At 28.3% G+C, this 72,089-nt stretch overlaps 3 protein-coding genes across 4 annotated transcripts; 1 reads left to right on the top strand and 2 right to left on the bottom strand.

The window, feature by feature from the left end:
* Positions 1-436: 436 nt before the first annotated feature.
* On the top strand, positions 437-37,116 carry LOC119670168 (proteolipid protein 2). The gene is made up of 3 exons (XM_038080324.1): positions 437-1,036; positions 34,721-34,888; positions 36,742-37,116. Exons 1-3 carry the CDS (start codon positions 899-901, stop codon positions 36,940-36,942), a joined length of 507 nt encoding a protein of 168 aa, XP_037936252.1. The 5' UTR covers positions 437-898; the 3' UTR covers positions 36,943-37,116.
* Positions 37,117-42,267: 5,151 nt separating this feature from the next.
* LOC119670167 (cytoplasmic dynein 1 light intermediate chain 1) lies at positions 42,268-65,399 on the bottom strand. Of its 2 annotated transcripts, XM_038080323.1 has the most exons (8): positions 65,281-65,399; positions 64,696-65,212; positions 50,905-51,095; positions 50,434-50,834; positions 50,139-50,368; positions 48,316-48,427; positions 48,078-48,257; positions 42,268-42,794 (listed from the first exon to the last, which is right to left on the bottom strand). In XM_038080323.1, the coding sequence occupies exons 2-8, from the start codon at positions 64,797-64,799 to the stop codon at positions 42,543-42,545; spliced, it is 1,470 nt and encodes a 489-aa protein (XP_037936251.1). In that variant the 5' UTR covers positions 64,800-65,212; positions 65,281-65,399; the 3' UTR covers positions 42,268-42,542. The 2 variants fall into 2 exon arrangements, with proteins under 2 accessions (XP_037936251.1, XP_037936250.1); XM_038080322.1 differs by having other exon boundaries at positions 64,696-65,399.
* A 2,758-nt stretch (positions 65,400-68,157) lies between these two features.
* LOC119670166 (V-type proton ATPase subunit d 1) lies at positions 68,158-70,411 on the bottom strand. The gene is made up of 4 exons (XM_038080321.1): positions 70,138-70,411; positions 69,919-70,060; positions 69,209-69,717; positions 68,158-69,142 (listed from the first exon to the last, which is right to left on the bottom strand). Exons 2-4 carry the CDS (start codon positions 70,043-70,045, stop codon positions 68,726-68,728), a joined length of 1,053 nt encoding a protein of 350 aa, XP_037936249.1. The 5' UTR covers positions 70,046-70,060; positions 70,138-70,411; the 3' UTR covers positions 68,158-68,725.
* Between the last annotated feature and the right edge of the window lie 1,678 nt (positions 70,412-72,089).

The following is a 72,089-nucleotide window of genomic DNA, read 5'->3' as shown; positions in this document are numbered from 1 at the left end:
AAAACTTAATAATAAGTTTTGTTTATTGAACTCAATTAAATAACAATAAAAAAAAACTAAACAATTAAAAAACGCTACTGCAAAAGCAAAGCAAACAACAAAAACAACAAAAACAAAAGACAACATAAAAACCAATCAAATAAAACGTTTAAGAGAACAACAAGTTTCAATATAAAACAAACGTTTTCTCATTCAGCAGTGGACAAACAACAACGACAACAACAAATAATAATAATAGCAACAACACGTCCATAACACTTCACAATTAACAACAGCGGAGAAAAAGCAACAAACGCAAAAAAAAAGCAGCACCAGTAATCACAAATACGCAACAACACATAAAAACAACAAAAAAATAATTGAATAAACGCATTAAAAAAATTTGAATAAGAAAAAAGCTTGAAACTGCAACAAACTGTTGCCTCCAAACGCAATCAGGTTAGTTGTAAAATCGCGTTCGTACGTTGAAGATCGCTTGGATCTCTTGGGTCGGAAAATTCACAAATTAAATACTCGTTGTGTGAGAAGAGCAGAGTAGCAATAAAATTACAAAAAAAAACCAAATATATAAATTTATTTTGGTAATTTTTTCTCCTTTCGCTGTTTTTTTTTTGTGTGCGTCGAGCAGTCGGTCAACAGAAACCGTTAGTTAAAGTCGTTTTACGCATTGTGTTGTTGCTTTATTTTAAAAATTTGACAAATTTTGTTTTTGTTCACTTTGTCATTTTACAAACGATTTTTTAATACTCGTCGGTTTTTTTTGTCCTACCAGTGCGTTCTACCAGTAAAAAAGCAACGAATTTTTTTTCTTAAGCTTATCTACTGCAAGTTATTTGTAATAAATTTCATTTATAAACTTTAAAAAGATTTTTAATTAATAAAAAAAAAATTAATAAAAATGGTTGAAACCGTCATTAACGTTGAACGTACCACAACACAAACAACAACTACCAGCACAGGTGGCGGGTTGAGTGCGTTGACAATAAATATTGGATATTTTACAACTGTGCCCGGCATTATAAAACTCGTGCAATTTGTAAGTCAGATATGGATTTTTAATTTTTAAATAATTTATTTATTTATTGTATATATTTTAATACAGTTTGTGTTTATAATAAGTTAGTAGTTATTAACTTGAATTTAATTTTATTTTTATTCTTTAACACTGATTTCAAAAAGTGTGTGGTTATATTTTCCCTTTTTCTTTTGAAAAGGGAAATTTTTATCAACTGTTTTTTAAGGGGTTTAGATGTGATTGAAGTTTAAGGGCTAAAAATAAATATTTATATATATATTTATACATATGTTACATATGTACACATATTATGCTTAATAGCATATGTTCATAACACAATATCATTAAATAGTCATTGAATATAATGAATATCCAACAAATAGAATATTTAATTTAACGAACGAAGAAATTCCATTATTAGCTATTCGATATAACAAATGCATAATTCGTTATATAAAATAATTCGTTATATGAAGTAATACCTTTTATGAAATAATTCGTTATATGAAGTAATTCATTATATGAAATAATACCTTATATGAAATAATTTGTTACATGAAATAATATTACAGGAAAATATTGAATGTGAAAAAAAAATCTGTCACTTAACAACCAAAATACTGTAGAACATTTATATATATATATTATTATAACATATATATTTTATTATTAGGTATATTATATGTTATATATATAATATAGGTTTTTAAGCATTCTCATTATATGAATTATAAACAAATGCATAAAGTTAATAAAAAAAACTTTTTGAGTATATAAAATAAAATAAAAAAAATTAAGTTCTTGGCTATTATTGGATCGACTGTCAGTGAAATCAGAATAGATATTTTATGCTAACATACCAACTGAGCCTAACCGAAAAAACACAAACATACAAAAAGCACACTATGTCTTCCTTTACGAGGGGAGGCAGCATTTTAGTGATGGCCTATCGTAAACAATCCATCTTGTAATAATTTTTAATCCATTTATTTTTCTTTATACAGATTTTTAAATTTTATAAATTTGTATATCTAAAACCAGATGGGCATTAGAACACTCAGAACTTTTTAATAGTTTAAGAAGTATAAAAATTCAATAAAATTATATATTACTAATTACTTAATATTTATTAATTTATTATTTTAATCACCAAATTTTATTTATATGTTTTTGAACGGACAAATATATCAATTGTTGAAGTAATAAACAATTTTAAATTTATTTTATTGTCACCAATACTTTGACTATTGCCTAAAGTCATTTTGAGGATATTTCAATATAAATTAATATTTATTGTAAAAATACTCACAGTGAAAATTTTTTATTATATAGTATATTTCAAAAAATTGCAACCATATTTTACATCAAATTGTCAAACTGTTCCAGAACTTAAAATTTTTATAATATGTTATATATTATAGTACTTTGTATAACTGCTTAGAAAAGTATGGGTTATTCTAAAGTATTTAAAACTATATAAGAGACCTCTTAAGTTATAAATTATGAAAACCTACTTATTTATGAAAACAAACCAATAGAAAAATATAATAGAATAACTATTAACTTAATGGACTAAGCAGTTAATTTGTATGTATATAAAATTGTCAACATTATTTACTAAAGTAATTAAGTCATGTACTCAAAATGTTACACGCATATTGGGTGTTGGGGTTACTGAATTGAGTCCTTATTAATTTAGACCTTTTCATACTGATAGTCATTTCATTAATCATCGTATGATTAATTGTCAGTGTAGAATATGCTCACATTTTTATTATTTTAACACCAATATGAAAATTCTGACAATTAGTTAAATAACTTAAAGAAAACCTCTTCAACAAATTTAAATTGAATTTTACTTTCTTTACTTGTAATATCGTATATTTAATTTATATTCCATAATAGTTTCAGATTTAACTTAACCCCAGATGTCTTTATAATATAGCAACATGCAGATATTTGCGAAGTGAATAACTTTACAATACCCTACATCTAAATACATATAGATAATGTTTAAATTATGTCAATATTAACATAAACATAAAGTGCTAATGCACTTTAAATTCGAAATAAGAATGGAAAAAGTTTCAATAGAAAAACGTCTATGAAAACATTTTTAATATTAAAATTATTCCATTTTTTGAAACTAAACAAATTAGACACTCTAGCCATATTACAGTAAATAATTGGTTAAATTTCAATTACTAAAAATGTTTTGAATTGTCTCAATAACCCTATTATAGTACGTTTCCACTGGCTTCGTTAGACCAGTTAACTTACTTGAGATTCAAGTAATTCAAGCAATCTCAAGTAAGTTAACTGATCTAATAAAGCCAGTAGAAACATACTATTACTGGACTAATAATAAAAACAATAAACATAAAGAAATCTCCGACTATTGCATATTGATGGTAAGCCATTTCACATAGACCCAAGTTCACCTAGGTTTTAAGAAATCGTAGAATAGTAGTAGTGCATTAAAAATACACGAACTTGAAATAATGAGCTTAACTAAAATCCTGTCAAATGAGTATGATTTATAGTAAATATATGTTATATAAATAAATTAATTTATATATAAATGTGTCTATAAATATTTTGTAGAATATAAAATTAAAATAATTACACATTTGTAATAATTACACATAAAAACTATTTTATCATAAAACTGATAAATTCGTTTGGTTTCACAAAATTTTAGTTTCTGGGTCTCAACTTATAATGCTTATAGCTTAAAGTTTCTTTTTTTTTTTGGTAAAGTAAATATTTTTAAAGCCGCGAACTTGCGTACTTATTTATATATTAGTAATATAGAAACAGGAAAAAAGTAATAGATATGACGAAATAAATTTTAGGTAATTGAAGAATAAATAATTAAGGCATAATTATAGCAAAATATTTAACAAAATTATATAATTATACAAACAAACAAATCTTTTTAAAGCAATAAGTGTAGTATTAACATATGACGAAATATTATTTCAAATATAATATTTAAAAATATTTAATAGAAAAATAATATTTAATATTATTAAAAATTAATTAATAATATTAAAAAAAAATTCACTAAATAATATACTTACATTGTGACCGAAAAATTTTCGGAAATTCTCATTTAAAATTCGCGCGCTGTATATTTTTCGATATTTTAAGTTTATGTAGTTTGGCAGCACTGTCCTTAATTACTATGCCAAAAATGAGCGCGATCTGTCAGACAGTTCGTTTACGGCAGCTGTTGAAACCAGTTCACCTCAGTAGTGCGTTGCGGAAAAAACAATGGAAAAAAATATTGAACAAAGAGTTTGCATCAAATTTTGTTTTTCGAACGAAATTTCGTGTGCAGAATCGTTGCGAATGCTACAAAAGGCTTATGGGGAATCAGTTTTATCGAAAACTCAAGTTTATGAGTGGTACAAAGCCTTTCAGGACTGTCGTACGACCGTCGAAGACATGCCGCGTTCTGGACGACCTTCGACCTCTACCACCGACGAAAACATTGAAAAGGCAAAGGAAATCGTGTTCAAAAATCCTCATGTGAGTGTTAGAGAGATAGCACGAGAGCTAGGCATCGGTCGTGAGATGGCTCGTTTGATTTTGGTGGACAATTTGTGTATGCGACGTGTCAACGCCCGGCTTGTTCCGATTCACCTCAATTTGTTCAACATTATCAACGATTTTAAGGCCAAACATTCAATAAATACCATCGAACAGCCACCGTATTCACCTGATCTTGCACCGTGTGACTTTTTCCTGTTTCCCAACCTCAAATTACCACTCAGAGGAACGCGTTTTGAATCCATAGAAGACGTAAAACAGAATTCGCAGAGGGAACTCAAAGCCATACCGGAAAGCGCCTATAAAAATGTTTTGATGATTGGAAGAAACGTTGGCATTTGTGTATCGCTTCTAATGGAGCATATTTTGAAGGAGATAAAATAAATATTGATGAAGGTTAAGAATTTTGCGTTTTATTTAAAATTTCCCGAAAACTTTTCGGTCACAATGTATATGGATAAATACCCATATAAATATTTTAAAAAGAAACAGAGTGTAAATCAATCAAATAATTTCATTATATATCTTCTTTTCTCCTCCATATGTTAATAAAGCTTTACAATCAAATATTGTAATGTTATAGGTAAAATAGTAAATACTGGTTGCAACCGATTGTACAAGGAACAAGATTTATTTAGACCTTAAAAATACCCAATGATATATTCACTAAATTTATGAAGTCCAAATATCCTTATCGCTCAATAGTATACCAGGAACAAATTTCAATGTTCTAATAATTTTTATATTAAAAATATCGGAAAAACATTTGAAAAAAAGATCTCTCAAAAAGAATTATTACCGCCTGGCAAGTGTCCAACAGTAACAAATCTTTTCTAACCCACATTTACTAGAGACTTATCGATACTTTTTGTTTTTCTACAAAATATCTTGTAGATACTTTTAAAGAAACTTAACAAATTGTTAATTATCAAATATTTACTCATAATCTTGTTGAAGTCTCAACAGATTTGGCTCTAGTTCTTGGATTTAATATTTCGTTGACATATAAAAAGAAGATAGATATATCACCCACTAGAGTGCGTTTGAGAGAATTGGTTGAGAAAGTACTGCTGTACCGCTGCTTCTAAAATTATTTATTTTAAATTATAGTTTTAAATGTTATAAATAAAAATTTAACTACTTAATTCTGATAGAAAAAAACTTTTATTGTCATATATATAGAGGTATCATTTATACCTTCTTGATAACTAATCGCAGGTGTTTAAATTGAATTGAATTTTACAAACGATCCAACCGCGTGAGTATTCCTTTGTATTTACTTTGACGGCAAAAATAATTTAAACAAAATTTATTATTAGCCAATGGATTCAAAAAAAAAAAAAAAATACAAATATTCAAAATTTTCTAGGCACACAATATATATTTTTTTTTGTGTTGTCGGTGATATATCTATCAGTCGTGTTAATCATATAAAAACAGCTTTAGATAAGAGAACGCATGTGGGTGTCTAAGAACAACATTAAGCAAAAACTATTCTTCGTCATACTTTTGTTTGAATGAATTTGAAAGTTTATGTATTTTGGTTGCTAAACAACATTTTTCTTGAATAATTAACTATAAAACTAAGCAAATGACGAAGGACATTTTTAATGCCATTAATTATAGCGCAATGTTCACATCAACACAATTTGACATACAATAATGGAAAAGTATGTCAGTTTAGTCATTTGATTCAACAACTGCTTTTTGTACACATTAAACTTTCATGTCAAAACTTTTACTCAAGGGCTTTATTTCTTCTTTAATCATTTTTGAAATAATTATGTAAAAAACCTATAAATCAATAAATAAATACATCAAAACAAATATACTTGTATACAATTGTATTGTATATAAATAATGATATATATATTATATATTAATATATAATATATTATTATATAGTAATAAATATATTAATATTAATGATGTTAATACACAAAGCTCTTTATAATATTAAATAATATTACTATTAATTAAAGTAATATTTTTTATTGGTTTTTTATTGTGGAGACCCATTCACTATAATGCAGAAAGCTATATTCAATTTATATTAAATGTCCCTATAGACAGTACTATTCACGATCTCGAGTAAAGAGCTTTGTAACTTAGAAACATAGTCACATTTAAGTCACACTCCACAAATCCTTATCATGCCTGTCCCACTCTATAGTACAGAAGCTTGGATAATAACCAGTAGTGCTTAAAAAGGTTTAGCAGCATTCCAGAGAACAATTCTCCAGAAGATAATAATCATCAAATCAAATATAACGATTAACTGTGTGAGTTATTTGTGATATTGACATAGTTAAGTGCAACGGTTTTGCTGGATTGGACATGCTGTAAGAATACATAAAAATATTCCAGCTGGATAGGTGTTTGATTCCATCTCCGCTGGTTTAAAATAATGGCGTTTTCGATTAGTAAATCTGGGGTAAAATGTTTGACTCTAGATATTTTGCAAGAGTAGCAAGATTATCCTTAAATTAACAGCTGTTTTATATGATTTGACAGATAAACTATAATTTAATTCGATATATATATTAGTGAAAAATATAAATATATACTAACACAACTAAAAATATGTTAGATTACTCTATAAATGTTCGATTGGACAACAAAAATTTGACAGATCGAAAGTAAATCTAGATTGAATCCAGATTTAGTAATCCTGATGATGTACATAGCTTCGGTGGAAATACCAAGACTCTTTTAATATGAATATAATATACATTGTGACCGAAAAGTTTTCGGGAAATTTTAAATAAAACGCAAAATTCTTAACCTTCATCAATATTTATTTTATCTCCTTCAAAATATGCTCCATTAGAAGCGATACACAAATGCCAACGTTTCTTCCAATCATCAAAACATTTTTTATAGGCGCTTTCCGGTATGGCTTTGAGTTCCCTCTGCGAATTCTGTTTTACGTCTTCTATGGATTCAAAACGCGTTCCTCTGAGTGGTAATTTGAGGTTGGGAAACAGGAAAAAGTCACACGGTGCAAGATCAGGTGAATACGGTGGCTGTTCGATGGTATTTATTGAATGTTTGGCCTTAAAATCGTTGATAATGTTGAACAAATTGAGGTGAATCGGAACAAGCCGGGCGTTGACACGTCGCATACACAAATTGTCCACCAAAATCAAACGAGCCATCTCACGACCGATGCCTAGCTCTCGTGCTATCTCTCTAACACTCACATGAGGATTTTTGAACACGATTTCCTTTGCCTTTTCAATGTTTTCGTCGGTGGTAGAGGTCGAAGGTCGTCCAGAACGCGGCATGTCTTCGACGGTCGTACGACAGTCCTGAAAGGCTTTGTACCACTCATAAACTTGAGTTTTCGATAAAACTGATTCCCCATAAGCCTTTTGTAGCATTCGCAACGATTCTGCACACGAAATTTCGTTCGAAAAACAAAATTTGATGCAAACTCTTTGTTCAATATTTTTTTCCATTGTTTTTTTCGCAACGCACTACTGAGGTGAACTGGTTTCAACAGCTGCCGTAAACGAACTGTCTGACAGATCGCGCTCATTTTTGCCAAGTAATTAAGGACAGTGCTGCCAAACTACATAAACTTAAAATATCGAAAAATATACAGCGCGCGAATTTTAAATGAGAATTTCCGAAAACCTTTCGGTCACAATGTATATTCGTATAATTTATATGATATTACCAGCAAGCCACTGATCGGGCTGGCTGAAGGAGGCTACCGAACGTAGCTAAGGAGAGTACAGGTCACCTTAGTAAGTAATGAAGATTTTCTTATAATGCAATGTATCCTAATATATAAATACACAATACTCTTCTCGAGATACAGAATTGTACTATTACCAATCCAAATTTCTTAACAAAAAAGAAAAAGGTTAACAATGACAAATACTCTGTAACAATACAGCCAGTAAATTAATTAATTAATTAAATTCTTAAATTGTGAAATTAATTATTTCTGCATTTATGTATGCATAACTGTGACTCATGTTCAAAAACAAATAAAAGCACCTGAAACTTATCAGAATGACTTCAAACTGTAATTGTTCTTTATGTGTATATAAACAATCTTATCGACAATTTAAGATAAAAATCGTCTAAGATTAGTTCAGAAATTATAACAAATAAAAACTCTTAGTGTTATGTTTAAAAAAAAAATTAAGTAAAAAATAAAAAATGTTAATAAATTGTATTTTATGCACTTTCACGGTTTACTTTTGTATCTTAAAAATAGTACATGACTAAAGTGACATCTATTAAAAAAACTTGAAAAAACATCCATAAAAAGCTTTCAATTTCTCAATATAAACACAATATTAGAGGTGTTCAAAATGATCTCGGTATACGGTAATAAGATAACAGATAGCCCTCGTGGTATGTCGTCATATTTACAGACCAAATAGAATTAGAGTCTATATAAGTCAATATGATTCAATAATGAGATGAAATAATAAAGATAGCTCTCTTTATACGTGGTCATTCCGTTCCCACAAATCCCACGAATAAATGATCGTAAAATGAAGTTTTTTATTAAAACATCTTAACAAAAATCAATTAAAGTTTAAAGTTTTCAATCTCTCATTTTTTTCAAAAATTATACATCTGCGGGTAATAAATATTCCTACATTAAGAATTTCTTAAAATTTTTTAAAGGATGACATTATACTCCTTTTAATATTGCTTTCGCTCTCAAGATTTTCACTTCGTTTTTTTTCTCTCTGATAGTTTACGATTTAATTCTTTATATATTTCTTATTTTTATTCATCAGTTAAATATTATAACAATTTATATAATATATCGTCAGAGTTTGTTTGATCTGCGATCTGTTTTTTGTCCGGTATATGTACGTCGTCGCCTTACCACTTTAAGGACTTTTGAGGATCTTGGTTAAATCTCTGAATTTTTCCATATGCGGAAACATAATGAGCCTATAGGCCTAAGTGGATCCCTTGATATCGCCGGTATAACCTAACTTAACCTATTATAGAGTTAATGATAATCGTCTTTCAAAAATTTTGCCACATTTTCAGTTACAATGTATATCATTCTTATATAGAATTCTTATATTAATTCTTTAAAAACAAATACAACTGCATGATTTCAGTATTGTTTTATATGAAATCTCCATACTCTTACCAACTCCATGTACGTATTACTTAAATAATAACCTTTGAAGATTGCAATAACCAATGAATCTATTGTTTGCAGTAGAGATATGTCATTGAATAGAATCTAAACAATCTTGATATATAATAATATTTCTATAATATTTCTATTACATTAAATTTTTATAAATCAGTTTCTCTATTACATGTCAAAATGATGTTTTGCTCATCATCCAAACAAAAGTTCGACAATTAAAACTCGTTTAAGTTGTAATTTATACAAAATTAAGTTTAAATTAAGTTACTAATTTTTAATAGTACATTTGTAAATAATTATCATAAACTAAAGCAAATCACAACGATATATTACAATAAAATTCAGAATTTTCATTTACGATCGTACCTACAGAAACACAAATGTAAAGTCAAATTAAGTTTAAATTAAGATTCGCTCTCTGTACGGGTTTTTAGCGAACGAGAAATTAAGCAATTAAATATCTAAATAAGTTAATAAGTAAAGTGCTAGAGGTTAGAATTAAAGATCAAATAAGAGTTCAACTCCACAATTTTCCAGTTTAACAGCATTTTTGCCATATCATGTAATTCTCATTTAAAGTTTATTTATTTATTTTATCTTAATTTCGCTTTCATTAATAACTACTAAATGGACAGATAATTGTAGCCGTGGCTATTGTGGTTAATGTATTAATTTAGCTGTAATTTATAATCAAATAAAAATCAGTAAACACCATTTTAAAACCACTTGAAGAAAATTAAAAACCGACACAAATTAAACACAATAAATTACAATAAATGAGAGATATAAAAAAAAACATTGTAAAATGTTATAAAAAGAAAGTGAAAATGTTTTAAAAAAATATTGCAAAATTGTTTGATTAATCGATTTAGTTTGAGTTTTAATGGTGTAAAACACAATAAATTTAAAAATAACAAAAAAAGTTTATATGGAAAACATTTTATTGCAAGATAAAGAATCATAAACCCACACGACAATAAATATTTTATTAAAATTTTAAATGTTTTTTCAAGTGTGCAAAATAGGTTAAAAATATTTTGTTTTAACAATTTTTTTTAATGAACCCACGTTTAATAATTTTTCAAACCAGCATTTTTTTATAGCAAATTTATTGTTTATATATTAAATGCTAAATACATATTTATGGATAAAATGGTTATCAGAATTGTTTAAGAATTTTTAAAAATAATTTTATTATGTTGAAGCTGTTTTGAGCTAGTGCACTTAAGCACTTATACTCTTTTTTAACTCGAGGTTTCTTCAAAACCCCTCTCTACACCTTGACTAGATTATTGTTTATCACTTCATTCGACTAAGCAATAATTGACCTCAGATCTGCATACCTTCCCGAGGAGCCTGTATTGTTTATAGATACATAATGGATGTTCTTTTATATACATATTTATTTACAATTTGTCAGTAAATAAGATCTACTAATATGCCAAATTGACTACGTCAGTATTAATATTAGTATTAGTACATATATGTCAATAGATAGATACAATTTACAAAAAATAGCTATGATTATATGTAATTAAATATTTTTAATTTCAATAATTTTTATTATTTTTAAGATCTTATCACTGTAATACACATTTTTTTCTATCTCCAACTCATTTGACTTTTATTACACATATTTTCCATATACGTATGTATATTATACATTTATTCATGTATACAAACAAATATATATTATATCAATGCTTAATAAACGTACAACTCAATGCTAATAATGAAATTTTCTATCCATAAAAATTGTATATGAACTGAGAAGAAAAGTGTAATTGAGCAGAAAATATTTACACTGTCACATTCCAATCCAATGAAAAGTTAATAACTTAAATGGAAAATCAATAACAGAAATCAAAGCTTCATAAAACAAAACATTTATAAGAAAACTAAATTAGTTAGATTGCATTAACTATCAATGACAAGGTAGGACTCTTTAGATCACTAGCTATACTAAAGTAGAAACAAAAAATCAACATTTTTTTACTAATATATAGTGATTAATTTATAAACTGACACTGTAATATTACATATGAGTGTTGCCTTACTAAATCGAAGTCACATCAATTATATAGTAAATTTCACTCTACTTCTACAAGCAGTCAGTGCACAACATAGCTCAAATATTTACACGAAAATAAGTAAAAGGGCAGCATAGCTCTTAATACCAAAATATTTAAAAAAAATATTAAAATAATTTAATTAAAAAAAGTGCTAGTTAACAGCACTAAAAAAACAAAATAATTTCACAAAAATATTTCTGTGGGAAACGTCTGTATAACGGCCATAATATCACAAAAACATTTCTGTAGAAAACTTTTATATAAAGACTATGTTATACAAACATTATATGGCAAATGGTTTCATCTATTTTACTTACTAGCTTAAGCACACTTTTAAATATAATAAAAGAAGCTTACTTTCCATAAATAGAGCTTATGGCTTCCTCATTAGATAAATCTCTTTTTCGCTGTTTTGCAACTACATTTCTTGCAAGAACTCTTAATATAGAAGAGTAGAGACTAAATCCATCCCATCAAAGAAGTAGCTTCCTAAAAACCTATTTATACTGGATGTCAAAGCCAGGTATTCACAGAAAAATGGTATTCTGATTTCTTTTTCCGGCGGGTTTGCACAGCTTTTGCAGGGAGAATTGTGAGTAATGCGCAGTTTCCTATGAGTTCCTATACACCAATGACCAAAAAGAACTGCAGTAAGCCTTGCAATGCTTACGCAGTTTTTTTTTGATGAGTTCCGAGGATCTAATTTTATTATAGGTGGGCCATGTTAACCTAAAAGTTAACATGACTTAAGTCCTTTCCATATATTATTGGCAAGTTGAAGAAAGAGAAGTAGGTACTTCACCTAATGGTCTATATGGGTAATATAAACCGATACTGCCAGGGACACATCCAGGGAGACACCAGAGTAGGCTAAACTGTCAGCTGTCTCGTTCCCTTTAATGTTGCCAGATGAGGGTGACTTCAGCCAACCGATTTAGCTCGTCGATTACCACTCTACATTATTTTACTATATTTGATTTGGTTATTGAATTCGGAAGAATTTTCTTTGGGTATGATATGGCGTTTTATTATATGGCGTTTGCTATATAAGATCCATATTGATCTAAGGAATTGCCTAGGAATTGTTAAAGTTTATGATTACGGAATTATTATATTGTTCAAGCTTCACTATTAAAACATGCATTCATAGGTGCATGTTTTAAACAACGCTGTAAACTAGACCCGAATCTAATTGATTTCTAATTAGAACCTTCAACTTTTTGTTATAATTAAATCGAAATAAATTAACCGAACTATTGTGGTTTTGCATCTTCTGTGGATAGACTATAATTGTTCTCATATAGCATACTATCGAGATAGCTGATTTCGAAGTGTTGACTGTTAAGTGATGCAATGTGAGACCAATTTTCTGTTTATTTAGCTATTGACTACATTATATACTAATAATTTCCAGTTATATAAAACTTTATAAATATTTTTCTTTATTGAAAGTTCTATAAATGCAATAAATTATAAGGCTATGAGTATGAGCAATGGCTTCGAAAGCGCTCAGCTGGAATTTTAAAGTTATAATACTTGAATCTAGAAAAAACTTAATCACAGAGAGATATTTGCAATACAACTAAATGGTAAGCAATATTTTTATTTAGTTTTGGTTATAGAAATGATGTCTTATATTATCATACTACTATAACATATATATACATTTAAGGTAGATTACCTTCAATTGGTCTAAGTCAATTGTTTTTTTTTTTAATTTAAGGAAGCCATTAAATATTGTGATATTTCTGGTTTTTGTTACAAACAAGAATTTTGAGTTTTCAAATACTATATGAGAAACACTTTTTATTTATATTTGAAAACTTTTTGCTAATATTTAAACAAATACTTGTCAATTCTAAGACTAAATTCCATAACAAAAGAAAAATATATGGGTTATAATTCACATTTTCAAGGCCAGTGATTAATGGCCCTAACTAAAGAAAATTAATAAAACACCCAATAGTTAACAACTCAACAAACAACATTCCTCTCTAAAATGATAAAGTTACTAGGGATTGGAGAACTGGAAATCTCTTTATTTCTTAATTTGCATACATAAATATAAATATAAATATATATATAAATAAAATTCATTTTTAGTAAATTTTTAACGCCTTTTATATGACATCATGAAATGATATCACTTGCACATTTTATTTGTTAATACTTTTTGTTTAAAAAGATTGTCTTTTCTATATTGCTTCCTCATATAAATAAACACGTATAATCTTAATTATAAACAAAATTATTATAAAAAAATAGAAAAAAAAATTAATTATTTTGTTTAAACAAAAAATGTGCATTCATTTTTATGGCATCGAAATGTATCTCACATACATTCATATAAATTTATATACAAAATTATTGTATTTATATATGAATGACGACTAATTCATTAATAAGCAAACAACAAACAAACAAGTAATTTACTTTGTGCAGTCTTAGAATAATTTATACGAACATATAACTATAGTATATACTAATCAGTAAAGGTATATGTTAGGGTTACTACTTAGAATACAGGCAATGCATCAAATTCTAAACAAATTTGGTTGTTGTCTGAAAATACTTAAGGTAAACGAGGGGTCAAGTGAATTATTTAATTTTTTTCTCATGTATGAAATCATATATTATACCAAATCATATTTTTTAGAGATACAAAATATGTGCTGCATTAAAAATTGAAATCACTATTACAAAAAAAAAAGATACATCATGCCTGTTTCTTCATAACTCATCAAATGGGTGATTGCTATTGAAATAAATTTAGATTCTCCATGCTTTTATGATGTAATTTTTTTGCAACAAATTGTTTAATCAGCATATGAACAGAATTTAGAAACTAGGAGATTTGCACGTTTCTATCTGCAAGATACAAAAATAAATGCATACAAGCATTTGCATTACAGCAGACTACGTAAATCAGTGCAAATAAAAACACATTTTGCTACTTAAGTGGGTGTTTCAGTGTAATGTAATTGTATGGGTAATGCATTTAAGTATTAGTAATAATAATACGGATTCACATATATACATATATTGTATATATTATATATAGTTTTCTATGTTTGTAAAGTCTAGTGTTGCGCACATTAATGATGCATGACCCAAAATCCCATTTGGTTACGCTCACACAATTTTTTATAGTTTTGTATTTTTTCTTCAATTGGTAGTTCTATAGCAGATTTTTTAAACTTAATAAGCATTTTGTAATAAACATTTATTTGCTTTCTCAGAACAATAATATTTTTTTGTTAAGAATGTACAGTGACTATAGTACAGCGATTTGAAGTCTTCAATTTACTGCAAAATATGTAGGTATGTGTCATCAGACTCTTTCTTTTATCTTGAACTATTTGTTTACAGAGATATTATATGGCATAGCGAAATTTAAAAGATAAACTATTTATTTTCAATAGTTTGAAATTCCGTAACAAGCAGTTTTTTATTAACAATATCGATAATGTAAACAAGATACTCAAAACATAATTTACTAGAGCAATTAAGTCATACTTTGAAAATGTTACAAACTCTTGGAAATGTCTTACTATATTCTTACTATATATGTCTTACTATAATTATATCAATTTCGATGTATTCCTTATGAATATATATTTCTTTAGTAATATATATGTATTAATAATAAGATAATGACAAGATCGTCACAGGACCCAACACTGGTGAACAGCACATGACCTCCAATGCGGTTATCCCAAATCTGATATGTAAATGCTGTCTTAAGGATGTGAACAACTCCAGAATATTTTCTATATTATTATCCAGAATAGGATTATAGGATTAACATAGGGATTATAGAGTTAACATATAGGATTAACATTATTATGATGTTATGATGTGGGTTATTATGTTATTATAAACAATGTTAATACTCCATCTTTATCTCAACTTCTTTGATTCATTAAAATAATTGCACTTGCATACTGAAGATACTCTAAGAATTAGACCAAAAGATCTGTAATATAAATAATTTTTTATAAAAATTAAAATATAATTAAATATTTAACACAAATTAATGAGTACAATTTTTTTATTAAAAAAAAAATTTTTATAATTTTATGTTAAAAATAAACGTCCTAAGCCCAGTAATAATCAAAAACCCATTGTAAATTGGTCGTAATAACAATTTATTAAATTATTAATTTTCTGTTTTTCCTTTTCTTTTTTGTCTAATCCCCCTGTTAAGCCGTTCTCTTTCCGGGTTTGAGCTCAATGGTCTGCCGGCTGAGTGCCCTGGTATTGTCCTACCATTCAATGAACGAAAACTATGATTTAAACAATACTATAAACCGGATCGGATCGAATCGGAATTTTTAACCAGTACCTCTGACTTTTTAGTGCAATTTAACCGAATCATCATAAAAACTATTCTGGTTTTATTTATTCTAAGAACAATAAGTCATTATTGTTCTCATTTGGTGCGCTATAGAGATAGATGATTTCAAGGCATTGGTTTTTAAATGATGCTGTATTACTTAATCCATGGACATATCTTGTGGCTGTTAGTATAATTCTTTTTATTTTGTCCATATATAGTTTCTATATTTTTAAACTAACAACAACAGTATAATTTCCTATACTGTTGTTGGAGATCTAACATTCTAATTACTTTAATAACTGTGCTGCCTATGTAATAGTTTACAATAACTTGAAGAAGATTGTTCTGAATTTATAATTATTGATTCTAAAAGTATATAAAATTTATATACCTATTCCAAACTTTTTATATATACTAAATAGACTATTTCGGCGCATTTCGACTGACGATGTCTAGATATGATTTCAATTACTTTTTAATATGTTTATAATTTATGATAGAGACACTGACATAAAAACATTACTGCCAAAATTTATATTCTCAGTGAAATAAAAATGTATTCACAATAAGTTTTAATAAGTAAAATACTTATATACTTAATTAAATTGTATTTACTTTTCCTAAATATAAAATATTTTTGTGAAAATAATTTTCTAGTATTTTATTTAGAATTTGTGAAATAATTTCATATATTGTTTTTTCGGTCGTTATCAAATAAAATTGAATAAACAGTAATTAATGAGTTATTTGTTTTTCATATTTCTTGACTTTGCTAACAGCTGCGATTATCTCAACATCAAAAAATTATTATTTTATAGATTAAAAATAAATATACAAACGAAAAAAAAAAATGCAAATACAAATATTTTTGGTAACGAAATCAAAAAATATTTTATATCTTATCTTTGAACGAATTTATATAGCAATTATAAAACAAAAAATTGTAAAGAAAGTTAGATAGACTAAAGGTTGACAACTTCTGCTCCAAAAAACAAAACAAATCGGCATTTTTTTACATGGTTTCAACCTCATTTTTTGGTGTGTATTGCGTATGAAGTCGGTATTTACCGCTTTACCTATTCCAAACATTCGAAAACTTTCATTAATGCAAAAACAAAAAGTGAGCCACATACAAAGAACAAACCACGATAACCTCAACCAGACAACCGACTAACTCGCATTTGGAGAAATTGGAAAGCCCTACGAACATATGCGCAACTCCAGCAACAAAAACTCATATTACCATAATTTATGCCATAATTAATATGGGCGCAATGCATTACGTTTGGCGTCATTGCCCTTGTCTGGACTGTCTGTTTCTATGGAACTACCCGTATCTACGGAAGAATTGAAAGTACATAATTGTTGGAGGTACGAAGTGTGAAATGTTAACGTTAAGCAAACACCGTATTTAGTTTAAACAAATACTGTAATCTATGGATAAATGGGTAAATAAGTTTTAGATAATTTTTAATTATTTTTATATTCAACATATATTTTGTAAAAAAAATTTGAATTAAAAATAGATAATTATATAGGTTGATACGAAATAATTACATATAACAAAATTTATGAGTTTTAAATGTATATACATACATACATACATATATATATATATATGATCATAGTCATACATAAACTATGTATGAGTATGATCTATTTCATCGACTGTCGGGAGGGTGGTAATGCATGATTCCATACCTCCAAAAAAATAAAAATTATTGAATAAGTTGAACTCTACAATGATATCTTTGTGTATGCCAGTGCGTTAACCCATTTGTTGGCATCCGCATCATTATATTTACGATAGTTTCCTTGATAAAACCTGCCGTCCCAAAAAATAGACTTCTGTACTTTCTTAATACAGAACACCTACCTAAACAATGTTCTAAATCTTCGATTTCTATCATATTACACAACGATATTCATTCACATATTGTAAAATTTTTAAAGACATCTATTATATTTAATCGGCAATGAGAACTTGGTGATCGCTGCTATAATGTTTACGCCAACTTCTTTATTGTTGCTGTCAGCGTTCCACAATGATCTTAACCATTTTCTCGAACATCTATTGATTTTCTAACTTTTTCTAATTTTTCTACATGATTTGCCTGCTTCTCTTCCTATCCAATTTTTAAGAAATTTTCTTTATACAGTGAGATTTTACCTTGTCCATATTAGAATATATTTTGCAATCCACACTTGAATATTGTTATACTAATTATTCCTTATTTCCTTCATGGAGTTTAATATTCAGCATATTCATCAAAACCTTGTGATTTATATTACAATATGTTCTAGTTCGGTATTCACATTTTTCATAAATCTTCTTATGTTCATTTAAATTATATAAGTGCGACTTTTTTGTGGACCTACTAAATTAGAGAATCTTCTTGAATTATTTATTTTTTTTATTCAGTGGAAGGAAAACATTGAAAGCTACCGAAAGGCTCTACCTTCATTAGAATCATCTTTTGAGAATAACTGATAAATAAAACACACAGGTCCATTGTATTGTGATCTGTTTAGATGAATATGATAAAAAATTTTCGTTATAGATAGCAGAAAACTTTCTGCATCAAACTGAATCTCTTCAGTCATTCTCTTCGAAATGTTTCACTACGACATTTTATGTATTCTGTCTTGGCTGTATTCTTTCTTCTCTAGAATTTTCACAATTTCTGTGTATATAGGTATTTTCACATTTTCATCTTAAATGGCAGAGGATATATCGTACATAAAAATTCACTTAACTTAAATTCACTTAAATAATACTTTTTCATTCAACAATTTAAATCTTTATTAATTTATAACTCCGTGCCGTTGAAGTAACAAGACTTAATCACCTCGACTCAGGTTACCTTCAATTCACATCTTACATTTTTTCGCCACATAACCCGTATTCGTCTCATAATTTATGAATATTTGCTGTTCCATGAATCTGTATTTAAATTTTATAATTGAAATTTTACATTCACTAAATTTAACTAACATATAAAAAGCTTACATTCATCCTAAATCCTAAATCTTAAATCATCTTAAATCTTACATTCCCGAACTCTGACTGAGTTTTTTTTTTTTTTTTTTTTAAACTTCATTTTATTAAATACAATCTATTCTATTCATGAATAATAAGTACTACTTATGGCAATAACAATATAATATAAGATTGGCATGTACGGGACTACCCAGTGGTAATCACCGCCTTATGAAGAATTACAATTTTTAGAATCTGCTCGGCAAATCCGAAGTTGCATAGCGTATTAAATCTGACTGAGTAAATTTATTAATATTCTGAAAAATTGAGTAAAAAACGTAATGAATACATTATAATAAACAATATTATTCAAGACAAAGTAATTATTATTATAATTAATTATTATCGTACTTAGTTATTGTTAAAATTTTTTACTTTATTTAAAAATTCTCTTGCATACTCGTATATTGTCGATGTAAATTTATACTACGTATAAATCTATTTATATTATTTAAGATATATAACGTGTTGTAGTAATTAAATTTGTATCTTTCTAATAATAACTTCACATTTTATAATTATATGTTATTAATTAATATAATTAAAATAATTTAATTTAATTATTATAAAATACATGACTGTATATATTGAATTTATTTAATCCAATATATATGAAAATGCTTTCCATGTCTTATAAAAATTTTTTATTTAATTTATTCAGACAATATAAATTTTTTTTATTTCTTTCTATGTTATATATTATATTATATATACAATTATCAAAGAAAATTATACATAAAAAACGATTATGATGTCAGTTTCTGGTTTTGGGGTCTGAATTAAAGAAAAATAACAGAAAGTGTGATATAAAAATAGTTCTCTCCAAACACTTGTTTCTGTTTACTATTTTATACTCTTACTTTTTCGCAGACATTCGAAAAAATTTTTTGTTTTCTTCTATAGAAATATTGGCTTTAATCCAAAATTTTCTCGGTTACTTAATATATTTAAAATAAAATATTATTTTTGTGTTTATATTTGTGAACTTTTTTATGGCAACTATTAAAAATTGGTCAATTTTGTATTATAAATATTAAAAAAAGTAATAAATTTCCGTTATTTCATAAAGAAAATATTTATATAAATAATTTTTAAAATATGTTCGCATCCGGAGTCAATGAATTTGGAGACATTTTTATTAAAATTGAAAATTTTTTAATTAAATTGAAAAATATTTTTCTAACATATTCAAAATTTTCTTTATTTTTTTTTTTTTTTTGATCTTTTTAACCCACAATATATAACCTTGCTTATTACATCATACAGAATAAATTTCAAAGATGGTTCTTGAATGAGCATAACAAGTGTTTAATTTCCTTTAAGTGCTAAGTGATAATTATTCAAGTGATAAATAGTCGCCATCTCCTTTATAGGACTAGTAGATTCTATTCAATCTCATCTTCCGTATATCATTCTGATGCTCACTCAAAGTCTATCGATCTATTGGTCTATCGAAGTGTATTTTCTTTTATTTTCCATTCGGTGTTGATTCATCAGCCAGTATATATCTGTTTTAGAGATAATATTTTCTCAAAAAAAATTGCATATATAATGTGGATTTTGTTCGCAAATACTTGCATTTTGTTTGTGATTCCATATGTCATACGCTATATTACTTAGTCATAGAGCATCAGCAGTTTATTGCTAGGGTTCAAAATTTCAATTTTAGTCCGTTTGGTTATTAGTCGAGAACAGTAAATCCAATTAAGCTTTAGAAAGGTTCGACGTAGCAACAGAGTGTGTACTTCTACTTTTAGTAGCAACATATCTATATTTATATATATTTATATCTATATTTATATTTTATATCAATTTAAAGTCTATAAATTTATTATTAAAAACTACAAAACATTTTTATGTGATATAAAAATAAATATGTATTGTACACATATAATGTATTTTAATAGATACAATAAAGATTGAATGGGAATAAATTGTCATATGCCTGTAGAATGTATTTAGTTACAAAACTTAAATAAGTTAAAGTTCTTATTATGTAAATTTAAAAAAAAATTAAAAAACAATTAGTTACTTGCTCATAGACTTTAATAAAAATTTTTTATATCACGCTTCGTTTATTTTTTAAATAATATTTTACTCGTATATATTATAAAAATTAAAAACAAAAAGTACAAATAAATAATAAATGTGTTAGTGAAGTCAGAAAGAAAATTTATTACCACTAAAGTAAAACATATAAAACCATTTAAAAGTGCAGTAAACCTAAAATGTTCAATGGGCAACGAGTTTTCCAACTTGTCTTCACGCAGGCGTAACGATCTCGTAATACATTTCGAGCCTGATTGATTTTGCCATTTCACGGATAGGCATTGAAGAGTGACACTGACAGTGAATACTCTACTCGTTCATGAATACATGAAATACCCGTTCGATATTTGCTGACAAGCCAGTTAATGGGTTATACGAGTAGATTCATGCATAAGCGAATAGATACAGGCACCCGTACACTCCCACCACAATGAAGTAATGGGGATCTTGAATGCAAGTCAAGCCGGTCTTCTTTGGTTAAGCTCAGTTTGGCATAATTTACAGTTCATTTTTATTTATCTATTTTGCGGTTTGTTGTTATTAAGTTTATTATTACTTATTTATTTATATATTTTTCTATTTCTACGTTGACTTATAAAGTTAATAGTAATTTGAAACCTTGTTATGGTTTTGCAATACAAATACACATATGAAAACTTTTTGAGAATAAATATCTTTACTTACATCCTATAATTTCAATTTTTTTTAAATATTTAATATTCAAAATTATTTTCAATAAAGCTATATTGTGTAAAATGATTTAGAAAGTTTTGAAACAGTAATATACGTATCATAAAAATCACCTATAAAACAAATAATTACGACGTCTACATATTAAAAGACAAAGGCCCTACTGGTCCGTAGGCGGTCTACATGGGATCTGTCGTAGACTGGTTCTTAAATCTAAACCCTTAATAGGATGTTTCCATCACCTAAATTGACAGCATTTATATTAGAGCTTTAAATATTATTCGAATTGTTGAAACTTTGAGCACTATAATATTCGAAACAGAGAATCGCTCGATAATGTTTTCACATGTATCATATATCAACGCACGATATATGCTTCAAATAGGAATAGTCGCATGTTCAGATTTTTGTCTAGAGTAAGGATATAGTACAATAGAAAAACAATTTTTTGGAAACATTTTTGAGATTTATTGAATTAATCATACGACGACATTTTGGGATGGTATATGTTTTAAATAGACGCAGTAACGTTGCAAGGATTTTCCAAAATAATTTTCCAGACAGTATTTTTGTATTTCACTAAATTATAAATTAGCAGCAGTTTAGTCTATATATATATGTCAAGGATTGGATCGAAATTCCAATACCTCTTCTAAATAAATCACTGATAAAATAATAAATATATTATATATTCGAGTTGCTCTAACATTTTAAAGTAATCAATCCTTCAGTTCAAATCTGCTTATCTGTTTATACTTGATCGTTTATATTTTTGTTGCCTATCTCTGAATATAAAGGTTTTCAACATTCGCGATACGATTAACGTACAACCATGCAGACACTACTAAATAGTGTCAATAGAAATTAAATTTGGATTTTCAATCAATTTCATTAGATGCCTTATTTGGCATCTTTTTTAGATAAGATCTAAGATAGCTTATCTCTTTGTGAATATTATTTCAAGGTTTAAAGTATTTCCGCAAATCATTGATTACTTCAACTAGTTTCAACTTATAGTAGTTGTTTTTGATATGCAGTTTAACCTCTCAGTAGGCAGCGTGATAAGCGTCTTATTAATAACTCTTACAGTATTCCCCCCTCTGACAATCAACTTATTCTCTTTGATACCATCTAATAATCGCTACTTTCCAATTATTGGATGATGTTGTCCGATTATACACTCTTTAGGGTCACCAGTATAAGAGATCCGCTATCCACGCTATCCACTATCTACTATCATAACATTTATTTTTTTTTAAGCGCCATAACTTTTTTACATACATATTGCCAATATGTAATGCTAGATCAAGTCGGGTCATTCCCTATAATTCCTTATATCCTTATATCCTTATCCTTGTCCTTATTCTTATCATTCTTTATATTAAGACAGCTGTCTTAAACCTGGATATAAACACTGAGCAAAAAGCCGGCCCTTCTGAATTTATGCTAACTGAAGAATTTCTGCATAAAAAAACTTATGTTTCTAGTTAAATCTAGACTTCTGTTAGTTAATACTTGATAACTCTGATAACTTCTGCAAGTCGAAAGGTTAAGTAAATTTCATTCATTATTGTTGTTGAATAACAACAACAAAATATAAAGCAAAATGATTTTATCTATTTTTTTAGTAGGTAATGTTGTTGCTCATCAGTTGCTTTTCTTAATGAAATTGTCTATAACTTTTTTACTTATTATAATATATAGTTGCTTTATTGTTCAAATTTGGAAAAAAAAATTAACTGATTATGATGAGTTCCATTCAAATTTCTTTCCATTGAGTGAAATGCTATTAGAAACCTTTTTCTTTTACCTATTTACTCAACTCTCGACGTTATCTAAATCACTTTCAATTATTTTTAGAGCACTCCATAAATTTTATTATTCGCTAATTTTTGCATTATCATACATTTTGCTTTACTAAACAAACAGTAGATAAACGTTTAGAGATAAATAATGTAAAGTACAAGAAATTGCTAAGCAAATATATTGTCAAGGCAATAAATAAAAAAGTTGCACAATATCATTTAATAAAAATTGTCGTATCTCATTTACACTTGTTTATTTTGTTCTACCGATTGTGGGCCAACTCAAATAAAAATTAACAACTAGAACAACAGGTTTTACAAAGATTCATTATTGTATTTCCATGCAAATTAACTAAGAAATTTAAACGAACAACACAACAACAATAACAACAACAACAACAACACTGAACTCACAATGTGAGTATCTTGTATCTTGTGGTTAATAGAGAAATACATTACACATATAAACGAGCACATGTACCTATATTTATTATATATGCATATATCTATATATTTAGATATTTATATATGTATATATGTTGTATATATTGTATTGTATATAACACACATATATAATTTAATTCTGAAACAGTTTGTCACATCTTATAATTATAGTTGAGCAAATTTTTTCCTCGTGTTCGTTTTTTTTACAAATTTTTTAAATATTTGTAATTTTTACTAAATACAAAAAGTAATAAAAATGTTTGTATAATAACGTCAACAATTTACAAAATTGTTAATTTTTTTTAATTTAATTCATGTAAATTTAGAAAATAAATTCCAAATTTCAAATCGTGTGAGTGTGGCCAATTTATATGCAAATTCTGTTGTCATTTAGAATCATTTTTTTATTATTAGGAAATATTTTTATTAATATAAAGTTGTTTCTTTTTTGTTGGATTTAGTTTTTAAATTTATTATAGTCTTTATACAAATGATATTTTAAAACTGATATATATATATAATATGTATATTTAAAAGTAATATAAATTAATAAATACACATGTTTGTTCTCATATTTACGAATAGAAAAAATATTCAATATTCTTATGAAATTGTACTCAGTAGCATTAAATAACGTCTAACTAGCGTACATGCATATATGTTAGTTTCATATTATATCAGGGCTGTCCAAAGCACGACCCGAGGGCCACATGCGGCCCGCGGCTAATGTTTGTGCGTCCCGCGACTACAAGTACGCAAATTTTATTTTGGTGTATACCAAATGAATTGAAATTAATAAATTAATAATATTTTCATTTTTGTCTAAAACAACGTATGTAGTTATTTCTGCGGCCCTCCAATCTATACAGTGATTTGTAATGGCACGCTATCGCATCTGGTCTAGACAGCCTTGTATTATATTATCATCATAGACACTATGACAGTATCCAGACTTGGTCTATCAACAAATCTCTTTAGTGTTTCTGATTACAAATCAATGACACCTTTAGGTTTCGAGCATCCATATCTACACTATTTTCCCGTCACAGGTTTTTGTGAAAAATATTTCCTTTGTACAGTATTTTTAGTTGCACCTATACCATACGATATTATTCATTTCTAAAACCAAAAATCAGGTTAAAAGTTATAAGAATTATATAAAAAAATATAGGTTCCCATCGATCCAACTTTCGATCGTCATTCTTTATTAAACGATCAATTATCTTTTACTCCTGTCAATTTAACTATAATTTGATGCTAAGAAATATTTGCAAATTATTCTATTTGCTTCTCACTTTGAAGAAGGTTTGATTGAATTTTATAATATTTTTTATTTATTTATTTGTTTAAATAAAATTAATTTTTTTATTCAAATTTTAAATTAAAAAATTACAATTAAATAATTCTTTAGTATGAAATTTTCGTCTAATTGCCTATCGTCTACCATAAACTCCACCAAAAAGGATTTTCGAGTAGAACATCTAAGCGTCTCAACTTAATATCTAAGCGTCTCACCGAACTTTTTTTTTTCTAATAAATTTCTTTTACAGTAGACAGTTCGTGGTTGGTATGTATATATGTGTATACTATATATATTTAATATACACATATCGAAAATACACATACATATATAGTATATATAATATTTAATTGGAACGTAATAACAACATCAATAGGAAACAAAATTTCAAATCTTTATATTCAAATGCTCCTTCACTGAAAACTTAGTCAAATAAAACACTGTTTGTGTAATTTCTTTGTGCTTGTGGATAAGCATAGCTTTTTGCACGTTACATACTGCAGTAACGATAGGGGTTGAATGTTGTTGAAATAATAGGAAATTGATTATTTCAGCGTTAAACCCTCAACTGAATCTATAATTATTATGCATTCAATTCTACTTAATTAATATTAGTAATATTTTTTTTAAACTATATTGTATCGAAACAGGAATATATACAAGAAAACGCATTTCATTATGAAGACATTTCCGATGACTTAGTTAATGATGTCAAGAGTTGTGTCTATAAAGAATCACTTTTCTACTTTCCTACATATATTTCCTAAATTTTTTATTTTTAATTTAATTTTTTTTTCTCTTCTTTTTTTTGTTTTTTCTTTTATTTTTTAATAATTTTAAATATATAGTGTATATATTATTGATTTTTTTTTTGTTTTTAAGTTAGTTCTAATTGATGCAACAAAAGGGTTTTTTTTTCTAAACGCATATATTCCCTTCAAAATAAAAATAAAAAAAATATTTGTGTATATAAATGAAATATTAATTTAAATTATGTATAAAATTTTTTATATGTATATACAAATGTTTGATTATAATAAATAAAATTATATATAATTATATTCAAAAAGAAAACTCATATGGAAGATATACTACCATAGGTGACTTTCTGTTTTACTCAAACCAGGTTTACTATGATTTCATTTTCTATTAAGCTAATTACCCGAACAGTTTTCACATAAGCGCATATGTTTTTCTATTTAAATTTTATAGATAAAATGTGTTAAAAAACTTAAATTGTCTTAAACCATTCAGAAAAATTTCTCTTTTATTCACCGGAACTTACATAATAAATAATTTGCTTTAATTTATCAAATTAATTCACAATTCTTGTTGAAAGAAATTAGAAACCGTAAACTCATTTCTTAGTTCAGTTAATTTTAACTGCCACAAAATTATGCAAACTCAGCATTTTTTAAAATATTTTAACGAAAAATTATTAAATTAGTTTGAATGTAAATTCATTCAAACTTGAATACCATTTTTTGCTGAAAATATAATATTTACATTGACTGTAGATACAAAAGTATCTTTCAAAATCATTTGAGTTCGATGAAATAAATAAAATGCAATTTAATAAATTTTCATTTAATAGCTTTTATTTATTTATTTTATTTTTATTTTTTGTTATTTTTGTTTATTCATAAATTTAATCGATTTAATAAAAATTATTCTAGATACACCTACACTAAAATATCTTTTGCATATAAGGGAAAAGATAAAAATCAAGTTTCACAAATAACATGAATGAAATGTCAACGCATTTGGCACTTATTTTGCCATTCATTCATTATGGGAGTATTTAAATTTTTTTAATGAATTCAACAAATAAAATACATAAGGTTTATAATATAAATTAATTATATATTGATATGATATATGTCTTGATTTATAGTATGTAGGTTAGTAGAGAAGATACTTTGAAATAACCATCCCACAAGTTAAACATGTAAAAGCGAATTCGTGATCAGTAGTCAGATTACTTAACAAGAACTGCCAGAATGACGTTCAGATATTGAATATGTATAAACAAAAAATCCTCAACATCATTTACTAAAGTAATTAACTCATATATCAAAAATGTCATATCGCATATGTTTTGTCCCACTAATTTGAATTCATATCAATAATAAAGCAAATTCTATTCAACCAATATGGTGATTAACTTATTAACTATAGGTATTACTTAATATAGCGTACCAGACTTATAAGGAGTCTGGTAGGAATCTCCTTATATGGAGTGCACCACCACCATAAAAAGGGGAGTGAAAAGTAAACATACGTATAACTTACTTCTGATTAAGATTTCAAACAAATTTTTAATTCAACATATTGTCAAACCTCATTTATTCAAATATCCTTAACGAGATATCTTACAGTATTTAATGTCTTTGAAGTAATTTTTAAAAACTTGGCACATAGCTCGTGCCAATATCTCGACCTTACTCGACGTATGAATTTACTCGAGAGAATTTGGTGGTTCCCATGTCTCATAGAATAGCGTTGTTGGGTTTATATGTACAGTCTTCACTTAGTATCCTACATGCCAAGAACTCCGAATCTTTCATCTAAAATATAATAAACAATCTGTTTAATCTCTGCATAAAGCTGCATGAGATTTTATTTATTGAATTTAATAAATTGACTGACTTGAGCTGTAGTCTATCTATTCGATACATTAATATGCAGTCTACGCCTAGTAGCCTATGTGCCTATATAATTGTCAGCTCTTTCACATCAGAAATAATAAACGAGTTGTTTAATCTACTCTCAAAGTTGAAAATTTTGATAGTTGAATTCAAAGCCTAAGTTGCAGCCTACCTATCCAATGGAATAACGATGTTGGGTTTATACATAGGTACTTTCTACGCCAAGAGATAAACCAAGAGTTCCGATTGGGAAATTTTTCACCTGAAAAATGGTAAAAAAGTTGTGATTTAAAGTCTACGTTGCAGTATAACTATTCGATAGAATAATATGGAGTTGCGCACAATAGATCTTTTAGGTCGGGGTGCACAAATAGCATATTTTAAATAATAATAAATATGGAGTTTGCGCTTAATAGCCTGTGTTCCTTTCTAATTCTGACCTCTACTTTTTCTAACTATCCAATAGAATAATATGGAATCTACGCTTAGTAACTTACATTTCTTTCTAATTCTGACCTTTTCTTCTTTTCAAATTCTAATCTCTTTTTCTTCCTCTACTGCCTGAAAATTGTAATCGAGTAGTTTAATCTCTGTGTATACTTGTTTTTTTTTGCAGCAGGTGGAAGCATCAAAAGTCACCATGTGTGACTTTAACCCATTAAACTACCACCTCTAAGGAATGAAAGGAGAAGATTTCCACGACAATGGGTAAACTTCATTCCAGTAGACGAAGGAGCAAGAAGAGAGTGAAGAGGCTTAACACCTAGCAAGCTAAGTAGGGAAGGGGGTGAGGTTATGGCAAAAGCGCGAGTGTGCTAAAGGTAAACTATGTGACTAGGGTCATGAGAGCCACGGTTATATAATGGAATGACGGAGGGATCCGAGTCTCACTCATCAAGATAATAAGAGATGAATTGGGGGGTTTATGGCGTAAGGCCGGAAAAAGGTTGGGAGGAAGGGTAATTGGTGCTACGATATCTGGAGGGCGGTTGTGAAGCCTGGTGAGATAGCTACGGGCGAATGAGAGAAGGTACTCGTCAATGCGAGTAATTTTAGCCGAATTAAAAAGGACGGAGATTGAAAAGTGTTTACCGTCAGGCTTGTGTTTGTAGTTGGTGCAATCACGAATGAGCTTGCGCTCGAAAAGACGGATTCCCTTCTCTGTGAATAATAAATACACATAAACTATACTTTACAAATATGTATAATAGTAGAATAGTACAATTTATAAACAAATAGATATAGATATGTATATATGTATATAAAATTTGTAAATGTAATATTAAATAGAAGTATTACACAGTGATGAAATTAAAAGAATTGCGCGCAATTTCTTCCCAACTGTGTATGTGAGTTTGTAGCACTTTGTGTATTGCTGTGTAATTATTTTAAATTTTGTTATTATTTTTAAAAAAATTGTTGTTGAGTAAAGAAATTTATGTGAAATAAGCATTTTTATGAGCTCATCTTCATGCAGTTTTTCAAGTTTGAATTTGTTTACAATTACTTCACTTAATACTTTTTTTTTTTGCTTGTATTGTTTAATGTGTAATGTAAATGAATGTTTACGTCACAGCCGTTGTTGCTTTGTCAGCAATATGTTAACGATATTATTATTCTAAAGAATTTGTTAACAAATTCCACTTTTGTTTTTTTTTATCTTTATGAGTTGTGTTGACTTAATGCCTCACGCTTCTATTCCATTTGGTTCGAAATTTTTATGAGTTTCACTGCAAAGTCTACAGCAGAAACAGATTGCCGGCTACGGATATTTTACACCTACTTGCCCAGCCCTTTCCTCTTCCATTCCGTGTAAAAACAAAACCAGTTATTATAAAACTTTAAGTAACATTTAAAACATTTTATGTTTTGTTTTTCTTTTTTTAAAGTTGCAAAAAATAAACAATAATTTTTAATAGAACTTCAGCAGCTCCAAACTTCGTCACCGACATTCGTTCAGGTTTGAAAATTTCAGTTTGATTGCTTGACTGACGGCGGTTTTTAGTTCACTTGTTACCGCAAATATTTCTCATATTTTCGCTTGAGTCAAGAAAAACTGAAAAATAAAAAATTTTTTTTTAAAAAATGTTATTTTGCATTAATTAAAAGTTGTTCACTTCACTTCAGTTCACTTCCAGTCGAAGTTGGTCAATTGCATTCTATGACTGGCATTCTTACATATTAGCAAATATTTTTTCTTGCAAACTTCATTCGCCAGTTTTTTTCTTTCCGACTGCATAATTTTTTTCCTAAGCTGAAGTAACTTGTTAAGCTAAGAGTTCTTGATTTAATAGTGTCAGTTTTTTTTTTGTGTTTACTTCACAAATATTTTTCAATTCTGGTTCAGATCAAAGTTTATCTAGCAAAAAAAAGACTAAAAATACAAATTTAGACGAAATTAGAGCATTTTAATAACGTTTGCGTTAATTTATCTGGCAGAACTTGTTTATTTAATTAATATCTTTTGCACCAGTTTTTTAAAGAAAAAATATTTAAAATGTTCTTACTAGAGTGCAAATGGAGCGGAGCACTATGTTTTTGCGCCTATGCTTAAATAATGGTGTATGCTGACAAACAGATTGTGAAGAAAACACACTGTTGATGATGAATGAGAGGAATCTATTAATCACTTTTAATGTCTATGTTAAGGCGTACAGATGAAACCTCTTCAATATGTGGGAGATCGTTTCTGTCGCTAGCCTAGTTGAGTTAACGTAAGTAAACTTATTGGATCTCCTTAACTGCATATCGAACACCAAATGTTTTAACAAGAATATCATGATGTTATAATGGAAACAATGTTAAGGAAAGCTCACCTCCCCCTGATTAGTTTGAGTCAACCCCATTGGCAAATTGTGCAGAAGCTACCCTGACAATAAGAAAAGAGAGCCTATCAATCACTTTTAAAGTCTTTATTATAAAGTACAAGCAAGCTCTTCTTAAGACCTTTGATCCACTTGATTGACGACGACTACGACATTCTAATGAACCATAAGCTGTACAAACCCTATTACGACATTGATATAATTCAGTGGTGGCTGGATGAAGTTGCTACATTGTAAAAGGTATTTGAAGCGGTAGTTGTAGGAAAAAGACGTAGAGGTAGACTGTATTTCCGGTAGAGTGATCGAGTTGAGGGAACACTGGCCAGACTTGATTGATGAGACTGGAGAATAAGCGTACGCAGCAGATGCGCCTAAAGAGACATGCTGCATCAGGACAAAATCCGATAACGGGTTATTATGGCCAATTAAGTAATTAAGTAAGTAAAGCAGTACAGATGAAGCGTCTTCAATTTGTAGAAAACCACATTTAGTATATAGTTATACCTTTTGCTGGCAATTTTCAAAGCATCACAATGGTCAATATATGGTAGATTATGCAGAAGCTGCTCTGATAATGAGTAAGGAGAATTTACCAATCAGTTTTAATATTTTTGTTAAAGAGAACAGGTGGCCCGGCCCGTCTTCAATGTATGGTTTTTTTTCATTAGAAGACCAAATGTTTTAACAAGTTTATCATACGAAGTTATAATGGAAATAATATTAAGTATAGCTTACATCCCACTGATTACTTTGAGACCACTCCGTTAGGTAATATTTGGCACAATATGCAAAAACTGCCCTGAGTATCAAAAAACTATGAATCTCTATTGAAGTCTTTATTAAAGAGTATATATAAAACAGTTTCAATGTGTAAGAAAGGGGTCTAATCAGAGACCAATCAGAGATAATGAAATATTTAAGGTTTCAACTAGAGTTATAATGGAAACAGCTTAGTATTGTGCCTGAACAACTTAAGATGTATCATAATGGGCAATATATTATATGTCAATATATTATTGCAAGTGTTATTAGCTTAACACTTTTAAATTTTAACTTTAAATATTACTATATAATTCTAAAACCGTTAAAATAATTGAAGAAAAAGTATTGGGACTGTATATGAAATTGGAGGTATTTATATCCATCAACAGCTAGCGTGCTGTTAGGTTTACGTATATGCTGGCAGTGAAGAATCACTGTCCCGGAAGTCGTAATTTATAGACTCTCCGTTGTCTTGCTTGGACAAATCATTTTGAATTGCACAAGCAAGTAGATATAACATGCTTATAGACTGTTGGAGATTTGAGTACTTATTGAAAAAACCTTTGCTATATATATGGCACATAACAAACAGAAGTATATTAAATAAAATTTAATTTTGACAATAGAAAACTAGTTTTTTTTTATTAGAAGGTTTTCGAACAGTAGTGAATTACTACAACAAAATTTTATTATTTCTTAAATGATTGGAATTTAATGGCTGACCATGCAGCTGTTTTAAATATTAACAAATACTCATCAGTTATCTTTGGAAATATACATTATTTCCAAAGATATTAGTCCATATATATTTGTTGAACTATAAGTGCTAGACATAAGTACCTAAACCTGTCAAATTAAAAGCAATGACTTAATATGTTTTAGACAAACGAGCCAAAGCTGCACGAAACTTTCGTTTTCATTATTCAAATTTCAAGTTTCTTATTTGTTGTTTCAAATTTTCTCGAAGATAAAAACTAAGGTACTTGTTGTGCTTATAAATTACAACTTATAGAAATTGTAAACAATTTTTATAATTTTATAATTATAAGACTTTAGTATTATTGTTGTAGAGAACCCTGTCAAAATTGAAACGTATACTCTTAGGTTAGACAACTTAACTAATGATTTATGCTGCTCAAGCTTTAGTTTTTTCTGGTTCATTCTTTTTAATACTAAATACAATATTTACTTTTTTTAATTTATTTACTTAAATACTACATTGTAATATTTTTATCGAAATTTAAAACTTAACAAAGAATATATATTTTTATAAATTAATATATTTAATTAAAAGTGCAGAGACAAAATATATTCTCAGTTGTTAATCTATCTTCAAGTGTTCTCATTAATTTCCTAACATTTGGTTTAAAGTCGAAAATATGCTATATAGTATCTGCGAATATTTATATATCAATGTATGGCATAAATCAATCAAATGAAATATGTGTGCTAATATAATACTGCATGTTATCAAATTAAAATTATTTTTATTTAATGTTTATTTTAAGTTGAATAATCACGATGTATATATCATTCATTACCTAGAATTTGAATTTCAATTCTCAGAAAAAAATATACCCTTTGCTTTAATAGTATAACAGGTGTTTAAAACGTAATATATTTACCTGACTCATATCGTGTGAAATATATTGTTGGGTGGAGTCGACCTAATCATTAATATATATACACTTTTAACACTGTAATTAATTTATTATTGTAATTCTTTACATAAACGTAAAATTTTGCAACTGTTGTTTTTATAAACATATTTTTAACAATTATTTATTACTATAAAAAATAATAATTATTATGTAAATGTATTGGTTCCGCTGAGCGTATGAGTAATTAGTCAAATATAACATATTTTGTTAAATAAAAATATACTTGCAATTATTGATATTTTCACATAATCAATGTATATTTATTTACGTTTTTGCACTAATATATACAGCCTTTTGTTAAATTTAATCTTATTGGGCTCTTATCATATTTGATATTTATCATTTACCAAAAAATATTTTATAGCTGAAAAAAGTTCATTAATTTTGAGTTAATATGCAACATTTTCATTGAAAGATTAGATAAAATTTTTTTCACTTATAAGTTTTGAGTTATATATAGTCTGATATTGATTATTAATTTTCATGAGTCAATATTACAACAATTTCTGCCAAGTTATATGCATACTTATTGTTCATATTGTTTTTTGATCCCCTCTTTTAATTTTTAAGCTCTTAAAAGTTTATTTAATAAGTAAAATAAAATAAATTCATTTCTTACGTTATTATTATTATCTTTAATGAAAAGTCTGTGGTAGTTACTTGTTATTCTTGTTTTAAAGACCTTAGTCGGTTGCAAAGTTCTACCAAATTTTTTATATAATATAACAGGTCCCAATTACATTATGTTTATGAATATTAACTATTTATATATTCTTTTAGATCTGTTATTTTTTGTTCTTATTTAAATATTTACAAACAAATTTCTAAGGGTTTACGATAATAGGTACTATGTTCGGAAATTTTAGGCTTCGATACCTCTTCTCTGTAAGTTTTTCCCAACATATTTTTGTTTATTTTCTATATATACTTTAGGTTATGGCTATATCAGTGTCATATCTCTTTTTGATCTCAACAGTTATTGTTAAATTATGGTTGCGTTATTTTACGACTTCTGGTTTAACTTTATAATACAATTTACATTTGTATCGTAATTCATTAATATCCAACAGCATCCATTAAGACTTTGAATTTATTCTATTTATGCTGGAGATCTCTAAGTATATAAAAAGGTCGTCATTTCTATAGTTATATTTACAATAATAAATTTTCGTTCTTCAATCGGTATTGATGTCACTCATATATTAGAAATAGTATATTAACCACATAACTATTTTTAATATTGGCTCCAATAAATAATATTAATAATCGCTAAGTGTTTTCTCGTCAATACTACCTTAATTATATATTGTTTTACAACCAATTTTTACAATAAATAAATAAATATTAAAATGCATTCTCTTTTATTGTATTTTAGATACTTGGCATAATATGTATGGCCTGTGCGTCACCTGCATACATATCAGCAACATCATTTTTCCTCTTTGTAGTAGTCATATCTTTTATTGCAACTATTCTATGGATTTTTGCCTATCTTCTGGGCATTCGGGAAGCACTTAATGTAGCCATTAATTGGATTTTCACGGTAAGTAGACTATGGAAATTTTTTGTCTTATAATACAATATTAAACTATACAAAAAAAATGGCTTCTTCCAAAAAGAACAGCAAAATCAGTTATCAAATATTCTTCGATTGCTATTAACCAAAAAAAAAAATACAATAACAGCTAGACTAATTTTCCCTAAAATATAAAGTTTTAATTTGAAACTCAAGCAAGAATAGTTGTATGGCTTGTATGGCATGGTTTTTAATCTAAACTTGAAGCAAAAAATCAAAAAGCACAACGTAGGACTATAATCCATTGAAGCCAAATCGTAGAAAAAAAATGTGAAAATATCTTCATCATTAGTTCATAAAGAACCGATTGACAAAATTCCATCCCAGTAATCAAGGGAGACAGGAATGGTCATGAGAATTAATACATATTTAACAAGCTTTACACAAAACATCTAATCAGATAGCACAAAAAAAAGGAAAACGAAACAAAGACCTCTATCTAATGAAAAAGGTAATATAAAAGCAAGACAACAGAAAGTTTAAATTATAAATTTATACATTCAATATTTAGAATCGTAAAGATTGCAGAATTGAATGTGAAAAGATTTCAGTCATCGGTTCTTAAAAACCCGTAATTAAAACTCCATCCCAGAAATTAACTGGTCAAGAGAATCAATATTTATGAAGCCAAATTTATTTTAATCACAAAGTATGAAGAAAACTAAAGGTTAGGGCTACTGAAAGAAGTGAAATAAAAAAAAGCAGAAATTAGATTATGTATATACTGTACATTCTAGTTCATAAGAAACACAGTGAATAAAGTGTGAAGCCAAATTCATCTTAATCTTGAAGAAGAAGAAAAGTATAAGATTAGGGCTACTGAAGGGAGTTTAATAAGAAAAAAGCAGAAATTAGATTATGTATATACTGTACATTCTAGTTCATAATGAACACGACTACACAGTGAATAAAGTGTGAACAGGCTTTAGCCATCGGTTTGTAAAAAACTGATAGCCAAAATCCCATCACACTAATCAAGAGCCGACAGGAGTGATCAATTTACAACTTAGGATTGAACAAAGCTGTGGAAAATTAATGGAGTAAATGGAATGAAGAGAAAAAAGCAGCAATTAGCTTAGGTTATGTTTATACTGTACATTCAGGATCGTAAGGAATATAATAAGGAACATAAGGAACAGAGTAAAAAAATGGAGAATTTCGCTTGGGCTTCTCAATAAAGCAAAGTAATAAAGAAATCTTGTGAACTAAGTATTTAAGCATTGTAGTCATAGATGAAGTAAGATTTCTAATTACTAAAAACGTATTACATTAATAAAAGAATCAATTTGTTAAATAATATTAATTTAAGTTATATCCTATTCAAGTACTTAGTAGACCAATAGTAATAAATTAATTTAATATTAATTTTAGTATTACATTTAGTTTTATTATTAAAACAGTGCTACGTTATACCAGTTGAGAAAATAGTTTTAATTATAACTGATTACTGTATAAATGATTTTAATTAGTTTATAATGCAATGAGAAAAAAATGAAATGCATTAAAAGAATATTTAAGTCCAATTGTAGATACTTCTTATGTGCATTAATTATACTTAAAGCAGATTTTTTGCTCCACGGTTCATGAGCAATTCTTCTAATTTACCTCTAATTTTCTTTTTATCTAATATTTTCATCAATTTCGGTTTTTACTGCTGCAATAGAACGTACGCATTGCTATGTGAACATGCATGTGCCGCCAACTACAAAGTTTTATATATGGATGTTATAATTCTATATAAATTTTTTTAAATGCATAATTTTTTTTTTTTTTGTTATATATTTAAGTCTATAATTAATGAATACCACTTATTTTTTAAGGAACTTATTAATACTGCCATTGCAACGGTTTTATACTTCATCGCCTTTGTTGTACAATTGGCCAAGTGGTCATCATATCCACACAGTTATGGTTATGGTTCAAATATAGCTGCCGGAGTCTTTGGTCTATTCAACTTTTTGGCTTACGCCGCGGGTTCATATTTTCTTTACTTAGAATTTAGAAGTGGAGCCACACATTAGTCAGCAACACAGCCCAATAAAAATGTTCACCAACTACACTATTTCAAAGCAACCATTGCTCCATTCGCTCGCCCACCCACCAACTAACTCACCCACGTCACGTGTCTATTTGTCACTTCTCATTCACTTGGATAATCCAGTGAACAGAACAATTATATATAGTCATGAAAACAATAGCAAAAACGTTTAACATTAAAAGAAATATTTAAACAAAACAAAAAACAATAAATAAGTAAATTTATGTAAATCAATAATAAAAATAATAAAATTTTCGCTCAAAACATTTTCATATTTAAAATTAATCTTAGAAGCACTTCAATTTAAAATTACTTTAATATTAAATAATTGAAAACAATTAAAAAAGCATTTTTTTTAATTAACATTGCAACTGTTCAAAAAAAAAAAGGATTATTTTTGTTCATTAATTAATTATAACATATATTTTTTTTAAGTAAATATTGTTAATATGTTGATTTCTTAATAAAATAAACAAATGCAAAATATATAAATTAACTTAATATTTCGATTGATGTTTAATTAAAAATTATTTTTTTTATGTAATAGTATAAATATATAATTAAATGTATTTTATATAACTTAAGAATATGTAAAAATATATATTTATATATAAATATATTTACAAAAATAAAAAAAATAAAATTTAAATGTATTTTCATTATATATGTTAAGATAATTGATATTTCCAAGTGACTACGCAAGTACCGGGAGGAAGTAGCATGCAGAAGTCCCATCTAGCAATATAACATGGAATAAAGATGAAAGGTAAAATTGTGATAAGATTTGGTACTGACGTAGAGGTACTGACGTAACTCATAGAATGATATGGTTGGTTGTTAATAGTGGCGACAAAACTTACTTCTCTGTCCACATATTCACACACCGGGATATGAAATATTCTAAGCTGAATATTCTGAAAGATCTATATTTGGAATGTCTTTAACTTGCAAGCCTTGGATATTTGCAAACGAAGTGTGAACTTGTTTTTGTTTCTTCTTCTTTGCAGCTTTGCCATTTTCGTCTTTCAGCAACATCATGTTTTACTACTTTGATCTTAACTCTGCTCAATAGAGTTTTCGTTCTCGATGAAGTAAAGATTGGCTATATTATTTGGAATTTATTGGAAAATCTTAAGCTTGTCATACCCGGACATTTGCAAAGTAGTGCTCAGTCGCTTGTTTTTTTTTCTTCAACTTTGCAGCTTCTACATTTCAGGTTGATGAAAATATTCAATTTTTCGGTATGGGTGAATACTGACCAATGACCTGTCAGAAACCCCATGATTATTTGCTACATCTGCCTAATGGATTTTTGTTTTCGACGGAAACTCGGATTTATTCGTTACTGCGTAACAATTAAATATATAGGCGATAGTAAGAGTTTTACAGCAACATCTGATTCGTTGATTTATAAAAACTTCAAATTGGAAACCGACTATTTGAGAATCGAATAGCAACACATAAGAAATTCTTAAAAAATATACTATATTGATGTTAAGAATTATTTACTTTTTGCGGTATTTGATCTCACTGATGTTTTACTCCGTTGTGATAGCCGATATTTTCGAGCCACGAAGGGGACGATCGACGTAATATAACAAGAAAGTACTAATATAATGAGTAATTTAAGATTGAGATCTTGTTCATGTGGCATAATATGGAGAAATTCCTTGGATACCAGGTCATTGCACTATTTAAAAAAAAAATACGAAGCCGTACACTTTTTTCATGGATTTTATTGATATGCTTGGAAACTTCCACCGCACAGCAGGAGCACTAATTACCAGGTATTTATGGTATATATTTTCTTGTTTTGTTTAGTTTATATTTTTATTTAATTTAATTTTTATCTAATTGCTTAGATATGGGCAGATTGAATTATTTAAAAAAAAAAGTGGTTTAATATTACATGTAAGTATAGTTATATATAACATACGATGAGAGCGAAATGTTGTTGTTGTAGTATCGCATAGAGATCTGCTGGTGTACTTCTTTTTAAGACAGGTGAACGAGTGACTTTTGAGTGGTCTCGGACTCTCGGAGACAAATGCCTCCGGGAACCATAGAAGTTAGTTGTGACCTGCAGTATCGAAATTAGATATACTTGGAAACTTCCACCATACTGCTGAGACAGTAATAAGCAAGTATTTACAATACATCTTTTGAAATAGACTAAATAGACTGATAGAAATATTTTATATAAATATAAAATAGACTGATATAACATTTAAAATTAATTTAATTTATATGTAATTGCTTAGATATCGGATGATTGAACTGTTTTAAAAGAAGTATGTTGATTTTGCATGAAAGTGAAAGTCAGGTGGAGGAAACTGATATGCTTGGAAGCTTTGCCTGTATAGCTGTAGCAGAAATAAGCAGGTATTTATTTACATTCTTATCTAATTAATTGGTTATTAAACTTGCATTCTAACTATTTCGGAAATCAAAACAATATCTTAAGTTATTAAATAAATTGATATAATTTAGTTTTAAGTCTAATTTCTTGCTTTAAATTCTTATTTTGTTTTTGTTCTTGTTTTTGTTTTTTTACATGATTCATAGTATGTCCAATTTTATAACTATTTTTATATATATTTCCTTTAAAAGGTTAAGATACAAAAAAGCTTTTATTAAACCAAAAATATTAAGTTACAGTTTTAGTACAATATATTGTTTAATAAGATTTTTTTATTTATTTTTATTTAAGAACAGAGAATTTTTCAAACTTTAAATTGTTATTAATGTTTTTATTTTTCAAATGATATTTGCTTAGTTTTTCTTATTAAATAACTTAAATTTAACAAATAAACTAATAGTTTTAATTGTTTAAAGACATTTACATTTAAAATTAGAATTGATGATTAAAGTGCTTGAACTATATAGCTTTACTGTTAAAATGATATTTAATCTTTATAATTCAAATTATTCACAATTGTTGTTAATTATTTATTACAGTTTCATTATAAAATATTTTAATTCAAGAAACAACAAAATGACTTTTAAAAATCATAAAATGATTTTTTTTTAATATTTAAAAAAATAACACATATTTATATTTTAAATAATATTTTTTAAATATATAGTTATTTACTGTTTCTATGTTTTTAATTATTACAAGATATTTTGATGTTTCAACCATAAAAATCAATTTAAACTAATATGTTGTTATTTCAAAAAAAAAGTTATGATGAGACCTAAATAAGTCTTTATTTTATTATTTATTTAAAGAACACTTTGCGGATTATGTATAAAATAAAAAATTAAAAGATTGCATTAAAAATGAGTTCCAGTCAAAATAGTATATACTTTTTGAACTAAGTTTTATTTCAAATTTATGGATATGTATTATTTTCTTATTTACTTTACTATTAAATTTATTTATGGCTTTTTAACACAGAATATAGTACAAGAAATAATTTATAGGCATAATTCGGATTTCCAGTCCAAACCGAGTTTACATTGGGTTTTATTAGTCTATTATTATGAGCAACTGTCTTAACTGTGCTTTAGTTATAGTCAAATTTCTTACTTTTCTAGATATCGAGGTTTAAACTGTGAACATTTTTCATTGATTACATTTATAACAAATATACAAAAGCTATTTATTGCCAACTGATATATGCTATTATTACATTGATTACACAAAGAGCAAATAATTTATTCTGCGTCAATTATTTCCTTCATTTTTGAAATATACATATATTAACACTTCATACAGATTAAAAATAATCTTTATACCTGAATTTTTATACCAGATTTACAACTCGATATCTTAAAAGCCAAGCTATATTAACATATAGCATTGTTCCAAGAACGGCCGGGTGTTCGCCACCTCCCAAAAGGACTTCACAAACACGTCCCAACGGGTTACAACAAGAATAACATATAGCGTTGTTGGATCTGCTTGTGTTATCTTTTGTGCACGTGTCGAACGGTACTTCATCGTCGACTTAGACGAGTGACTCTGGGACGTTGACCCAGCCGTTCTTGAAACCAGATATAGCGTAGCTTAAAGTGCTGTTTAATTGTATTTACTTAACTCTATTGTACAAACAACTTGTCCGTGAAATTAAAATCATGTCAACCGATTGTTTTTAATCTTATTTCTGTATTATATATATTTTTTGTAAATTTCAAATTAAAATACTAATTAAAAAATCCATAAAAAATCCACAAAGCTGGCATTATCAGTGAAATCTTACATATTACAAGTTCTTAACAGTCAATAGAAACATACACTTATTTTACCGCATGCTTTTTTACAAATATATTTTTTTTTTTGTAAATTTTGTGTATTATTTTTAGTCCCATTCATCCTTTTTGTATAAAAAAATTGATTAATAAAAATAATATATAATTTAATAGCTTAAGTTCAAGCACTTCGTATTATTTATATGTATTAGAAAATGTAGTTGATTGGTCTGTGTGTCTGTTAATATTTTTTATTAGTTTTAATTAAGCAAACATTTAATTAAACATTTATATTAAATACAAAAATATTTTATTATAAAATTATTAAATTACACCGAGCATTTATAAAGGCCTTTTTTTAATAAATTAAATTAATTACAAAAAATTTTAAAAAAATAATACAAAATGTTGCGCTTTTTAAGAAATTTGTTCTTAGCATTTTTCAATATATGCACTTAAAAATATTATTAATACAAACTAATACGAACGAATTAATGACCGTATTTTTCTTATATATGCATATAAATATATATATATATGTATATATTTTTACTACTTTAATTTACCGACGCTTTTTAAAATTTTTGTATTAACTACAAAAATGCGAGTTATTGTTTTAGTATCATTTTGAATATATTTTTATATATAATTTTATATTCATAATCGTCACATACATTTTATAATTTAAATTCTTTTGTTTATAAAAAATTAACAAAAGTATAAATATCAAGGGCTCATTGGATACAATGTCTATCACTTGTGTAAACTAAATCCAAATGAAAATCTCAACTAACAGCGGTGTATCCTTTTTTTTGCTAAGGATCTGACAGAAATGCCTTCATCATACGACAATAAACAAATAAACTAACATTGCATTTTATTTGCGTATTTTTTAATTATATTAAATACTTTTTCATGTTTACTTCTTCACTTTTATTTATAAGCATATTAACTAATAGTTATATTTTTCATTTTCAATAATAAATATACAATATACAGCAGTGTGTTATTTAAAACAAATAAAAATAACATTTTTAAAATAAATTTAAAAAAAATCTAAACAAATAAAAAGTTCCTCAGCAAAACTGAGCCAATAGTTTTTTAAACACAAGTAAGGAATTTAAACATAAAAACTTAATACATAGAATTGAGCTTACTTGTTCGTATTTATAAAAATCAAGCTAAATTGCAAATTTAAATAACTTTTAAATGTTTACTAATTTTTTAACTCGTAGTATCAATCATCGCTTTCATTATCTTTTTAATGGAATTTGATTATATTAGTCAATAACGTAAAAAAATACTTCATTGACTAATGTTATGAGCCAGTGCCATTCTGTCTTTCATTTTACTTTTACATTTTAAAATCCCTAAAATTGCATATTATTTTTAGCACTCGCTTTGCGAGAAATCCATTTCTTTTTTGACGCTCCTCGACAAACGGTCCAATTCAGCTGCCGCATCTGTTCTGACTGCTAGTTTTTCAGGTGTTAGATGCATATCGGAGCCATTCATTCGGGGGGAGCTTGCCGCTACAGGTGGTGTGCCAGGTGAACCAGATTTCTTGTGCAGCAATGAGTTGAAGAAATTGGCGAGAACGCCTTCATTGCCAGGCGTTGCAGGATTAAGTTTGGCATCCATCTAAAAGATATTATATACATTTATAAATTATTTTAAAAAAATTTTAAAAAAATATCTAAAACTTTAGTGAAAGAGCTTTACTTAGTATTTCACTTTTATTTATCTAAATTTAAAAAAAAGAAAGGACAAGAGACCAAGCAGTCCGGTTCCTTATTCCGGACTGCTTAATGTTAACTCACAAATATATAAATGAAATAAAATACTCCATATTTAATATATATCGTTCTCCATACATAAACTTTTTCCACTTATTTTCTAACAGAAAACGTAATGTAAGTATGTTCCAAAAGCGATCTGGTAAAGACACGATTCGAAGAGTGACCGAATTTACATCCCAGAACTATCCATCTACATAGAAGTCCAAGTGTTGTCCACTCCTCGAAACAAAGTCCGGAAATCAGGTATGTGCTCATTTTAAAATTTGTTGTACATTTAAGCTTCTTCCACAATGAAGTAAGTTGCGACCAACTTATTTTGTTTTTTTAATTCTTTTTATGGCCAATATTAAATAGTAACTTGATCCCAAATGTGGAAATTTGTTCTCCTGGCACTGCACTATCTGCAATCTCAAAATAAGCAGAAAGTCAACATCTGTTAGATGCAACGGTCGCAATAACTGGTGTCACCCGTTAGATGCAACGGTTGCAATAACTGGTGTCACCCGTTAGACGGTTGCAATAACTGGTATCACCCACTTTGCTATTCTGGATTAAATAGTTATTCTAATTGGAACAACACATTTCGAGCACTTGCTGTCATTTCTTACACGCGCTTATCGGACAATCTGCTTCCTTGTCCCCACCCAAGTGTTATAATGTAATCAATCCATCCTTCCACCCCTGTACCCCTTGTTTCATCAAGCACATCCGTATATTCTCTTCACAATAGACCTCAATTATACTACAATTGGTGTCATCTTACACCTTGCTTTAAATTCGCTTTGCATCGTAATTAGTACTCGAACATTGCATTTGCATTTGCTGCTAACATCTAGCCATAAATCATCCCGAGAGTAGCTTACTGTAACAACATTGAACTAGTTTCATAAAAGGCTTTTCACTTATTCGTCAGAAACGCCCACTCCCCACTCCTCGTAGTCCGAAGTCTGAAGTGGTGTTTCTGCGACGTGGTTCCCTATCATATTGTGAAATCTTGACTCCATAGAGATGAAACTTTACACTAATAGAAATTTAAATGACAAAAAAATCTACCCGCCACCTCCCTTTAGCAGCCCACCGCAATAAACCACAGGTATTCCTCACTTTTTTGTTAGAGACATGAGTTTTTTTATCGTGTGATTGAAATGTGCATCATCATCCGTTGTTTTCCAACTTACAACCTGATCAGAAGGTTTTGCTGTTGGCTACTTAAATCGTTAAATTCTTAGGGTCCTAAATGATAATTTATCGACTAAGGTAGTGCCTAACTGCGCAAGCCTTGCAAGTTTAGATCTCTTCTGATTTGAACATAACAGACAAACACTTCGCAGTGTTGTTATTAATTCTGCTGTCTTAGCTACTTCTGCAAGTAGGACACATAATCTGAGTACAAATTCTCCATATATTCTGAGGCTGGGCTTTTAATCGAAAAATGTGATTGTGACTACACCCAACCAATCCACATATAAAGACAGCAAAATTTTGAAAATGGTGGACCTTTATCGAGAGAATATTTGGAAACTTGTGAACCCCGAAATGATAAATTGTGGTTTACTAATAAAGGTATTTTTATATACTAACAAGAAAGTGATAAATTTCAGTGAAAGCACAACAGCTATTTCCTTGCAATGTATACAGAAATAAACCTACTTTCTCTCGAAGACAAAAGCGTATATACTGCGCAAGCAACAATCCAAGATCAGGCCAAGACTATGAAGGCATTGTACCCAGATGGCATATCTATGCTTATGCATAAGCACTTTGGACCACGTTAAATTGCAACTCATATTTTATGTAATGTAATTAGCCCACAAATCATTTTCAACGTATAAAAGACTGGTAGAATAATTCCCCTGTTGAGCCGAGTACACCGTCAGGGGAAAGTAACTCCCCCACCTATATCTCCAATTGCTCTAGATTCCTTGCTTTGTAAGCAGATATTCAAATTTATTCACATTGCCTCCCATCAACATGGGTTTAGGAAGTGTCATAAAACCATCACAGCTCTCTATGAGATCACTTCTAATATACCCTATGGTATTATCCAAAAATCTTTTTACAACCGCACAGTATGGTTGACTTTAATTACACTAAAGTATTTGATTCAGTCTCCCATACGGTTTTGTTTAACGAAACCTTGATCGAAACTACCATCCACGACTCAATAAGACGTTAGGCGCTCATGGCTGTTTTTGGGGACATGATAAAAAACTCTGTTGGCAACATTATAGCATTAGAGTAAGCTATTGCGTGATTTTCTATTGTGTGTTCTAACTGCAGCTGACGTTACTCATCTATTTTCTTGTCAAATTGCATACACGAATTTTAGCCCTATTGATGCATAGTCCATGAATACACCGTTAACGCAATAAATGCAACATTAGGGAGATCAAATATTGACATGAAGTTTCAGTCCTCTATACCGCATAAGTAACCTTTTCGCGGCCATAGTTCTTTGAATATACAATTCAATATTACGTACAATTACGTACGTAGTATATAAACAATTCTATTGCCAATATGTGCCCAAGCTACGGTTCAACCCTTAATAACATCGCCATCTGTTTTCATAAACTCACACATATATTTAAGCTCTATAACTCTGTTCCATTCAAACTGCAGAATTCCTTCCAGTTGACTCTGTTTGGTTTCAATTAGCAACTTACTCACACAAAATTCCTTTACCTACTTTTAACGATCTACCAAATAACCTCCATATATCGAAATCCATGTACTTTTTTAATTAATTAATATTGCTTTTTCTACAGATCTTTTCGAGTTATGACAAGAACAAAGAAAATCTGACGTCGGACATCATAAACAATAATCTGAAAAAGAACTGAAACGATATGACGATCTAAAAACCAGGGTTCGTATTTGCTCACTCATGAGCAGCTCAGGCTCATGAGCAAGAGCCAATTCTTACGTGAGCCCAAAATTGGCTCATGAGCGTGAGCCCATAATTGGCTCATATTGAAGAGCTGCTCACCAGCGTGAGCCCTCAAGTTGCTCATATTGAAGAGCTGCTCATGAGGTCTTACGAGCAAAGAGCTCACGAGCTCACTAGCTCAACTTTAATAAAAAGCGATTTACTAGTTTATTTGCTTTATTTATTTTTATAAACGTTATATGTAAAAATATATAATTTCATATTAAAACAATATAATGAAACAATAATTTGAATTTGAAAAACAAATTTATAAAATATTATTATTTTTTTTAAACAATAAAAATATATTTATTATTTATTTTAGGAACTTGATTATGTCCATATTTTAGTTAGTTCAAGGTTATTAATATTTTTAATGTTTTTAATAACATGTTTTCACAAAAAAAAATAATAGCAAAATTTTAAATTGGGCGCATAAGATCTCATGAGCCGCAGCTCATACTCTTGCTCACGTGCGTGAGCCCATTTATAACTTAATGGCGGCTCTTGCTCGTGAGCGTGAGCTCTGTGGTTGGGCTCGCTCGTGAGCGTGAGCCATCGTATGAAAAGAGTTTTTTGCCGGCTCACGAGCCGTGAGCAGAATGAGCCGAAATGAGCCGCTCATGGGTACGCAAATACGAACTCTGCTAAAAACAATAGGGAATATGAACGTACGAAATTAGGGATGAAATTGCGTTCGGCTGAAACCTATTAAATGCGTACACAATGCAATTGCCGAAGAGATGTTTATTCAGATGAGGTGGATTGAGCTGTGTTAACATCCTATTACATAATACTTATTGCAATTCTACTCAGACGTCTAACGCCTAATGCTAGGAACCATTAAGTCAACTACTGAACAATACCACAATCAATTCTTTTTAAATGGCAAAACTTTTACTACAAATGCGAACGTGTATCAGTTCGGATCAGTAATTTACCAGTTAAGGTACGAGGGCGGTTTGATAAGTCAATGACTTTTTGAATTTCCCGCACAGTTACTTCAAATGCAACAGTGCTGCCGTCAGCTGTAATCTATCAGTGGGCAACTTTTTAATTTTGAACAAGCTCGTTCAGTTGGTGTTTGATAGCCGTTCAAAACAGACAACCTCGTGAATTTTTACGAAAATGGAAAAAAGTGAATTTCGTGTGCTGATTAAGCATTACGATCCCAAATCCACGAATTGGGATACGAACTGCTACCCCATTGAGCATATTCGCCAGATTTAGCCCCCTGCGACTATTTTCTGATTTCAAACCAAAATAAATGGCTGGATGGTAAGAGATTTGAGTCGAATGAAGAAGTCATTACCGAAACAAACGCGTATTTTGAGAGCTTTGAGAAAACCTATTATTTGAAGGGAATAAGAAAATTAGAAAAACGCTGGACTAAATGTATCGAACTAAAAGGTAATTATGTAGAAAAATAAAATGTTTATTTGCCGAAAAAAAATTTGTTTTATTGAAAAAGTCACTGACTTATCAAACCGCCCTCGTATTTGATTAGGATGAAATTATACTGCTGATAGTACGTATTGAAGAATTATGGAGAGTATATAATTTAATAAAATGTTTTTTCACTATAAGAAAATCGTCTTTCATTTTCACCAAAAAACTTTTTTCTAACATTTCAAATAACTCAAAATTTTAATTTAATAATTAAAATATATGAAAAGTAGCGACTATTTTACTTAATTTAAACTATTATATTAAATGGTGGTGAATTGTAACAACAAAATTGGATCAGTCGACTATTAAACACTGACTTGGAGCTTTAAATTTGGTACTTGCAGTCCTAAAAATCAATTAAATTTAAAAATTAAACGAATATTAATTTATTTATTTATATTTAATTATAATAAATAAATCCAAGACAATTGATGATGGATTGGCAATTTCGGGTACCGTACAGCTGTACGGTCAACTCATTTAATCAATTGATTAACAAAAATAAAAACTTTGTTGTTACAATCCACTACTGTTCGAAACCTCTCTATTAATTATAAATATAATTTAGGGATGACTTTCATGAAAGCAAGAAATCGCGTATACATATATGTTTAAAATGTACCAACATATATAATAATAAAAAATTATACACCAAAAAATAAAATGAAATTTGAAAAGTAACTTATATATCACTTATATTAATCAAATTTTTTATATTCGTCCTGTGCGCAATAAATAATTTCTTACCTTTTTAGGTGAGCTTTGTCCTCCAGAGCCTGGCGTTCTTGGCATAGCTTTAGTACCACCTTGTGAACGTAAAGGTGATTCTCCGCGTACTTGGATACCTTGTTTAAGCATTTCCTGTTGCCTCGCTAAGAATGCTTGCTCATCCTCAGTTTGCACTTCAGCTTCTCGATTTGAAACAGTCTGAAATATATATATGTATCAATAATATATTTAGAAATTGAATATAAATAGTAATTACTTTTCTTGAAGGAGGTGGTGATATGATATCAGTGTAGTAATCTTCTGCCTTACATGAGTGCATATTTTCATATAATATACTAATTTTTTTCAAACTATCCCAACCTGCTGGTCTGTAAAAAGAAATATCAATTTTATTATTACATAGTTGTTAAATAAATTAAGAAAACAATATAGGTCTAAATAAAAATCTAAAAACAATAATATAAGTTAACCTTCAATGGACGTAAGTCAATATTTTTTGATAAGTATGTCATTGTGTTGTTGTTGTTGTGGAAATCTGCTTTTAAAATTCCTTTGGGGGTGTCAAACGTCACTTGATCGTCGAGATTGACGAGTGGTTTCGGGACGTAGATCTGTTGTTTTTGGAACCAGTATATATATCATCATTATCTTTAGTGGTTGTACCAGATCGGGTTTGACCTCAACAGTCTCAAGGCACTTTATCCATCTAATTCACTTTTGTTTTTGCCTAATAGTTGTTAGTAACTTTTCATTCATCATCTGCTACTTTGTCCAACTTTCCATCTCGAGTTATTTCTCAGGTTCTTTTTCATAGGAATTGTGCTTTTAGTATTTTATTGAGTGTATTGTTCTCACCGACTTTGAGTAAATGTCCTATTCTTTTTTTCTAGAGATATTAATAACTATTACAATGCCTGGTTGGATATAAAACTGATCATTTTTTTCACTGTATTAAATATTAAGTCCATTTTCGTATATTTGAATTAATGTCTTCATATCTACTTCAATTTCTAATTGATCAATATTATCATTATATCGAATATTGGGTCCGGTTTCGTTTATTGAACCCAATATCTTTATGAAAAAACGTCTTTCGAAGGCAATAAGTGGAATATTTGCTGCATCAAAAAGAACTGATTTTGTGCCTCTGATATGCGAGATCCACAAGAACAATATCATTATGTTAAAGTCCAAATAAGGCAGTAACCAGTATAATCCTTTTACCAAATTGTATCCTTGGTCTCCTTGATCATGAATACAGTGAAAATTACATCACAGTGGAAATATTTTTGACGACGAGTTCTAATTTTGTCACCCAAGTAAAAAAGTAAATAAGAAACATAAGTAAGTATAAGAACTATTCTCTTCAAAGCAACTCTTTCGACGGTAAAATTCCGTACTCTTGTTACCGATCATATTCATTCTAATTTGCAAACGCTTCTTATCCTTACTGTTGTACTCTTCCTCATATTATCATTCATCTCCATTTCTGAACCATTGAAGCCCCACTATTATGATAGGGCGAGTGTGTTGTTTGTTTGTTGACTTCACATGAATACAATAAAATAAATCATATCAATCACTAGGATTGCTTAATTCCCGAAATTCAAATTATCCTCGTATAACTAAATAAATTTTATAATTTGACTTGTACGTTTATATGATTCTCTATTAATATACGGATCATCTTAAATTATAATTAGGGATAAGTTAAGTTGCGATGCGACTCTGCACCACATTTTTTCAAATGAAAACAAAAAATTAACGCTTTTCGCAAATCATCACTTTCTGGTACAAAATTCGACATTTTTAACACGATGAAAAAATATGATGTTGTCTGTTCAATGACTTGATGTACTATATATATTTCACACATGTCATAGCAAACAAACAAAAAGAAATAAAGGCTCGTTCACAACAAATGTTCCCTGTCGGAACATTTGTATCTCTTCGCTCACTTCATACCGGTACACCTGGTATTTGATGCCTATATTTGAATTTATTTTATCTTTACAATTGTTATAACTTTACAGAAATGGAATAATATAACAAAATATAATAATAATATAAAATACTTACATTAACACTGCATCCTTTTCAACGACTAGTGCAGGCGTTCGGAATGGTAAACCATAAATTCGATGTGTTAAGTATTTATAGAGGAGATCACAGTTTTTGTCTTCTTTTACACTTGTGTAAAAAAGTGATGTGCCATATTGTAAGCAAAATCTTCTAATCCATTGTTGTATAAAATCAAAATGTTCGTCTCTATAATCGTATTCTTTCTCTAATGTTGTCATGTAATCCGTCTAAAAACATTAAGAATAATTATTATTATTATTACATTATATAGATATTAAATGATATAGCAGACCTTTGTGACTACAACAACAATATCAAGACCTAAATTTGTTAGAAGTGCACCTTCTGTGAGTGGTAATAAATCATCCTCATCTATTGAATTATTTCTCATCGTGCGTTTTACCGGTGAACCCGGATCTAAATCATCACCAACTTCACAATAACTTTGCCATGAGGTGATTAAACGTTGTCGTGCTTCTTGTTTATCTTCAGGCTTTATTTCTAATTTTTCAATATGCTCGGATAATACTTTTATCCAATGATTGAGCTGTTCAAGCCAACCCCATGGTTGAGTCATTGAAACTGTGAGAATTACGAGGGTATGTGCATAATTATTTTCATTTAAAGCGAAACGTAAGAGATTTGTATGTCCTGGATCACCATCAAGAACCCAAACTCCTAACCTTGTCATATCTGAAAAAATAATATTTTAACAATTATCTTCTTAAATATGATATAGATATGATATAAATTTTTAACTTACCTTCTCTATATTCATCTTTAACATCAATGTAGGCATATTCCAAACCGGAACCTTTTTTAGGATCTTCGACACCTTGTAATTTGGCTATTAATGTTGTTTTGCCAGTGGCATTATCGCCTAATACTAGTACAGATTTATTTGATGGAAGTTTTGTGCTGCCTTGTTTTTGTACTTCGCTCAATATAGCGGACCTAAAATTAGATTAAGAAATTATTATCAGTATTTAAACAAGAGAAATGTTATATATATCATGTATTTATATTTATATAATTATAATCTATAGCTACTTATATGTGTTTTTATATATGGCAATCAAGTCAAGGGGATTTCAACATGCACTAGTTGCTAATCACAACAAAATCTTAGATGTGTCTCAAGACGAATATATTCTGTATATTATTTTAACATAGTGTCCCATATATTACTTACGCTTTTGACGCCACTAATGACTATATTTGACTATATCTATAACTATATTTTATCTCTGGTAGTATAAATTTAATTATTTTTTATTCCTTATAACTGTAATTATTGCTTTTAATTTAATGAAACACTTTTTAAATGACTGGGGTAGTAGTTTTCATTTACCGATCTGATTTAGTCTCATAAACTTCTTACAAATGGATTTAAAGAACCGCTGAGTTATTGTTATTAAATAGAAATGCAATTACTTTAATTGCTAAACAATTTAATAGAATTACAAATAAATAAAATTGTATTATCATAAAAAAAAATTGGCATTAAATTATTCATCCTTAGATATTCTTCACTTTGCATCAATTACTTACTCTTTTTGTACTATTTTTTTTATGGACTTCATATCGACTTTAATGCAGTCGTAACTATCCTTATTTTAATTTAACTACTTAGTAGCCTTAAACACGAAAAAATATCTCAACTTTTTTAAGGTATTGTCCGAGTTCAAGAAAATGGATTTCCACTTATCGTTTTTCCATTAAATTAAGTTGATTAGTTTTTTTACTATTTCAGATTACTTCACTAAGGAACTTTGAAGCTCAATCAAACTAATTGAAATTTAAATACTTATATTAACAAACAATAGCGATTCCAACAATTTTTGCATGCAAAAACCAGCTTTTTTTTATTTTTATATCTGACAACATATATTTAAAATGTTCTTTCCAATTTTTAGCGAAAAAGCAATAAAGGCAATCCAATTGACATGCAAAACAGGACAATTGAATAAGTAATGAAATTCTATATCCTTTAAACGCCAACTGTTGAGAGAATCGAATCGTGTATTTGTGTTTCGTCGTAACAATAAGACCATCTACTGGGTAGAAGTTGTCATAATAAATTTGTTACTACTCATTTACTATTAGCTTCACGGACGGGGTAGATTTTTAGAAATTGCTTGACTGGTGAATATTTAGAACCTTTATATTGATTTTTATATGTGTAAGGTGTTTGCTTCTAAGTTCATAACAACACGAACACTGCTTTAGACAGTGGCGTCTTAGTATAATATAATAATTAAAAATAAATACATATAAAATATAATAAAAGCCGTGTTTTATTTTTAGCACATATTTATATGCGTCAGAACCTACAAATAAACCTCACATTTAATTTTATAAAATATTGTGGCATACAAATGATGAATATTCTTTTTTTATATGTACTTTTACGAAGATAGCGCAAATTGGCTATGTGCGATATATTTCCCACAAAAATTAAGCGCATATCCGCAAATAATAAGAGCCTAGCCAATCCTCAATGTATAGTGTATTCGAAATTCAAAATAAGCTTTAAGTATATAGATTTATATATAGATTTAAAAATGACGTTAGCCTAGAAATTCAACAAAGAATCACTCTCACTAACATATGTTACTTCGAGCTAAGAAGGCAATAAAGCCCTCTCTCGACAACCAAAAATCACGTTCTACAAGTATCTTATCATGCCTGTCTTGCTGTATGGAGCATAAGCCTGGACAATTACCAACAGTGATGAGAAGGCGTTAGGAGCATTCGACAGAAAAATTCTTCGGAAGAACTATAATCACTTACGCGTTGGCGATAATTATCGAATTAGATGGAACAAAGAGCTGTATGAGCTATACCACGACATTGACATAGTAAAGCGCATAAAAATTCAGCGGCTTCGCTGGCTAAGTCATATTGTGCGAATGGAAGAAAATTCGCCGGTTAGAAAGGCAACTCGACGCGGCTAAGGACGACTAATGTCTGTAACCGCCGACTAAGTAAGTAAGTAAGATTTAATGTGTTCTAAGTCACAATGTTTTGAATATTGAGACTCTTTCGCACGAATACGACATTGATGTTGACCTTAAAAGCCGTGATAGTTCAAATACATTCCAAATCAGACCTATTACGCTCAATCTCTGACAGAATATGGGAGTTTAACATGCTCAATAAAGAAGTTATTGGCTAACATATATGGAACTTAACTATAGATGAGATGAGAATAAATACTTCCAATTCCTTTTGAATATCTCCACAATAAACACCATATTCAAAACGAGTGTAAAAGTCAAGCTACTAAATTTTTTTTCTAACTTACAATGTACTGCAGTGGTACAGACACTCCACAACCCGGAAAATTACAACAGTGTTGTTCAATTTCTGAATAGGTATTCCTGCCCAATTTTAGAAGAACTAAGAAGTCATTTTTATGACTAAAGCTGAATAAGTAACAAAATATAGAAGCAAATTTATAAATATACAATTTAAACATAAATAATAAATTGTATTCCAAACTATATAATAATACCAACAAAAGGTTAACACTATGATGTACAACAGTACAAAATTATATTATAAATAATAATTGCGATGTATAAACTATAAGTATTTTAATTATTATTACTTTACGAACCATATTAATTATTAAATAAATTCATATTATTTAATATAAATTATTAGACTACATAAATATATAAAAACAGGTATACGGATGAAGTAGATTGAGTGTCCATCCCAATTAGCTAAGAAAGCTATTTTAATCCACATTCCTCATATTTATGGATAAAAACTTGGGCATATTAGAAGCAGCTACACTCATTGCAAGTATCTGGCCAATACCAATGCTTGAATAATCTCTAAATTTATTTTATGATTTCAATAGGTCTGTCTGAGTTTACAGAACACCACTTTTATGTGGAATGGCGGGAGATATCTAGTAATAGTATATTTCTATTGTCTTCATTAAGGCAGTTTATTTGATTTAGGTCGCTAATAAAGTTGATTAAACGTACAAAGATCTTTCATGCTCTCAATAATTTTTTTGACTTGGTTAGTTGATTGCAGTGGCCGATCAACCATGGCAGATTACTCCAATGTACCTAAATTAGCGATTTTTGCCGTTTTTCTACCACATTTCTCGCAAGAACCCCTAAGATAGAATAATATTAACTTAATATATCCCGTCGAATTTAGTGAATTTAAAAGGTCTTGATAAATTATTAAAGCAGTACTTTCCTAAAAACATATTTCTTCTGGATTTCAAAGTTGCACACTCACAGAGAAAGTGTTTTATAGTTTCTTTTTCCTACAGGTTTTCACAACTTCTGCAGTGAGGATTATGAGAAATGCGCAGTTTTTTTGTGTGGGTAACTTTATACCAATAATCAGAAAGAACTGCAGAGAGTTTTTCTGTGTTTCCAACTTGGTAGTGGAAATGATTAAATCTTAATTTAGTTAATATAAATTAATTTAGCTGCAGTGGGAACATAATATAAAATTGTTTATGGCTGCTAACTTTGCTATTGGTCAGGGGAAGATTCGAAGCGAGAGCTTCTACCGGCGTGTGATATCATTCGACCCATAAATTATGTCTATAAATTACTCTCTATGACCAAAGCCCAAATAATTTTCTAAATTCCAACACAGTAAAATTCGATGTTTATAAATACTACAAAAAATAACTTTATAGAACCACCACTGTAAAATCAACATATTTTTGCTAAGAATTGGACACTGACTCCTCTTACACATTAAAAAAATTACAAAACATGCAACACTCGTTGGCATGGTGCACGAAAAGCCAAACGAAAATATTTTCCACTATTTTGAAATCATTTTATGTTGGAGCACAATATAGTAAGGATATTCAATGAGTAATTAATAATAATTCTATATTTTTTCAAAATATTAAATTAATTTATAAATTAAATAAATGTAAAAGTGAAAATTATATATGAAATATGACTTATTATAAAAAGCGTTCGCGGAGTGAAACTCGAAAATTGGAAAATATTGATAAATTATATGTGGAACAAGTTCCCACGAAAGTGCGCGAAGAAATTCAATTAGAAAAAGTTCGCAATCTGCAGTCAAAAATAAATAACACAGACACACATCCACATACCAATACTTCGTCGTATTTCGAACGACGTAAAACCTCTGCAGAACTAATAAGTGAGGCAAAAACCTTTCTAGCCGATGTTACGCCAAATGCAAATATAAATCATCCAACAATAAGTAAGTCTAACTAAAATGTATAAGTACTTTGAATAGAATTTTAAAATTTAAATACAATTCTCACTAATAGTGGGAGGTGTGCGTTTAATCAACACACGTAGACCCATTACTCCACGTGAACCCGGTCGTGCTTTGTATGGAAAAGTGGCTCTTGCAGGCAGACCCCCTAGTTCATTTTCGTAAATATTATTATGAGTGTGAAAACAAATTTGAACTATAATAAAAATAAAATTTTCACAGATTAAGATATTTACAAGGTGAAGGAAATCGTAAACCCAAGACACCACCATTAGAACCAATTAAAAAACAAATTTATAATGAGGCAAATAAAAATGAATCTGGACTAACGCATAATCAACGTAAATCACGTCGTTCACAATCATTTGACTCACGTTTTGAATTCTTAGAATTACCAAGCAGTGGAAATGGCGGTAATGAAAATATTTTGGGCGTACCAACCAAGCAAGTACCAAGAATGTTGCCTGCCCTTGAAATTAAAGGAGAGCCAATGGGAGGTACTCAAATACTCTACATAAATACTTGCACCTATATGTTTATAATCTTTCATTTGTTTAAGGTGACAATAAAAAATTAGACATGGATAAAAAAAGAAACCGTTCCAGAACAGCAAAACCCGTAATAAATAGTGATATTGAAAACATAGATGTAGATTTAAATAAAAACTCTAAAACGGTGAATGCACTCACAACCCGAAAACTTTTCACACGGAGCTATGATTTGCTTGCTCAATCTCCTACAGAAAAACTAGTTGAACTACTTAAAGAACATGCAGGCCTAAAAGATTGTACGGAGGAAACTGTCAACCACATAAATTCGGTAATATTAAATTTTTTATAAACCTAAATTCTCAATAACTAATTGGTGAATACACCAGTATAATTAAAAGAACATTAAAAATGCTCATTACTTATAACATTGTTATAACTTAAGACACTTTTAAAAAAATTCAGTTGCATATTTGTAGGAGCCAAAAAATATTATATATTTTAAAATTTTTTTGGCCTCTGAAAATATACAATAATTATTTAAATAAACAAACACATTAAGTAGATACATACGGAGAAGGAGAATAAAACTTTTTTTAATAAGAGGGACATGACATGTGGAACTAATATACTTTTTCCATATTATATCGTATTAGTATTTATAAAATAATTTTTTTTTGTATTATTTTTATTATGTATACGATAATATAAAATTTCTTATGTATAAATAAATATTGGAGATTGTTTTATAAAATACTAAGGGTTAAACTTAGTGAGTCCGTTGTAGTAAATACAATTATAGATTGATATAAAAAAATTGCATATAAAACATATATATTAACTTATTAATAGATTTTAAATTATATTATATGCCACACACTATTTTATATAAAACATTTTGTACCAAATTAGTAATGAAAGCATTAGTTATTAATTATTTAAAATATATAATAAGATATTAATAGTTTTTTAAGTTTTTTTTTATTAATAGTTTTTATAATATTATAATAATAGTTTTTATAATATAATAACATAATAATGTTTCAAATATTAATGATTTTTATATATAAATATTGCATGTAATATTATTTAGTTTCATTAATATATTCACAATAATGCAAAAATAGATTTTTATAATTTAATTATTATATTATTCTATTTATAATATTAGATTTTAGTCGAGCTTTACTCTCGGGTGCGCAAAAGTGAAAAAGGTTTCAAACGTGGCTTTATATTGGGTGGACTATATGGTTTAGTGGAATGCTCATCGCCTAAAATACTGCTATCAATAGCAAGAGTTGTTTTAGCGGTAATACAATATTTTTATTTAAATAAATAAATAAATAATAAACAAATTGTAATTATTTTCCAGCTACGTGTTACAGGCAGTAATTTAACTGGAGCTTGTAAATTAATTTTCAAAGTTGCTCGTAATGAACAAAATGATCAACTTTTTCATGAAAATGATTTACTAGAACTACTAATAGATGGTTTGGGTCGTGCTAGTCCTTTGGATGATCCTGAAGCCTGCATTTATGGATATGGTTCTATACGTTTCCTAACAAGTAGCAGCGATCAGGAACGCGCTGAAGCTTCCAATATAAAGGATATAAATAAAAATTCATTCGAAAATTTAAAATTACCCCGAAAACCGGCAACTGCTCCAGCACCCAATAGTAATACTAATATTTTTGAAGTGCTACAACAAGAGAAGTTACAAAAACTAAGTAAACAGAACACATTAGTAGAACGTTTGGCACGACATGGTGCTGTGGAATTAATGGTTTTACACTTACAAATTTTAAATGAAGCTGGTGCCACACAGAAACTCACAGGTCCACCATTACATTCTTTATATCAATTATCTGCTGCTTTACGTACTTTGGCTGATGTCAGGCAAACTTCAAGTTCTATAGAAAAGGATATTAATGAAGATTGTAAAGCAACAGTTGAGAGCAGTGTACAATTGGAAATGGCATGTCCACACTTAATACGTGCTGCCGAAGTATCTATTGGAGAATTGGAAGTACAAGCGAATATTGTACGCACTTTAAGGTAATAAAAATATTTATATAAATAGGTAATAAATTTAACCTTATTCTAAAGACTAAAAACTTACATATATCATATGGTCACTTGTATCATGTAATCATATATACCATGTGATTGCACTTTTCTCCACCAATGAAGCTAATAAATAATATATTTCTCTTTTTTAGTGTATTATCAGAAGACAATGATTGCTGTCACGTATTGGTCAATTTCACAGCACGTTTAGGCATGCTATTGGGTCCGTGCTGTGAAATATTTAGTGGGTCAACGGAAAAACTATTGTCTTTACTAAGTCGTTTGGGTTATATTTTAGGTAACATAATGGCCAAATTTGATAACGCACGTGTACAGGTTAGTAACTTTTTATTAAACAAATAAAAACTATAATTTGCAATAAAAAAATGCATCCGTTAAATATACACTTCTAAGCCAACATTTCTGTTAATCATTTATCATAAGTTCTCTAAAACACACAGTTTTTTTGACTGGTCAGAATTGTTGCTCCCATCAATGTCGACTTAAAATAATTTATACTATATAATTATTTAAACTAAAACTAAATCAATTATCATTTTTGAAATTTTTAAATTTGATCTAGTTCTATCACAATGACGTGGCAATGGAATACCTGCTAAATGTACTCGAACTATACTCAAAAGAACCATTAACCTTGCATAATTCCATGGGCGATACAGTAATAGATGTGCTCATCAAAATAGTAAGAGTCGTGGCTAATATGAGTGTTAACTCAGAAGTGGGCTTTGGTCTAGGGAATACCAGAACATTAGGTGACTTACTTTTAAACTTATTCGATTCAACAAATCAAATGAAGAGTGTAAAGCTAGTAAGTTTAATAAAAATATATATATAATATATAAATTATATAAATAAAATTTCTTTTATATAGAAATGTGAACTATTGGAGTTAGCACATGCTACATTGGGCTCACTACACAATCTATGTTTCTATCAAGACAAAATAGTAACACCCACTCAAGTTGTCGAAACAAAGGGTTCTCTACAAAGTAAACTATCAGATTTAGCTACTACCTTATGTCATACATTGAAAACCAGCAGTGAGGAATCAACAAAAGTAGAAACCGCAAGAGTATTGGGAAATCTAACACGCAATGAAAAGGCACGCAAATATTTCTGCAAAGCAGGTGGTCTCTCAGTGGTTGCTAAAATTTTATTATGTAATGCAAACGTTGAGTATGATTTGAAGGCTTGCACTACAGGCATATTAGTTAACCTACTGGGAGATGCAGAAAATCGTACACCATTCATACAAATGAAAGGGGCCGAATTATTAATGGAATTATTGAAAACAACTTTACAACAGGATGATTGGTTTTTGGCTAATATTATTTGTCAAGCATTTTGGAATCTACTTATTGACACAGCTAACATAAAAGATATCTACCAAGAACAGACATTAGATGATATTTGTGATTTACTAGTGGATTATTTGGATGAAGATCGTATAAGTAGTGGAACAACAATTTCAGACACATCATGGGAAGATTTTGCAATTGTAGCTACAGATTTACTTGAACGTTTACAAGCTTCGTATGGTAACCAAACGGATCACACTACAGTATTGGGGCGTGTTGATAAAGAAAATAGTGATGATGAAGATGATGTTTACATTGAAGAAATGTAAATTTTATTATAAACCATATATTTATTAATAAAGTATAAAATTATAAAAAATGTTCTATTGTATTAAAAAATCTAACACACCTATAGATGTCTGGAATAGCAAATATTCATACTCGTACATTGATGACAACATCAAATGCTAAAAAGTATTTATACCTTTTGTTACTCTCTTTTATCTATGCGTTTAAACCTTGTCCGCATATTTCGTATAATTTATTGAACTGAAATTTTGACGTTGAAAATAAAGCCAAAACGCGTTTTAATTTTAGCTCAGAGCAATCTCCTCTCAAAACTACGTTCGATGAATTTTAATTTGAAGATTTTTAAAATTTTTTCTCTTTAAATGAATATTTTTTTTATTTTAACTACGACTCGCTTGAACGTTTTGCTTACTAACCTCCAGATTTCATTAATATGAATCATTGTTATTTTCGATTAAATTTTTCAATTCTGTCTCTAATTTATCTCAAATATTGATAAAAAAAAAAAAAAAAACACTAAAAACAAATTGAAAATCTACTCAATAAATATAAAGCAGACGTTTTTGAAATTTATTTAAAAAAGCAGTTGTGGCATGAGGAACCAGAAGACAGAACGGCGCTTTGGTGACATCATCACATTTTATTACACCAAATTAACTGTTCCAAAGGTGAAAATTAAATTATATATGTTATAAAAATAGGTGAATTTTAAATAAATAGGTCAGATACTTGTATATAATTTTAATGATTTAAATTATTTATTTCCCCTAATATGCTAGCTTAGTATTTATAGATACATAAGCGTAATATGTATGTAAATTGATTTTGTTGTATAAAAAATAATAATATATATTTTTTTATTAATGTACTACAAAAAAAAATTAAATAAATTATTTCAAAATATAATTTGGAATAGTCTCGTAACCATGTAGTATAACAAACAAGACTCAAGACACACTAACTACAACAACCTTTAACCTGATATTACAGTGTAGTTGCAAAATCAGAAACTATATTAATTTGAACATTATAACTATTGTTTTTAATCGTCATATCTTTGCTTTACACTAGTTAAACAAAATAATAATTATTTATTGATTGCAATAACTTTTGTTTATAGTGGCTAACTCTATCTTTTCACTATTAAAACAAATCACATCGTAGTCTCATTATATGAAAGGCGTTTTTGATTGGTAATTCTGGCACAATTTTTTTAATCGAGATTCACTTTTAGTGCAATTTTCATTTTCGATTGGTAAATCTCTATAACACTCGAGATTAATTTATAACACTCGAGATTAATTTAGAATACTCTCGATATTTTGCCAGAGTAACAATATTAGCCTAAAATTATCAGCTGTTTTATAAGACGACAACTAGAGTGTGATTTGATTCCATATATGTATTTATGATAAATATAAATACCTACTAACACAATTACAAACATTTTAGATTAAAAATGTTCGATTGGGCAATAAAATATGACAGATCTAAAGTATATCAAGATTGAATTCAGATTTACCAATCAAAAACGCTATAACCACTAGCCGTACAAAATGAAAATTGTGGACTATATATATATATATTTAAGACCACCAATTCTCTGCTATTAACGTTTTGACAACAAATCAATTTGTTGTAGACGACTGCATACGTTTTGTATGCAACGCGAAATAAGATGTACTTTACACATTTCCATAACCAGATAACTCGATAGATGTCGCTATAACCATTAACCGCACAAAATAAAAATTGTGGACTATATATACATATATATTTAAAAGTGAAGACCATCAATTCTCTGCTATTACCGTTTTGACAACAAATCGATTTGCTGTAGACGACTGCATACAAAACAGATATGCAGCGCGAAATAAGATGTACTTTACACATTTTCATAACCAGATAACTCGATAGCTGCCGCTATAACCATTAACCGCACAAAATAAAAATTGTGGACTATATATACATATATATTTAAAAGTGAAGACCACCAATTCTATGCTATTACCGTTTAGACAACAAATCGATTTGCTGTAGATGACTGCATACAAAACAGATATGCAGCGCGAAATAAGATGTACTTTGTACATTTCCATAACCAGATAACTCGATAGATGTCGTCATATAAAATACAATTGTTAGATCAAAAGACCGGCAGTGGCAGTGAAATATCGACACAAACAAAAAAAGGTGAATAATTTCTGAGTTTATAAAAAAAAATGATAGGAAAGATGTTCGGTCCCATAAAAAAAAAATTGAAAAAAAAATGATTGAAACTTTCTTCAACATAAAATGACAAATTACTCAGATATGTAATGACCAAGATATCGCGAAATATCAGAACAATTACGTTAGGCTTAACATGATATTAGAATGAAAGAATATCAACCACTTCATGCATTCTAGGCAGAATATAGAATATAGTCGTAAATCGAGAAACAAGAATTAGTATATAATGTAGTGGAATGATGACGTCGGAGCTGATTTGCGAAAAAGAAATCAAGAATTCTAGACTCCTCTACTCGACTTGGATTCTAAAACCATTCTTTTATTCTAATTTATTCTTTATGCATGATTTAGAAAACAATATATCTAAGGACTATTCTAACCAGAATACAAATTCAACAACTTCAGGAAAGAATAAGATATTTAAAAGAAAACATTCAGTTTATTAATAAATCTACACATTGGTGGCAACAGAAATTCTCTGTTTTTACGTTGTCAAAATAAAATCATCATAATTTAATTGAAAATCGTTAAAAATTAAATTATAATAATTAAGCATTGTCATAATGCTGAAAAATAAAAACAAGTACTATATTAATATTCATCTATAAAGCTTCTTTATCAAACTTCATTCAAATTTTACATCACTTTCAATACGAAAATATTCAAATAAATAAATATAATGTATAAAAGATTTAATATTTGTTATATTTAATTATTATCGTACTTAAGCATTTAAACCAATTTTATTTTATATTTTACTAGTATAACACAAGCAAACGTGACGAAACTTAAAACGGAGACAACATAATAAAATTAATTTTTAATGTTATAATTCTTATTTACTTTAAATTTTAAAGTTTATAAAAAGCATATGACCATTATCAAGTTGACAGCAGCGGCTTATTTTTTAATTCGGGGCCTTTGGTGTAAATATGTGAGGAATCACTTTTTAAGTGATTATGAGATATCACTTTTTATGTGATTATGAGATATCACTTTGTAAGTATTAAAAAGTGATATGACGCCTTTCCCGTGGAGTTAGAACTATCCTAGGCCGATTGAGATCAGAACATAGCCGTGCACGAAACAGTTACTTTTCATGCTTAAATGCATCTATTTTCAATGTGAATCCCAACTGCAACTTTAATGTACACACCAAATTAAGTTTAACTGATCTTTGGCTATATCCAATTGAAGTGTTCTTCAATTAAAATCCCACCTATTTCCAATCAAATCTCTTTTCTTTTCTCTTTTCCTTCACACTTTCTTAACTTAATCGTACCTAACCCAAGTTTATGTATTTGTAATACTGTTCATGTTATCTGCTATTTAGATCTTCTCGGATTATCACAACAATAACAACAGGGTAATCAAAACCTAAATGGATAGGTTTTTGTTAACACCTTTCAAAATTAAGGGACACTGAAACTTCTGTAAAACTCTGTGAAATAAAGAGGTTTGTCAAAATATAGATTCAAAAACTCTTTCAGGCTTTCAACGAACCAAATGAACTCTGCAGTCTTATACAGTCCAAGTTCTATAACTCGATGTGCAAAGAAAAGGTTTGACTTATGGAGATTTCGATCTAAAGAATTTTTTTGTAATTTTATGTAATTTGCACTCTAAACCCTGTTGCACTCTATTAAGTTCTGGTTATAGGGAATTCGGTTATAGAAGTTCGAGTAATGGAAATTTGATTATATTTTAAATTATCTATGATCTAAATATGTACAGGTTAGCTTAGAATTATATCCAGATGCTTCTGGGTTTAATTTTCTTTTATCCAATGAAAATAATAGTTTTAAATAAATTAATATTATAATAAAGTAAAACAAATGACAATTCATTACGTTAGTTAAATATAATTTAAAAAATAATAGAGATTAACATTTTACTAAAAAATTTTAATAATTTCTTTTCTTATCAGTATGAAGAAAGGTGCAAAGAAACGTATAGAAAAAAATTTGCAAACGTTAAGAAATCACATGAAAAGCGAATAATAATTAAGCAACAAAATTCCTATATCTCTTTCTATATAGAGAAATCAGCTGCACAGCATATGTTTAGCTCAAGTGAACCAATTTGCCAAATAATGGGGGTGACGGAGATGTAGCAAAGCTCACTTAGCAATTGACGTAAATAATTCAGACTAGCAAGTATGAAGGTAAAACAAAAAAGCAGACATTAGCTTGATGACACATCTATTAGCGCAGGCAAAAGTAAAAAAAAAGCAACAGCAAAACAAGCAACAACAATGCAAGCAACAGCATTAGAAAGAAAAGCAGAACAATAAAGCTAGTAGTACAATGAAGAGAATTTATTATTAAAGAGAAAATTTTCATTGAAATTCAAAAGTTTTAAAATGCAATATGCAAATGCAAATATTATTCAGATAAAAATATCATGTGAAATAATTTTATAAACAATGCATGTAGTTATTTATGTGTGTAAGTGTGCAGACTTTTTTTGGAAAGTAGTTATACGCCCTCACCTAAAATAGCAAAAGAAGCGGAAAACTTTTTAAAAAAATATACATTGTAAATGAGGTACCAGCTAAATTTAACAACAACATCAACAGCAACAATAACTTGATGTCAGCCATAAATTAAGAGTTAAAACAAAAACTACATTTTACAAAACTACTATTTTATAACAATATTGCAATTTTATATAATAATGAAAGCCGAAATAATAAACCAAACAATATTTATATAAATTATTTATATATTAATTTTATTTAACTAAATGAGTATTATGTAAACAATTTATTAGTAGGTTGAAAACACTTTACAGAAATCATTTCAATACAAAAACAAATTCACAAAACACAAAAAACACCTGATCTCTTGGGAAAGTCATGCAATGATTCATTATATTTCACATCCTACGACTTACCATAAGTTCTCCTTTTCGGTAGCAGCCGCTGTATCCTTTTTCTTTGATGTAAAAGATGATGTCAGCGCATTGCCATTCATTTGAGTCCCAATATCTAACGCCATTTCCTATAACCAAAATGCGGGCGGAAATAGAGCGTTTGAACTTAAAGCCACAAAAAAACACACCAAAGTGCCACAGAACAAGTCACGATCTTGTTACAAGAGAACGAGAAGGGTATGTACAGATAAAACAATAGTAAACAAGATACAAGTTAATATTTGAAGAATTTGCAATATGAAGACCAAAGGCGTTAAGCTTCTTTTTGGAGACTCTTTCTTTTGTTTTTTTGCTACGTTGCTCCAATCTTTTCTCTTTTGTGCTTTAATTTCTTTACTGTCTTCAATAATGGTGAACTTTTATGTTTTTCGGTTTGCTTTGCAACTTTTCTTTCATTACACTTTTCAAGTCCAATTGGAAGATTTTTCTTATTTTGAACACTGTCGAAGTAATTTTTATAATTTCATTTTCTCTTACACTGTATACAAAATAAAACAATATACTTTTAATTATATTGTTGTATATTAATTTTGCTTAATTTTTTACATTAAATTATGCACGAAAAGAATGTCATTTGTCGCACGATGATTAACTATCTTTTCTCGATGATTTCAACAACGAATTTGCGTTCTGATGTGTATTTTTTCTTTTACCTTTTCGTTAATATATCTATCTCTGTTTTCAAGTAATGAATAAAAAAATCAGCTGTCAGATGTATAGAAACAGGGTTGATTTATGTGCAAGAAAAATCATTTCTAATATGTGAATATAATAACAATCGAATTTTCTTAACTCGAACTAAGTAGAGTGCAATAGGGTTTAGATATCAGATTATAAACAATTGTTATTCTTAATTTTTCTTATTCTTTATTAAAATAAAAAATGATAATAAAACAATACCTGGAACTTAAGCATTGAAAGTTTGCGCAGCCTTGGCCACTTATGGAAAAACATGTTAGTCATCACTTCTAATTTGACATGCACGAGTTCTAAGTCTGGCACTTGCAGTCCCAACAAATTATACGCGGACTATAAACCAATTAAAAAGAGATTCGAATATTTCCTAAGACCACTGATGGTCAACCAAATTTCAATATATTAACTATAATTTTTGTCTTTGTCTTTTCTTTGCTATTCGAATTCGTCTAACTTTTAAATAGTTTCTTTTCGTCATAAAGTCGCGTCACTCTCGGCAAGAAAAAATTAACATTAATTTATTTATATATAATTACATATAATTTAATTACAAATCCACCTTTAATGTTTTGATATTAATATTCGTATAAATATTTTTAATGTAACTCATCTCTACTTAAATATAAGCTACACCAAAATCAGATGGTTGAGCAGTTCAATTTTCAATATCTCTAGTAACAAAAATATCTTGAAAATTCAATATCCAGAAAGAATTTTCAAAATTAAATGTTTTCTTCAAATGTTTATTAAAAAGTGTTTGTCAATGTTTGTCAAAAGTGAGAAAAAGTGTTCGAGAAAACTAATTGAAAACTAATAACAAGCTCTTTTTAAGAAACATTTTAAGAAAACATATAATCTTGAAAATTCTTTTTTTATTGATAATTAAAAGATTGAATTTCATATCTATTCATTCACAAGTTTATCAAATAATTGAATCTCTTAGAATGGCAGCACTTTTACGATATTCTTTATTGAATTTTATACGCAAATTTTAAAATACTAGTTGATTATTGATACATCTCATAGGTAGACTTCAATTAATTTTTCTTTGTTAATAATTAGTGATATACTCCTATTCAGTGTTTTACAATTTTTTCAAACAAATATTTAACATTATTTTTTTTTTAATATTTATTTTATATATTGAACTTTACCCTAAAATTGGAAACAGATGACAATTTGAGAGTTCTCGAATTTATTAACATCACAGATCAAAGGCTCTAACCTTTTTTATACAGCGTTTTATTTTTTTGTTTAAAAATGCAACCTTGAGAATGTCATAACGGCGAGAAGAAGATATAACAACATATCAGAATCACAAGACACTGAAGAAGAATGTAAACAGGCGTATTATTATTAAAACATATTTGAAATCCGATTCGCGGCTTGTTTTATAGTACTACATTGTTTTTACATAATGGAAAACGCAGAGAATATTATACAATTATCAATAAATTATAATTGTTCTGTACAGTTTAATAATGCAATTGAGGCGTATAAAAAACGTCGCCAAATGTATGAAAATAAATTAAAAGTGATTAGGAAACAAAAAGCAAAGTTGATTTCACAAATTATTTTGAGAAATATTCAATATTGCCAGACTTTGGTTGGTATACACAACGAACAATATATATTATGATTTAAAATTAAAATTGCTATGTTTTAGGACAGAAGAAATAAATTTTGGGCCAAAACTTCAAAAAAGCTAGATGAAGTTATCGAATAGACTACATGGAATATGTTGAATAAATTTTAGTTCTACTGATGTTTCATACATGATGTCTATATAAAACAATTATTAACTCAACACTCTTTTTACCAAGTGAAAATACTTATTCAATAATGTACTTTTGTTTACAGAATAAAATGTTTGTATAATTATTATTAATTTTAAATAGTGACTAAGTAAGCAAATCATATTTCTTTACGATAGTTAAGTGCTACTTATTAATTAAAATATTAATAAACTTGACTAGTGAAACAAAATTTTATAAATTTTTTTGATTTGTAGGCGTATTAATACCAACTGACGCATGATTAAGATTTTTAAGTAAAGAAGTTAAATCCTTAGAAACTAGTACAGTTAGAAGCTTTCTGCTAATAAGTCATTGCTCTTTATACTCCCCACTCGATTTGTTTTTTGGGTTCAATTCTAAACTTCTATTTATTTCATTAACGGTCTAAAACTATTTAAATAAATGCTTAAACAACAATAGGATTGTAAATGATTTTTTTTAATTGTCACACTAGATGTTAGATACCAGTAGCAGTCTGTGGTAAAGTAAGATGAAACTTAGATTTTATGAGGGAAACCGATTGTGTTAATGTAATTAAAGGCTAATTTATATTTTATTATAAACTTATCCCACACAATTTTATGCAAAATATTAGTTTTCCAAATTTACTATTCGGTATGCTTCCTTCTAATGTCATTATTATTGCTATTTGGTTTTTATTTTTAATTGCCACTTCAATCGCAGTTATCAATAATGTTACTTATCCTTTGCAACGCATTTTTACATAAGTATATAATAAATAGACGATAATATATAAATTGGGATGACCGATTATAATAAATAGACGATAATATATAAATTGGGATGACCGATTATTTTCGACACATGGTCTATAGTTGAGGAATGACCTACAAAATGATTCTTACCTTCTTCATGAAATATTTACAACTTTTCATTTATATGTAATAAAATATAAAAATACTATGATAACACAATTTATTTTAAATAACAATTTATGTTTTATATATGTATATATATTTTTTTACAATTTAAATTAAAAATAATTAAACAAGAAAGCCAATCGCAAAATATTTCCGCAGGAAAATTCTTACAGAAATAAATATTTTTATTTCAAAAGGAATGTTAGAATTTAATTTGTTTTAAATATATTGGCATTCAGTAAGCTTCAATTAGTTCTTTATACACGCAATTTGACTGATATATAATTATAATACATTTTTCTATTTATATGTTTACTTTAATGTATAGAATTTTATTTTCTGATATATATATATATAATTTTGAATTTGAAACACACACGGCGAGTGAGAAATATGACAGAAATTAGTGATAAAATAATAAAATATTTAAATGTACATTTTGAAATCAATTTTCAAACAAAAAATATAATTAAAATATATTTAACAAAGTATTTACTGCATCATCTCATATGCTATATAACAATTGTACGTTTGATAGTTTTGTAATACGTCATTATATTAGTTGTGTGTTTTTTTATAATACCATTAAAATATTTGAATTGCCACAAAAAAAAACCTTTAAAAAATTGGTATGTAATTATCAATTTTCGCGCGATGTTTTTGAGCCACACACTCGGCAATCCAAACAATATTGCGACACTCTTGTTCTTTTAGTTTAAGATAAGCGTAGAATACACCAAAATGGAACTGTTGCAAGAAAGCATAAACATTAAGTTTAACTTCATGTTCGAAGAATTTATCCTCAAGAGTTTTATCGCCAGGATTAGTGCCGGAACCATCAAAAAGAGCGGCATATTCTGCATAGTATTCTGCTACAGTTTTAACTTGTTCATAATCATCAGCACGAGCTAGAGCAGCTAAACCATCTGGATGCATTTTACCACAACGTGGATATAATTTTGCACGATCATCTTTAGACAATTCAGTACCAAATGAATTAATAGTAATAATTATTGCACGACGGTCTGCCTCAAACTGAAAAATAAATTAGACATTAATACACTATCCTTATAACATAAAAAATACAACGTTAATACTTACGGCTAAGATTTCACACATAACATCAGCTGTGGAACCTCCCATATTTTTACAAAAATCATAAAAAGCTTCCAAATAAGCTTTATACAATGTATTACGTATAATTTCAATATTCATTTCATCCAAATCTTGTTCAGAAATGCAATCAACGAAAAATGGTGCCAATGGTGTATCTACCAACACAGCATTATACAATTCAGCAGGTGTGGCTGCAACATGTATAGCCTCCATTTGTTCGAAACTACCAAGAGGATGACATTTTGGTATTAATTCCGAAATTGGGCGTTGGTGCAAAGTGCCAGTGATAAGCAAAATTATGTTATCAATCATATAACCATAAGTGATGAAGTCTAGAAAACTTGACAATGGCTCAACGGCATGGTTGCGTAAATGCTGGAACTCAATTACGAGTTTTTCACGCAACTTGTCATCAATAACAGACACAGAGAGTGGCGATGGTTCGTTAGCTAAAAAGCTACCGTAGTCTGTGCCTTGAAGATGTAATTTTAAATCTAAAATAAAAATTTTTGTAATAAATAAAAACAAAGCAAAAGGCTGCTGGCATCACTTTCACACTACAGTTCAACGTATAAGTGCAACACTGTCTAACATGCACACTGTATACATACAGTATTGTTAAGAAAGACTAATGTGTCATGTGACCTAATGAGTATTATTAATTGTTCACATATTTAATAAATTCTTTAGTTTACCTTCTAAAGTTTCACATTGAACCAGATTCAAATAATCTGATTGTTTCAGTATTCCACACTTGAAACCACGACACAAGCCTTCCAAGTAGCCACCATCAATGTTGAACATAAAACCTGAACCAGTCATCTTTGTTTACGTTAACTAAAATTATTTGTTTTGGTTTTATATCAAATGCATATTTTTAATTAATATACATAATTTTTTAATTTACAACTTACTGGTTTATTAGAAAGAAATCTTTTAAACTACAGAAATTTTAGTTCCTACTTATCACTTTTTTCCTTCTATCGACCACCACCACTCAAGCAAATGTCATATGACTGAAAAATTTTCTTCGTTAAGTTGAACGAAAATTTTACACTAATTTCGACTGGCGGCTAAAAGCTAATAAGGCGTTACTAGCGCAGTCAAGCGGTGCATGGCAAAAACAATTTATTTTGTTTTGAATTTTACATTATAAAGACTTTTTATTCAGTTTTGAAAGCAAAAATATTTAAGAAATTTTATTCATTTTCAAAATATTTCCATTTAATATATTAAAGTTTAAATAAAATATTTTTTAATACTCAATTTAATTTTAAATCCCGATCTCTTAAAGACCATGGTATATCGATATATAGTGTAGCAGAAAAGTTTTTTAAAATAGTAAACATTGCAAACTTTGACGCCAAAATATGGTACTCACCAAAAAGTTTGATAATGAAATAAAAAAATTTACTAAGATCTGTTGCTTAATTACGGCATTCTAGTAATCATAATTGTACTGTGTTTTATCCCACTTATGTATACTACTAAATCTATATGTATATAGTAACTATACATGATAAAATATACTGTTCATATAGGGTCCTTACTTATGAAATAAGTATAGAAAGGAAATTATTTTAAAAAAAATGTCTTCAGGAGACCATTCAAATTTCTCTTTTAGTCGTTTTATTGTAATATGATTTTTATCCAAACGACTAATAAGCAATAGGACACTTGAAATAACGAATATATGAACATTTTAGATTTTTTATTATTAAGACGATAGAGCTAAGTTAGTTACATATATTACTTTATAAACGTTAAGTAAGAAGCTATTTGAAATTTTAGTGTCTATAATGGGTTGTCTATCGCTGATAGACAGTAAACTAGTTTCTATTGTTAATAAATAAAATTGAATTTTTGTGTTGTGAATTGGAAACCGATAGAAGTTTTTCTATCAGCAGTAGATAAATTTCTCCACTGCATTTGAGCAATAGAAATTTGTCGATCGTATAAAATAAATGCTCTTGAAACACTATATAAAGTCAATTTAACATATAAATTAAATATAATTTCATAAAATGAAATTTGCTCACCAATCGACTCAGTAGACAAATGTCTATTGTCTAACAATACACATTTCTATTGTCTAACAATAGACATTTCATAATAGCCATTATTATTATACTTCTTAGTGTTGTTGATATAGTATTTATAATGAACGTGCCCGTTTAATGATAGTGCTAAAAATCACTTGAACTTGATAACTTTCGAAGCTCTTACATTCTCTAGTTTGAATTTTAATTTTTATACAAATATCCGATTCTAATCTAAGAATTGACGATAATTTCTAAAAATATTTGGTGAAACAAAAACCAACCTTCGCCTTATACCTATATTAATATTCGTTTTTAACTCTTTAAAAAGTTCAAGAATGTTTTATATTTCAAATTTCCGGTATTATTTATTAAATATACTTCATAATTAATTAAATCATTTTTAAAAGTTTCACAATATTTTTTTATATAATTAACTTAAATTATCTGAAATGAAATTAATAGATAAAAAATAACTACTCCTCAAGTATATATAGTTTTTTTTATTTTATTACAAATTATATTCTCTTTATAATAATTTTTGAAAATGTTGATAAATACAATTCATTAAAAAAACGGTAAAACGGTATTTTTAATTAAAATAAATAATTTATATAAGTTTCTGATTAATTTAATATGGAAAATCAGCTAATACCTTTTTACGGCAGTGCAAGTCAAGGGAAATTTTATTTAATAATAATCGAAATTTCTTCAAATTATAGTTGGAAAAACTATTTTATGAGTTAATTTGTATATTATTATTTTTATATTATCATTGACATATTTTACAGATCACAAGAAAATTTTATAATATATAATTAATAAAA

Source organism: Teleopsis dalmanni, chromosome 1, assembly GCF_002237135.1.
Source record: "Teleopsis dalmanni isolate 2A chromosome 1, ASM223713v2, whole genome shotgun sequence".
Taxonomy (NCBI): domain Eukaryota; kingdom Metazoa; phylum Arthropoda; class Insecta; order Diptera; family Diopsidae; genus Teleopsis; species Teleopsis dalmanni.
This window is presented reverse-complemented; position numbering and strand designations above follow the sequence as displayed.

Bases quoted from the DNA above. Each gene is read 5' to 3' on its own strand.
- LOC119670168 (XM_038080324.1), top strand. From the start codon at position 899: ATGGTTGAAACCGTCATTAACGTTGAACGTACCACAACACAAACAACA. The intron at 1,037-34,720 runs GTAAGTCAGATA...ATTGTATTTTAG, and splicing joins TTATAAAACTCGTGCAATTT to ATACTTGGCATAATATGTAT. The intron at 34,889-36,741 runs GTAAGTAGACTA...TTATTTTTTAAG, and splicing joins CCATTAATTGGATTTTCACG to GAACTTATTAATACTGCCAT.
- LOC119670167 (XM_038080322.1), bottom strand. From the start codon at position 64,799: ATGGCGTTAGATATTGGGACTCAAATGAATGGCAATGCGCTGACATCA. The intron at 51,096-64,695 runs GTAAGTCGTAGG...ATCTAATTTTAG, and splicing joins ACCGAAAAGGAGAACTTATG to GTCCGCTATATTGAGCGAAG. The intron at 48,258-48,315 runs GTAATTACTATT...TATATATTTCAG, and splicing joins CACCACCTCCTTCAAGAAAA to ACTGTTTCAAATCGAGAAGC.
- LOC119670166 (XM_038080321.1), bottom strand. From the start codon at position 70,045: ATGACTGGTTCAGGTTTTATGTTCAACATTGATGGTGGCTACTTGGAA. The intron at 69,718-69,918 runs GTAAACTAAAGA...TTTTTATTTTAG, and splicing joins TCAATGTGAAACTTTAGAAG to ATTTAAAATTACATCTTCAA. The intron at 69,143-69,208 runs GTAAGTATTAAC...TTTATTTTTCAG, and splicing joins TTATGTGTGAAATCTTAGCC to TTTGAGGCAGACCGTCGTGC.